Here is a 55,775-nt window from a genome sequence, read left to right on the forward strand (position 1 = left end):
TACTAAAATGTTAGATTGTATTATCAAAGGAAATGTATGTTATAAAATAAGTGGGTTTATTATTCCTTTAAGATTTGAATAATTGTAATACTACATAATTAATTAATTTGAGGATAGATATAAAAATAGATGACAATGCGAAGGGGTTCAACATAGAATAGAAGGGAAAAATTGAATTTGGTTAAGATTAGAGATGAGAATGAAGGGTAATATTGGTTTTTTAAAAAAATAGATGAGAATAAATATCATGGCAAAAAGGAAGTATAGAAATTGTAAACTTAATTGAAATGACTAAACACTGTTTAAATTTGTAAATCGGCCAAATACTCTGTTCAGAGAAAATACATTGTAAGTTTGTATGTGTGTTTGTGTAAAAAATAAAAAAACTTCAAAAAAAAAGAAGCCTGCTTCCTTGCTAAACATTTACTGCTACAGTTTACTTTGCTTTACATACCTTGCAATCTTTAGGAACCCCATGCTAAAACATTTATGAATATTCAGATGAAATTCTTCCACAAGATTATATAAAGTTGCAAAGAATCTGAGTGTCTCATATATGGTGCATTGAAAGGAATGGGATTTTGGATATCATGGTGTATCGCTTGATTAAAATGTCAGCTCAGGTTGTGGCTGCTGAATGATTTTGTGTCGGGAATCATTAGGAACTGCTACCTAAGCCCTTGTATGCCCCTGTGGTTTGACTGCTGTTGAAAAACAGTGTGCGGGTTTGGTCCTTCACCAAAGAAAGAGGAGATGGTTGTGGAGCTGGAAGAAGGCAGCCAAAATGATGAGAAAAGCGCATCAGCTGCCCCTGGGCAAAAGATGGCAGGGGAGGAGGTTTGGAGCTACGGTGGATATGATGGAAGTGGATGAGAACTTGTTGCATCAATGAGATCATTTATTTTTATTTTTTATTTTTATTAATCATATTTCTATGCCGCCCACTCTCCAACGACTCTGGGCGGCTTACAGCAATCGACAGTATACTAAATAGCATCTTGCCCCCAACAATCTGGGTCCTCATTTTACGCACCTCAGAAGGATGGAAGGCTGAGTCAACCTTGAGCCGGTGAGATTTGATCCGCTGAGCTGCTGAACTAGCAGTCAGCCGAAGTAGCTGCAGTACTGCACTCTAACCGCTGCGCCACCTCGGCTCAAGGTTGATGGCCACCAGTCGCTAAGGAAAGATGGCCGTTCTGCTTCTTCAGCTGCTCACCAGCATTAACAAGGCACCAACAAACACCAGAAGTTGCGCTTCTGGCTGATCCAGTTCCAGAACTGGTCTTCCTACTTTGACAGATTGCCTGAGGTACAGCTAGCTTGGCCTCAACATTACTATAATTACTACAATAAAAAAGCATTCCTAAAATTATTTGCCTTTTGCAATGTCATTAGATTATCATTCAACAGAGTTTGAAACTTCCTGGCAGATTTCTCGTTGTCTTGCTGGAATTTGGAATGAAACCAAAGTTGAACAAGCATCATTCTTTTTTTTTCTAAATGAAAATTTTAATAAACAGTGAAACAAAGGTGAAAGCAGGGGTGGATTCCACTTACCTTTACTATCGGTTTGCAACAGGAGCATGCACAGAAGCTTCTGCGCATGTGCAGATCACCCATAATGACATCGTGGTGGGTGGGCAGAACCTCCCACCAGTTTTACTACCGGTTCTATAGAACCAGACCAAACTGGGAGCAACCCACCACTGGGTGAAAGGTTATATCTTACAACAAAGCAACTGAATTCCTAAGGCACCAAGTTTGTCAAACAGGAAGATTTCTTTAAAATAATCTTTATTCAACCATTTTTAGTTTTAAAAAACATATTTCCACTTTTATAGCTTTCAATAATCGGTAACAATTAAAATTTCATAATTCCAGTTTGTGGCCTATCATTTTATACATTATTAGGTGGATGCCCATACTTCTCTATGAAAATATGTACTCGGGCTTGATAAATGGACACGTGCCGCCTGAAACCTAATGTAGAATGTGTAACTCCGTAGCATCAGTGTGTGTTAATATAATGCAACTTTATTTCGTTTAGCTGGGGAATTTGTTTTTGTTTTTGGGAATTTAAACTGTTTTTTAAGATGTTGATAACAACTTAATTCTTTCTGTTGATAACTGTTGATAACAACTTAATTCTTTCTTCCATCTTACTGTTTGTCGGAAGATTTTGTTCCTTTCCTTGCTCTTGTCTCCCTTTGTGCTTTTGTCCTAGCTCCTTCCCTTTCATAACACTCCGTTTCCCTCCTTTTTCTTATGTCTTGTTCGGATATTTTCTCTTCCAAAATTTGATCTTTTTGACTTTTATTGTCTATTTCCTGTCTACTATCTGTTCTACTTCTCCAACTATATAATGGTCATAGAACTCTTGTGTCTTGTCCAGGGTATCTATTTTGAATTTCTTGTCTTGCCATGTAATTAACATACCCATGTTATGAGCCATCTGAATAGTACTTTGTATTTAATTGTGAAGATAGAAAATGATAATTCCTTCTTTGTTCCCTTACTCTTCTTGGTACTTTCTTCAAAGTTAGAATTTCTTTACCCTTGTTGATTAATGGTTCATCTCTCGTCTTACTGTAAACCTCGTCTCTAATTGATTTTCTTGTAAATCTTATATGAACCTCTCTGAGTACTTTGTGACGATGTGCGTACTTGGTATGGATCCTGTATGCTTTGTCTATATTGTTTTGAACTTCTTGTGCACTTTTCTGCAATGGATCAGCTAGTAGTTCTGCCAACAAATTTGGGAGTCTTCCTCCTTGCTTTCTACTATATTTTGAAATCTTAGGAAAAATGCTGATTTCTCCAATTCCAAGTGTGTTATTGCCTCCTCCAGATTTCTATTTACCGCCATCATTTTTGCTTCCATCTCCTCCAATTTCTTCTCCATTCTGTTCTAGCTTCCACTGTCTTTATCTTCTGTTTGTTTCTAGCTATCATCTCTTATATTATATCAATTTTGTTGTCTAATTTGCGGATGTCTCCTTTTACCTCTCCCATTTTGCTCTTTATTTCTTTGCGGTTTCTCGTGATTGTTTCCTGCGTCTTCATCATTGTTTCTTGAATCATCATCAGCGTCGATTACATACTTTGTAGATTCAGTGGAGAACCTGATTTCTCACTGCCCAGCATACTTTCCACTAAGCATTGTCCCGATGGAGAGGCTGTCGTCGAAGTTGTTTTTTTCCCTATTTTCGTGACCATTGTCATCATACTCATCATTTTTAATGCTTAAAAAATGTATCCACAATACCATATAGTAGTTACACTTATTTAATATGATTCCACTCCTTTTATCTCCATCACTGATCTAATTTCTCGTTCTTAATCTATTTATTCTAATTTATTCTAGAGAGATAAATGAAGATAATTTGAATATAGAGATATTCTACAAACATAAAGATAATTACTTTGAATATTATAAATTATACCGTTTCCCCAAAAATAGGACATGTCCTGAAAATAAGGCCAAGCCTGATTTTTGGGATGGGTCTAAAATATACGCCCTCCCCTGAAAATAAGGCCCCCTCTCTCACACACACGCACGCACACACAAATTCCTCACCCCCCCAACCCTCCCAAAGCAGCCACATCCCTGCAAATTCCTGCATCCCCTGCCCCTTTCGCTGCCCGCGGCACTGACCGTAGACCTCAAGCGCCTGCTCCCGCACCATGGTGGTAGCCCGCCCGCCCGCTCTCGCCCCCGCACCCAGGCACTACTCCTACTGCCACATCACTGCTTGGTTGACAATTGGTTGTTCTGGGTCTGGGTGTTTTAGGATTGTTTGGCTGAGAATAGTTGTTTTTTGAATGCTGCTTGGCATTCCATGGTCCAGTTAAGGGGTTGCCTTGGTTTTGGTTCCTCCCCCCCATTCATCTTTAGCAAGTTCATAATGTAGAGGGTGATTTTCGCAAAGGCTGGAATGAATTGACGGTAAAAGTTAGCAAAACCATAGAAACTTTGCAGTTGTTTACAGGTTGGGGTGGTTCCCAATCGATGACGGCTTTTATTTTTTGTGGATCCATCTCTATTCCCTCGTGGGATATTATATATCCCAGTAGTCAATTATTTCTTGGTGGAACTCACATTTAGAGAGTTTTGCATAGAGTTTGGCGGCTTGGAGTTTAGAGAGAACTGCTCGGACTATTTCCATGTGTTCTGCCTTTGTTTCGGTGTAAATTAGGATGTCATCAAGGTAAACCAGGACCCCTTTGTATAAATGTTCATGGAGCACCTCGTTAATTAGTTGCATAAACATGGCAGGGGCCCCTTGTAATCCGAAAGGGAGTACTTTAAATTGGTAGCATCCCAGCGGGATGTTAAAGGCAGTCTTCCACACATCTCCTTTCCTAATTCTGATGCGGTAGTATGCCTGTCGTATATCAAGTTTTGAAAAGATTTTTCCTTTAGAGAGATGGGCCAGCGTGTCCTTCATGAGGGGGAGTGGGTACATATTTTCGATGCTGATCGTGTTCAGATTACGGTAGTCGATGCAGAGGCATAAGGAGCCATCTTTCTTTTTGCGGAATAACACTGGGGCTGCTATTTTTCGTCAGGTGGGTTCGATGAAACCCCTTTTTAGGCTTTTGTCAATAAACACTCTGCGTTTCTCTAGTTCTCTGGGGGACATGCAGTACATTTTCAGTTTTGGAAATTTAGCCCCGGTAGGATCTCAATGGCAGAGTCTGTGGTGCGATGGGGTGGAAGTTCATCAGACACCTCCTTGTTAAATACCTCAGCCAAATCCTGGTATTCTTTGGGGCTACTATGAATGTGAGGATCTTGCTATGATACCCCAGCTTCATTTGCAATGGTTCTGTGGCAAAAATGGCTGGCTCCCAATCTCCCTGCCAGGGTTGGGTTAATTAGGTATTGGGTGCACCCCAAGTCCAGCAATGCTGCTACTTTCTCCCTTCCCTTGGCTGGGGATAAAAAGTCTTAGGGGTAGGGTGAGCGGTTCGATTGGGTTGCTTACCAGCAGGCCATCTTCCAGATCGCTTTCGGACTGGCTCAGGTCCTCTCGGGGCTTCCTTCCTCTGATTTTGGAGGGGAATGGAACTCCATGACCTCTTGGCTTCTCAGCGTGGTTTCTTTTCCTTCAGGGGTGGTTTTTGTAGGCTTCCCCCCAATGAGTGATCAGGCTTTCTGGTGGGGGTTTTCAACTGGCATTCTGCTGCGAGGTGCCCCTCCTTCCCACACTTAAAGCAACCTGATGGCCTCAGTGCCATGGCGGTTTGGGGTTTGAATGGCTCTAGCTTCCCCTGGGGTGGGGATCTTCTCCAAGCCCTGCCAATGCGGTACTGGTTTGGGGTCATGTCGATCTCTGCCTCCTCTGCCATCAGGTACCATTCATGCAGGCAGTTAGGGGCACCATGGGCCAGGCAGGCAGTGTACAGGTCATCAAGTCTATCTTTGAACCACCAGACTAGGATATCTTCTGGCCAGTCAACTCAGCTGGCCAGGTCACATAATTCTTTGGTGTATTCAGCTACAGGACGGCGTTCTTGCTTTACGACTCTAATGCGGTCGCGGGCTTTGCGACCACCAAGGGGGTCTTTGAAGTGGTGGCGCAGGGCTGTCATGAATTGATCAAAGTTTCGTAGCTCTGGAGTGTCGGCGTTGTGGAGGCTCACCATCCACCTGCCAGCTGCCCCTTCTAGGGCTAGGGTAACGACTCACACTCATGCCCCCTGGGTTGGGAAATTCCGCCTGTACTCTTGCATGTAGGTGAGGACTTGACCCAGGAAAAACCCAAACTTTTGGGGGTCTCTGTTGAATCTTACCCCCAAGGGTAAGCCCTTCCTCTCTAGCTTTGGCCCCCTGGGTTGGCCGAGGATGATTGCCTGGGCTGGGATAGTAGGAAGTTGGATACCTGGCACTGCTGCTGCTCTGCCAACATGGTTGTCTGCTTGGTCAGCCACAAGCAATTCTACCCAATTCTCCACAGCACTCAGCTTCCCCTTGCTTGCTGCTTTGTTTGGACATTATTGTAGGGTCCCCTTGGTAGAGTGGAAATTGGGGGGGTGGGAATTTCCTCTCTGGGTTGACCACTATTGCAGAGCCTGCTTTATGTAAGGACCAGCCTCTCCCCACCTTCCAAGAAAGTACGAACTCTTGAAAACTTTTACTGAAACGGGATGAAAGCAAGTCAAAATTCAAAGCAGGCTCTGAGGTCCCTCAGGACATGCAGTCCAAGATAAAGGAAATTAGGAAAAAAAACCCAACCATCCGATGTGGATTCCCATCAATCCACAGGCATGAAGATGGTATTTTACCGGCCTCTCTGAGAAGCAGGTAAGAAGAGATTCTCAGGACTATCTTGCAAACCACACGTCCCCCCTCCCTTCTCATTTCCCAAGAGGTGAGAATTCTCCAGGCATTTCTGGCGCCAGGCAAGTTATAAATCAGATTAAAGTTAATACAAAGAGGACCAGGCAAAAAATAGGATAATTAGGATACATAGGAAAGAGAACTAAATGTGACAAATCCCAATCCCCGCCCCCCTTCTTTCACAAAGAATGGCAGATACACGGATTTGACAGATGGTTGTGGAGCTGGAAGAAGGCAGCCAAAATGATGAGAAAAGCGCATCAGCTGCCCCTGGGCAAAAGATGGCAGGGGAGGAGGTTTGGAGCTACGGTGGATATGATGGAAGTGGATGAGAACTTGTTGCATCAATGAAATCATTTATTTTTATTTTTTATTTTTATTAATCATATTTCTATGCCGCCCACTCTCCAACGACTCTGAGCGGCTTACAGCACCTTGGAAGGATGGAAGGCTGAGTCAACCTTGAGCCGGTGAGATTTGATCTGCTGATCTGCTGAACTAGCAGTCAGCCGAAGTAGCTGCAGTACTGCACTCTAACCGCTGCGCCACCTCGGCTCAAGGTTGATGGCCACCAGTCGCTAAGGAAAGATGGCTGTTCTGCTTCTTCAGCTGCTCACCAGCATTAACAAGGCACCAACAAACACCAGAAGTTGCGCTTCTGGCTGATCCAATTCCAGAACTGGTCTTCCTACTTTGACAGATTGCCTGAGGTACAGCTAGCTTGGCCTCAACATTACTATAATTACTACAATAAAAAAGCATTCCTAAAATTATTTGCCTTTTGCAATGTCTTGCTGGAATTTGGAATGAAACCAAAGTTGAACAAGCATCATTCTTTTTTTTTCTAAATGAAAGAAAATGAAAATACTTTAATAAACAATGAAACAAAGGTGGAAAGGTTATATCTTACAACAAAGCAACTGAATCATTCCTAAAGCAGCAATTTTGTCAAACAGGAAGATTGATCAAGTATTTTTTTTTTATTTCAAAAGTTTTACAGTTACATCTTCACCCCATTTTTCCCCCCACCACCACCCACCCCAAACATCCCGACCTCCCTAACCCTCCCCTCCCCCCAAACTTCCACACAGTATACTCATATCAGGTAAAAAAAAACCCTTAGTATAAAACTTGTATAAAACTTGAACCCTCCCCCTTATAATTTTTCTTTTTATCTTCATTACATTAAAATATTTGTAATACATTATTTTCAAATAAAAGCTATTTGATACTTCCTAGTTTGATATTTGTTCTGAACATATTCTATCCACTTTTTCCATTCCCATTCATAAGTCTCTTGTGAACAGTCTTTTAAGTATGCTGAAATCTTCGCCATCTCTGCAAAACTGGCCATCTTCAAAGTCCATTCCTCAATAGAGGGCAAAGCTTCGTTTTTCCAATATTTACCTATCAACAATCTTGCTGCTGTTATCATATACAATATCAATTTTGTTTCACCCGATGTAAAACCCTTAACTATACCCAATAAGAACAGTTGTGGAGAAAATTGAATTTTTTTCTTCAAAACATTCTGCATGACCCACCAAATTTTTATCCAAAAAGCCTTAACTTTCCTACAGGTCCACCAAACATGGTAATATGTAGCATCCAAGCATTCACATCTCCAACATTTTGGCTGAACATTAGGGTACATACATGACAACTTTTTGGGGTCTAAGTGCCATCTATAAAACATTTTATAGAAGTTTTCTCTCAAATTCTGCGACTGTGTAAATTTAACATTCTGAACCCAGATTTTTTCCCATGTTTCCAACATCACTGGTTCTTCAAAATTTTGAGCCCACTTAATCATACAATCTTTAACTAATTCGGTTTCTGAATCCCTTTCTAACAAAACATCATAAAGCCTTTTAATATGCATTGGACCTTTCTCTTTTATATGTCTAACCAATTCTTCCTCATGCAACATAATACCAGTTTTTTGATCCTCTTTCCATCTCAATTGCAATTGATTATATTGTAGCCAGGTTAAATTAATCCCTTCAGCCAACAGTGTCTGTAGTGTCTTCAGCTGCCATCTGCCCGCATCTGTAAAAAGAACCTCAACTTTGGAATGAAACCAAAGTTGAACAAGCATCATTCTTTTTTTTTCTAAATGAAAGAAAATGAAAATACTTTAATAAACAATGAAACAAAGGTGGAAAGGTTATATCTTACAACAAAGCAACTGAATCATTCCTAAAGCAGCAATTTTGTCAAACAGGAAGATTGATCAAGTATTAACGTAAACATTTTCTGGCTTTGCGGAAACTACAAAGGGTTGGTGTGATCCAATGGGAATTCTGCTGCTTAGAGTTGAGCAACTGGGGGTGTCCCAATGCAGGAGCTCTTTCCAACTGCAGTCACCAAAACCCATCAGAAAACCTTGTTTGCCCATGTTCCACATAGTTCTCTACCTCCCACAGCTTCTTGGAAACCCAAAAGTTGCACTAACATTTTCTTAGAAAGAATATATAGCAGATTTCAGTTACCAAATCCAGATGGTGGTTAAATTGAAATTTTAATGGATGAAAAATAGATCTTTGGGTGTTCCTACTAAAAAGTTGTACTTCAGTAGGAAGGCTGTGGTTTAAATTCTGTTTGAAGGGTCAGGATAGCTCTTGGATTGGTAGTTTAGAAATTCTAGAAAACCATATTTCAAAAAACCATTTTGGCTTTCCTTTTTGAAAGATCACAGGTTCATGTTTAATATCTAAGCATTATCTGACTTTCACTATATGCAATGCCTATATGGCATTACAATATAATAAGTCTGTTTCATTGTTATTGTCTTCTGGTAGCATTTCTAAACATGCCCAAAGTCCCTTTAACTATTTCCACAATTAGAATATTACTCAATACACTTGAATAACATGCAGTGTTTGAAAACACTCATATTCAAGCACTTTATTTGCAGAATCTCATTTTCTCAAGCTTTCTGAAATCCTTTTCAGCTGTTCATTTCCAGAAAATGTCACTTGCGTCATGAAGTACCCATAATCTGCATGTGTGAAACTACAAACTAGAATTTGTTTTGTTACTCACATGGGCCAGATATTTGTGAGGGCTATTGTGACAAGACCAATTTATTGATCAATAGTTTGTAGCACTATAGTCCTCAGCTTCCTGGAAAGTTAAGTGGGGAGACAGAAGGTTCGATACAGTCTCTGGTCTCCTGATCCCAGGAGACCTCTGTTCTACAGGCAGATGCTCCAAACCCTGGTTGCTCCTTGGAATTCAAAGATGGGCCTGGAGCCACTTTTTTTTTTAATTAAGAACTTGGATGAACTCTTGTCCCAAATGTAAATTGCCCAGAGGTTGTCTTTTCTGATACACTAAGAACCCTTCCTACTAAAGCTCCTCTGACCGCTTGGCCATCTCAGGAGGTTTTCTGCCTTCCAAAGGAGCCTTTTGGAACCCTCTCAATTCTTTGCAAGAGATCTTCAACTCACACTGGCAAATTTAGATTATGATTTGCCTAAGGTTCTGAAAAACATAACTAGGCTGAAGAAAGCAATCTCTGATGTTAAGAAATGGCCTTCATTGTGTGGTGGAGAAAAAAGTGTCTTCATCCAAGCAGAAACAACAGTGCAAGCTGACCCAAGAGGCATCTACAGATGACAGGCTTGCAAATGTCAGACTGAGAATGGGGAGAGGATTGCTCAAGCAGCTTAATGGAGCTTCCACATGAAGAGTGATGCAGGAGACGATCAAGCTGAGCCCGAGGAAGGGAGGGGAAGCACGTCAGTAGCCTGGAATCCCTTCGTACCCACAAGAGATCCAAATCTGGCCCTCCTTGAATTCCATTGACTCTTATCGAACATGAGGGTGAAAAGACCCATTTTTTTGTCCTCTTAGGAAAGGCAATCGTAGAGCAGGTTGTTCCAGAGCAGTTTTATCTTTCATTCCTTATTGGTACTTAGACTGTTGGATTATTTTTTCTACTTGATCAAGATCACATACATCCTCAACCTCTGAATTAGGAGCAGCTTTATAAATCTGACATACTCATATGACTTTGGAACATATCCAAACACACAAATCAAAAACAGGTTTAAAACTAATCAGTTCAACCCAGAAGCATGATTTTTCTTTTTTTGGCTGCTTTCCATTACAAGATGTTGTTATGGGATCTGCATGTCTTCAACTGAATCAAACTGACTCTGGAAAATCCGCTTGAGTCCATTTCTTTCCTTAAGATTCCTTTTTTGATGTTCTAGAAGGGGATTCTTCAATTGTTCTTCCTGTTTTGGGAGAAAAAGTAAGCGATCCAAAGCTGATGTTGAAAGTTCTCCAATGTAACCAACTGGAGGAAACATATTATCGATAATAAAAAAAAATTATCGATATGGAGGTCCAAAAAATGGACAAGGATGGTAAGTAGACTTTGGGTTGGGATGGGCATTGAGAGAGAAAGGGAAGGAGGGGACACCTCCATGTAGAGGAGCCACTTCTGCATCTTCCCAGAGGTTGCACATAAGACACAGGGCAGCAGTCAAATTCTTCCTGACCCACTAAGCACCCTCCCTCCTCATGAAGCTCCACACTGACTTCCCACAAGTTCTTCTCCTTCCATGGGACTGGGGGGGGGGGGGAGAGGAGCAGAGGAGCCATGACACACACACACACCGCCCCTACTTAACCAGGTAACCTGGGGGAAACCACCAGGCCTCCAGATCCAGTGGAGAAGAGGGAGCCGAGGGGCGAGTTTGTCCATTGACCAACAGGATAAACATGGCATAGAATGGCCCGCTTCTCCCCCAGGCTCCATCCTTTTAGGGACTTGGGGGGGGGGCACTTAGACCTAAGAAGGGATGGAAACAGACGCTGCAGCTCTGGGCCTCTTGGAATCTCACAGGTGAGCCGCACCTGGTGCACCGCCCCCCCCCCCGCCATGCCGCATCCGAGCCCCCCAGAGAGGGGCCCTTTGGGCGCGCAAACCCAGTTATGGGGGCGGAACGGGCGCCTCTGTTTCCACTTCACTTTCCCCAGGAAAAGGGCGGAGAATCCTGAAGAGCGGCCCCCATGTGAGGACGGAAGCCGAGGAAAGGCCCGGCGCTGATCGCCTCCCGCCCCGGGAAACGGATTCCTGGTTCCCCGGGAGAGCCAGGCGGCCCTTCCTCGGCAGATTCTCCGGCTTCCCGAAGCGGCTTTTTCAAGAGGCGGCTGGGCTTTCCGGGCTTTCTCTGAAGAGCCGAAGAAGCTTCCTGGCTGAGGAGCGAAACGTCTTCAGAGAAAAACCAGCCGCCTCTTGAAAGAGCCGCTTCGGGACGGCGAGGGAGGCGCTGCTTCCGAAGGCCGAGCGGTGGGGGAGGAGTGGACGCCTCAGGGCGGGAAGGCTCGGCCGAGCGAGGCTCCTTCTTCTAGCGCTCTGACCCAGGCGGCCTTAATACCCCCGCCGCCTCTTTGCGCAACGACCCTCCACACCTGCGGGGGCGCCGTTCGGGACATCAGGCGTCCCCGAGTCCCGCCAGCCAATCCCAAGCCGTATTTCCTCTGACGTGAATCCAACGGGCGGGCTTATTTCGGACGTGCTGAAGATTCCGATGATGGGCAACGTGTCTGGCCAATGAGAAGATTTCTTTAGGGACTATCGCGCCTTCTAGTCCTTCCAGCCAATCCGAAGACTCGCTTCCGGCAGCGTCCCTGTGACGTTCCAATCAGAAGGCGGCCCCGCAAGCCCCTCCCCGGAAGCCTCGGGCGCAGGGAGGGACCATGCGGCCGGGCGGGCGAGCGAGCGAGCGAGGGTAAGCCGCGAGAGCCGCCTTTGGGCTCCGGGGCCGGCTGGGGCGGGCGGCGGGCGGCGGGCAGGGCCGGGCGGGACTCCGACCCCCATGCGCCGCCACAGGCCGCTTGCTGGGTGGGAAGGGTGGTCGCCTGGCATCCATGGCAGGACGCGCGCCTGGTTCCCCGGGCAGGATCCCGCCTGCGCTGCAGATGCGCTCCAGGCCCCCCGTGGAACCTCCGGCCTCAAGACAGGGGCAGGCAAGGCAAGGGAAGCGGCGCCTTCTGGGCTGGGCCGTCTCGGCCTCCCACCGCGGGGGCTGATGGAGTGCAGCAGCTGGGCCGGAAACCGGCAGAGGAAAACCGGAGCAGTAGAATAAGCGGCGCCTCCAACCTTGGCAGCTTGAAGACTTGCGGACTAAAACGCCCTGAATTCCTCCCAGAACTCCCTGAGTTGAAGTCCACGAGACTTAAAGCTGCCAAGGTTGGAGACCCCTGGAATAAGCCTGCAGGCTGCCTGAAGCTCAGCAAAAAAATTAAGGGCGGGGGGACGGTTTGTATCCGAAAGAGGGTAACGGGAGACCGCCGGCTCATTCTTGCCCTTTTGCTTTGCTGGGGAACGGAGCAATAGGCAAAATGCAGATCTCCCCCCCCCCCCCCCCCAAGATTTGTACAGGACAACTTTTCTTGAAACCAGGAAGCATCAGCCTCTGGCTTCTACAGGAGGGAAGGGCTGTTTTCTGTAATGGTGCACATTGTCTTAAATCAAAGCCCAGGCCCTGGTGTTGCCCTTACATTCTTGGAATAAAGAGACTGCGTGTTGTTTAGGCTTTCTGATTTAAGATCTGTGGCTGCATATTACAGCTCTAGAACTTGAGTGTTTTTTCCTCACCAGATGTGTTTCTCTTTCTAACAGCTGGTGATCATGGAGGCAGAATAAGGATTGATCTGCTTTAGAACTAGGGAATTTCATTGGGTGCTTATCCAGCTCAATCATGTGTGATTTGCTGAAAGAGGAGAAGAAGAAAAAGAAGAAGATGGCACTGATGACAACAAGCAAAGGGCTGGAGTTTGCAAAGGAGCAGTTGAAGAAGCATGGATGGAAAAAAGGTGCAGGGCTTCACCTGTTCTAAGTTTGCCTCTACGCACTTAAGTAGAGCAGAAACTTTGTTTATTTTCTTTATTAATCAAAAGTATATAGCTGCCCGTCTCACCAAAAGCAACTCTGGGAAACACCCAACAAATGAGTCACTTGGCGCTGAATGTGCTTGGCACATTTAGCACCAAGATGCTTCCAGATTGAAAGGATTAGCTAGGAACATCACCGTTGCCCAGGGGACACCCAGTTGGGGGCTCCTTTCATGTCCCCATTTATGAGCCCACCTATTCAAAGGTAAAAGTTCCCCCTGTCCAGTTGTGTACAACTCTAGGCAGTAGTGCTCATCTCCATTTTTAGCCTAGAGAGTCAACACTGACACTTTCTATAGTTGTGAATATACACTTGAGGCGCACAGAATGCTGTTACCTTCCCACTGAAGTGGTACCTATTTATCTACTTGCATTTGCGTGCTTTCAAACGTTTAGGTGAGCTGGAGCAAATGACGGAAGCTCACCACCTCACACAGTAACACTTGGGGCTTGAATATGGGCTTGCTGATTGTCAACTCAGCGTTTTAACCACATGAGCCATTATTTAGCATATGGCATATCATACATGGGCTAGAAATATATATTAACATTTCACCTAGGTTAGTAAACACAATAAAATATAAATGTTAAAAAGTCTATTTTCAAATACCAATGTCTAGGCCCATGATGGCAAACCTATGGCACGGGTGCCACAGGTGGTACGTGGAGCCATATTGGTGGGCACGTGAGCTCATGCGTGTGCCAGCCAGTTGATTTTCAGACCTGGGCCCACCAGAAGTCAGGAAACACACTGTTTCCGGCCTCCAGAGGGCCTCTGAAGGGGCTGGGGAGGGCAAAAATGAGCCTAGAAAGGTTCTGGAACCTGGGGAGAACGAAAAATGGGCCTACCGGGCCCACCATGCCATCGCGTGCCAGAAGCAGAGCGAGCATGGGGGGGCGCATAAAATTATGGATGTGGGCACGTGTGACACCCCCCCGCGCTCCCCCCGTTTTTGACACGCGATAGCAAAAAGGTTAGCCATCACTGGTCTAAGCCATCTAACCATTGAAGCGCAGCATCATTTATATTAAAAAATCAGATACTGGACGGGTAGATGCCCTCAGCTTTCAGCCAGTCACGATGTGATCTACAGTTTGACGCAATCAGACTGAGGGGAGGCTACCAGGCCCCATTTATACAAAGAGCCCCAGCAGACACCATGGGAGGTGTGAATCCCATTCAGGATTGTCCATTGCTGACAAGGTAGTTCAAAGCCTGGCATCTTTTTTGTGGGGTCATTTATATGTCTTCCTATGTCTGGGTGTTTGGCTTTCCATTGGGAATCAATGTTGAAGTTGCTGGGCAGATATTGTACAAGGACTTTCTGGGTTAGAGTCTTCCGGATGATAAATGAGGAAGGTCAGCACCGGTAGAGGAGTGGGTTGTTCATAATTTTTCTGTATTCTCTTCCTAGCCTTTGTAAAGCTGGCAGTGCTAGTGCTATATGGTTCAAAACACAAAGCTAGCAAATCGCAGTGGTTTTAATATATTTGCTTATAATCCTCATGGTGTCGTTGAGTCTGGCATCTAATTTACTAATATAGCAGCTGTTAAGCTGTACCAGGGCATAGTATTCTGCCCTGGAGTAGACCAACCCAAGTGCCTATGACCTGAGGGTGGCAGTTGAAACTCCCCATTTAGTTCCACATAGTTTCCGAAGTACAGTATGTCTTGATTTTTGCCGCCGTATTCTCTAGGTGTATCTTATAGGAGAGAATCTGGTCCAATGTTACTCCAAGGTACTTCGGATGGGGATTATAGGGGAGTAAGTTGTGTAAGTAGACCTTCGGGGCTTTATATGCTAGTTTGTTGTTAAAGTGGCAGCATGTAGTTACTGTTTTGCTGGTGCTAGGAGTGAGCCTCCAGTCAGGGAAGAGTTTTGCCACCTCCATGTTTTTCTTGTACTGCTATGGCCAAATCATCAGCGTATCCAAATTTGCATCTCCTTGTCACTGGCCTGTCAGATAAATGTAAATTGAATAGTGTAGGTGCCTTTTAGAGCCTGGTGGGAGGCCGTTGTTTAATCTTCTTACCTTACTTACGTTGTCCCCTATTGTTAACGGAAAGGACCCATCACTCAGCAAATTATTAATTAAACAATAGAGATTTTTGTAGGGGATAATATGGCAGTTTGTATAAAAACATATCCTTCCAAATTCTTATATGCTGCAATTAGGTGTACAAATACGGCCATGGTTTTGAGACCTCGTGTGCCGTTTGTACTTCCCCAACAAATGAGTAAAACCACATTTAAAACTACAGTTATAAAAACCACATATTAAACTATAGTTATAAGAATATAAAAATTACATTAACAGAAAATATTTAAAAAAAGATACAAACCCTAGTGAAGAGGGAATAAAAATAGCCAGCTCAGCAATGGAGCCATCTAAGCATGTCTCTTAGACAGTAATAAACCAAATGGAAGTAATAGTGGTTGTTTACATGTTCGTGAACTTTAAAGACAGAAAATTAGAATTTAAAAAAAGTTTCTAAATTCTGTGTTCCTTGTGGAGTATCTCTAAATTTAACGAGTGTCATACTTTTCCATGGTTTATAGAAATTCTGGGCCAGATTTGCCATATAATATGGAAAAGCCTGATACAAATGTAATAGTCAAGTAAATAAGGATCTAAGGATAAATTAAATGATTTCCTGGATTACTGCTTTCCATATAATTTACTCCTGCAAATCTTGCTGAATTGGAAGGGCCCAAAGCCACAGGAAAGTACCAAGAACCCATTGTCTGTTATGGCATATCAGGTGCAAATGTCTGGATTTTCATTCATTAAATATGGTTCAAACAAACCCCCCTTTTTGGACCTAAGGATTAACTGTTCCCGTCATCCAATCTGCCTGATGTTGTTCATCCTAGCTAGGATAATTCTGATGCAAATAATGAAGAGAATGGATTGGAACGCCTTGAAACAACACAGGCATTATTAAAGTGGATTTATGAAGACGTATCTTGATGGATTGGAGCAAAGCATTTGACAGTTTGTTCTGAATAACAAGCCTCTTAAGTGTGGATTGGATGACATGATATCGGTAGATCTTGATTTATGACCATTCATTTAACTACCCTTCAAATGACCCTTTCAGATCTTGGTGCTGAAAATATTGGCTTCATATCAGTCCTCACACTTCCTACCACTGCAGGGGTCATTTGATCAGAATTCAGGCACTTGGCAACTGCTGTGTATTTATGAAGGGATCACCCAGCCAGCTTCCAACAAGCAGTGGGGAAGCTGATTTCACTTAGCAACCTATGATTCACTTAATAACTGCAGCAAAAAAAATCATTGAATCAGGCACAACTCGCCTCAGATAGCAATGGAAATGCCCGTCCCAATTATGGTTGAAAGTTGAGGACCACCATCAATTGTAGGTCTAGCTCAGAAATCATACTCCAAGTTGGTTCCTTGAAGGAGGAGCTGCCGTTTTGTCCTTAACTTCAATGCAGCACTGAAATCCACCCCCCCTGGTTATATCCGGCTCGCCGAACCGGTAGCGCTGGTGGCAGGAGGCTTCGCCCACCCGCTGGGTCATCATTACGTCCCAGTTTTTTGTCATCTGTGCATGCGCAGAAGTGGCGCGCGTTCCCGTTCCCGAACCGGTAGCGAAGGTAAGTGGATTTCACCGACGCTTCGATGTGTTTCTTAATGAAAAGGAGAAATGAATGTTTTTTCTTTTATTTTAGGTAAAGGACTTGGGAAACAAGAAAATGGGATCACTGAAGCCCTAAAAGTCAAAATAAAATGCAACACAGCTGGGGTAAGGAAGGGTCAGACTTTGAGTGGAGGGAGGGGGGATCGCCACCTAGAGAGGCAACGAAACCGCCATCGCCTCTTTTGAGCAAAGCTGATCTTTTGTCCTACGGTAGCACTCAGGGCTCACTTAGTCTATTCCTAAGCACCTTCTTGCCTGCTAGGATTACCCAAATAAGCACAGTCCAGCCTGGAGGATCACTAGTTTCATATTCTTCAGTTGTAAAATGCTTCTGCACTTGCCTACCGGGCCGTAGTCCAGATTTTACATGAAGTCTGCAGAGAATTAGGCTTAGCGTGGAACTCTTGGTTAGATGGGTGGGGACAATCTGGAGGCACATTTGAGAATCTGGTGGGTGGTAGACAGTTACTTTCTTGTTTTAAGGTTCCTAATGACTTGGGAGCATTTGAAGCTTGTAGGCCAGATCTGTGACCCTGCCTCCTCCTGACCCAGGTGGGGCATGACTCGGCTGAGGAGTTCACCTACCACTGGTGGGACCATCTGTTCAACTCGTCTGCTGCCAACATTACAGTAGAAGCTGAGCAGGTAAGGGGGCACGAGCTGGGCTTGGCATAGTGGTAGCTTTGGTTTGGCAGTTTGCCACTGAAGCTGTAGATCTGAAGCCATGGAGTGATCCTGTGTCAACAAGTCTAATGTGAGAGAGGGATCAGCACCCAAAGGTTTATGAATTTATCTATTCATGTTTTCTTTGCTGCCCATCTCCCTACAAGGTGACTCTGGGCTGCTTACAGGTTATGAAACAAGTAAAAATAGTTAACAGGTTAAGAGAGCACAATGTTAACATATTATTAAGAACTATAATAAAACCAAACTAAGAGAGCAAAGGGCTGGACGGGACGGGGATGAGGTCTTCTTATCCTGTTAGCCACCTCCAGCGATGAGTGTCCCCCTGAGGGCCCAGGTAAAGGTCAGTAAGATCAACAGCACACACACAAGCCCCTGCATGGACTGCAAGCTTTGGTTGTTGAGTGAAAATGGACTTATTGAGCTGAAGGTAACACATAGCAGTTGAACACAGCTGTCTCATTTGTTGACCTGTGTGTACAGTTGTTTTCTGTGCAGCAAGCCAATGTGTGTACAAAAGTCCTTGGGGTTTCCACCAGTATCATCTTTGCAGGTAAATAACCTCCAGCCCTTTTCACAAGTGACAGGACGTGGAAGGCTTGTTTGGGCGTAGCCCCCCCCCCAACCTCTGAACCTCCATTCCTCCCCCAGGATGGGGTCCAAGTGAGAAAAACCTCTGAGCGAGAGGGGCCAGTCACAAGGACAAAGCCATGCCGAGCCCAGGAGGGGAACATGCTCTACGGCCGCTTTGTGAAGGTAACGGGGGCTGTGGTGGAGCAACGGGAGATCCTCGGGTTGGAGCTTTCCTGGGCAGTGCCAGAGACTGGCCGGATTTGCCCTCCTTGCAGGCAGCCACCCTGATATCTGGCACAGAGGAGCCCATGAACCCCGTGTCCTCTGCAGACCAGGAGGAGGAGAAACCGGACCTCTCCATGGCAAGGAGGTGAGGCTGAGGAGGGGCCTGGAGAAACCCGGCTCCTGTCCCACCCCACCCCAGCCAGGCAGATGCTGACCAGGTTGGTTCCCCCCCTTCTGTCTTTTGCAGGCTGACTGACCAGGAGCTGTTCCAGGCCTGTGGGGGAAGAACAGTCCACAAGTGAGGAGCAAGTGGGGGGTGGGGGGCTAGGCACAGCTTTCGGGGGAAGACCAAGGGCCAAATCCCTGTAACGGATGCTGTATGGGTTGCGGTGCAACAAGGCAAACCCTCTGAACAGATGGAGCAGGCCTCTGTCCTAGTGACACAGGCTTTCTCGTGGGTGGGTTTTGCCCAGTGGGGTTGGCTGTCATGCTGGCCTGGCTACTTCAGTTCCTCCACTGAAGTTCCCTCACAAAATGGGCGAGAGAGGACAGCTCAGTCCCCCTGCCCCTGTGGCTCTTCGGTGGAGACGAGCCTTCCTTAATTCTGGCCCCTCCTGTGTTATTGCCAGGCAGGGCTGGTGGGCTCCGCACTCTGGCAGCTTGAGTGGCCTCACGTCTCCCTTTTGCTGCTTCTCCAGGGGCGCTCGGCACGGCATCACGATGAGGGCAAAGCTCGCCCGGCTAGAAGAGCAGGAAAAGGCTTTCTTGGCTAGTTCTGTCCAGAAGGATGGACCAGGGATGGCCCCCAGTGACTGCCCTGACCCACAGCACTCATCACAAGTCAAGAAACACAAAAGAAGCAAAACAGGCTGCTACAGAGAAGAGCCAGGTGGGAGAAGCTGTCTCAAGGCCAAGGGCAAGAAGAAGAAGGGCAAGGAGCTGAACGGGCACTAGGGAGACGGCAGCCAGAGGAGCAGAACGATGGGGGGTTTCAGCCCTGCTTGAGCCTCACTTGTGTTCCAGCCCTTGTCTTGTCCAGTGAAGGACTGGCTGATCTCCTCCACTAAGGAGTGCTGGAGGTTGAAAAGTGTACAGATAAATATTTTTTTCATAAATAGATAATACACCTATACAGTATTTCTGAGCTTCCCGTGAAGGCTTGGAAGTCAGAGGCCTCCTTTGCCTACAGATTTCATGTTCATACTGGGGGGAGGGGGGTGTTTCTCTGACAGCATCTCTTTTTCCCTCAAAGATCGATGGATGTACCAAATTTTGAAAAACAATGTAAAAATTTTAAATGGAAGCAAGGATAGTTAAAATTTGACAGTAAAATTTATGAAAAAGCAGGAGGGCTTTGTGGGCACTAGCCAGCCCTACGCTGCAGCTCCTCTGTGACAACCCTCCACCCCAGTGAAAAGGCAGAGCCATTTATTTTCAAAAGGCCAGGTGGGGGGTGCCTCATTGTGGGGAGGGGGAATATTGTCATCGTCCCCCCGTTTGCTTTGGGATGGGACATGCTGGGCCCCCTTACAAATTCTCCCAAACTGCTCTATGGTGGAATTCAGCCTAGAAACTTGCTACTTTGGGGAGCCCCAAGGGTCTCAGTCTTGCTTGGGGGGACGGGGAGAGGGCTTATTTAAACTGCCAGTAACACTCAACACAGCCCCAACTTTTAAACACAAAAGCGGAATCTGGGTGGCTTATTATGGCTGAAACTGCTTGTGCATCGCCAGTAGCAGGAGGACTGACCTACGATCCCCCCACAGGCTGCTCTAAAAAGGTGGCAGGAATTCTGCAAACTACTCCTATTCCTCACATGCAGAGGGCTCTTCATAGCAGCCCCCCAGTCCAAGCCCCCCCCAAGTGTTTCTGCACACCTTGCCACATCTGCCCGCTTGGATCCAGCTGAGGAAGGCCTGGGCCGGGCACCACGAAGTCGATACTTGACCTGCAAACTCGAATCAATGGGGGATCTCTGTAGTTGTAAAACAGCTCAGCCCTTTTTAAAACCTGGATTATAGTTCAAAACATGACGTCTGGGCATGCAGAATTAATTAAATCACACCAATATGATTAAACAGGATTAAGAGAGTTCAGCATTGATGTTATGCATGCCTACTTAGCCATGAATCCCATTGACCTGGACTGGCTTGGGCCGGTTTGTACCACGTTTAGAAGACCCAAAATAGTCCCTCCTCCCACTGACAGGACACAGTCCTGCTAATTGTCCTACATTCCATTCATGAAGTGAGCTTAGATCTCATTTAGTTTTGTTCTGCTTCATGTATGTTTTGGAGTATGGATCTCTGGCAGATTTGGCCCTCAATGCCCAGCCTGCCATCTGCCAATAACCCGGAGCTTCCTTTCCCCCTCACTTCAGATGGCTTACTCTGCACTGGCCATTTGTGGGGGATGATTGAGTGTTGGCTCTCAGCCCTGCAGAGGACAGGATGGTTAAGGCCTTTCTGGCTGCCCTGGGGGCTGTTTTGTTGTGTGTGTGTTTTTGAGAAGACATTGCATCAGCACATGCACACCCTCCATGGACAGAAGTAGCCAACAGCTGGACTTCATCTGCTGGGCTTCCCAAAATCTTTTGGGCTGGGCCTGAGCCAGCTGCTCTATTTTGTGCTGCTGTAGCTTCTCAGATTTGACCAGGTCTGGCAGATCTTCACAATGCCAAGTGCTGACTTTGATTTGGGGTCTCATGGGACACACGGGTTGATGGCCCTCACAGCCAGACCCATAGCCCAGAGGCGAAGTCCTTGCTCCATTTGGCTTCTCCAGAATGTATCCTAACCACAAATAAATAGGAAACTGGCCCACAGCCAAGTCTGTCTCCAGCATCAGCCCAATTTCCAAATCTCTGTAGCCTGTTAGGAAAAAGGTGAGGGGCTGCAGCTTAGAGTTCCGCTTGGAAAGGGACACATCTGTTCACATTAAAAAAACCACTGGGCAAAACAACTGGGCAGACTTGCTCTGGTGGCCACCAAGAGGAAGACTGCATTTTTTTCACCTGGTTCTTTTGTGACTAAATTGTTTCTACCAAGTATTTTCTTCAGGGCTGCTCCAGCAGGGCTGTTAAGCTGAGAGGTATTCAAAATAGCAATAATGCTTCCTGTTTCCCTCCCAGCCATTCTGAAGTCTTAACACCAGAACAGCTGGGGTGTGTGATTTTATTAAAAGATTTAAAAACAAAGATACAAACTATTATAGCGTAGGGAGGATAAAAAAAAAAGGGAGGGGGGGGAGAAATCAGAGCTAAAAGCAAACAAGAAAGAAGATACAATGAAGTAGCATCAAATATTCTCTAGAGCAGTTATAAATTTACCCTTTTTTCTAAAAGTCTCTAGATATTCTCAGTCATCCAGGTCATGTTTGTTCCAAAGGTGCTTTTTCAGGAGGCAGCTGGACTTTTTTTCTTTGAAGATGTTTCGCTTGTCATCCAAGAAGCTTCTTCAGCTCTTGACAGGATAGTGGGGAATGGAAGTTTTTTTTTTTTGCATAATTTATTTTTATTTCTATTTGTCTTACTATTAACACCGATACCCGTCATTGTAAAAGCTTACTTTTTTGAGAAATAAATAAGAGTAGACTTGAAAGAAGAGCCAAAAGGCTGTTCCTGTGGAGCCCGCATACTCAGGATTCACATCCCCAGATGGCCCTTTTCTCTCTCAGTTCACAAACTTCACCTAGGGATGTTCATCTCCAAGCAGAATTCATTGATCCAACTCATTGGTGTCGGAGAAACTGCCAACAGTTGCCATCTGCCATCCTTTTCTATGAGATCAATATGAGGCCAGAGAATGGTGCTTTTCTGTGTATTTTGGAACAGCCCCATTTGAAGTGAGGTTACCCCAAAGTTTTCTGGAAATTACTGAAACTAGAGACCTTGTGGTGATGCAAATTACTTAGAACAGAGAACTGCATTTTGATTCTAGAATTATGTAATTCTACCCTAATTCTCTCCTGTTTACATGAAGTCCTTGGGAAGAGATCATTTCTTGGCACCATCATGTCTAGGACCAAAGCTAAGATTGTAATGGAATCAACAGACTTCCAAATACACTGCTCTTCTGTCTTGCTGTGGTTCAGTCTCAAGTCTATTTTTCCCCACCCAGGTCCTAACAGCCTCCAGATACCCATCCAGAAAATTGCCCGAAGTAGAGATGCATTCCTTGGTATCAAAGGATTGAGGAATCCTCATCTCACCTTGGCAGATGTCAGGCGTGGCGGCACCCACACCGGAGAGCCTGAGGAGCCCACCTCCCTCCCCAGCCCCCTGCCAGAATCGCCTATTCAGCCAGGAGGCCCACCACAGTGCACCGCTCCCCACTCCCCGCTCCCAACCTTCACGGGCGGTCCAGACTCCAGAGGGACGCCGTGATCAGGACGATCCGAGGCTGGCGGATGAGGAAGACGGTCCTTCCGTGGGGCCGCCCCAGCTGATCAACAAAGGCAGCCACCCTAGTTTGGGTTCCATCTGGAAAAGGTCCCGTATGCTCAGCTATTGCAGCCAGGTCGTTTTCTCAACCAGCGTGAGGCCATTAAGGCCGATGGGTCGTCATCCGAGGAGAAAACGGCCCGCACGAAGGGCCTCCACGGGGCGCTTAGCGGAAGAAATCCCTTCCCTAGAGCGGGACCTGCGTGCAACCTCTCCGGTGGCGAAGACGGGCTCCCTAGTTCGTTTCCACAAATCTGACGCGGGAGCCCCGACGGAAGCCTCGTAAGCAGCGCCTGAGGGCCGCCGGGAGGCCCAAGAAACCATCCTCCTGCCTGCGCTCTCCCGGGGGGATCGCGGTTCCCTTGAGGTGGGCTTTGCTCCGCCAGTCGTTGCCGACCGCGGGCTTCCTAGAGAAGCGGGGCCGCTTCCTTGCTTGGCCCTCCGGCGGCCACGCGGGCTCTCTCTGACCCGGCCGCACCGGGCCCGCCGTCGGCCTCAGCATCCCCCGCTGAGACAGAGCCCGTCCCCGCCGGCAAAGCGCGACGGCAGCGCAATGAACGGCGCATGCGCGGGACGTCGAGAAGCGCCTCGAAAGGACCCGGTGACCGCGAGACTTCCGCCCGAGGAGTTTAAGCCCCGCCCCTTCCGACTCCGGGAAGCAGCAGGTCCGCAGGATCCCTTCGCCCGCTCCGCTCCCATGGCGCTCCTGTGGTCCGGTGGCCGCTCGCTCCTGCCTCCCCGCGTGGCCGCCCTCGCGGTCCGAGCCAGGTAACGGCGTCGGCACCTGGGAACGCGGCCGAGAGGCGAAGCCGGGCGACCCCTTTTTGTCCTTCGGCGGACCCCGTCGCGGGATCGCGGCGAGGAGGGCGCCCGTGATTGGGCGGCTCGGGGGGCGGGAGCGCCTGGCCGGTCTCCGATTGGCGGCCTCGCGGGCGGCCTCGGTGCCCTTGGAGCGGAGGCGCGCGGGCGGGGGGGGGAGCGAGCGGGGTTTCTCGCCCGACGGGGGTCCCGCCGCTCCGGTCTGGCGCGTCGCGGCCCAGCCTCGCCCCGCTTCTGCGGCGCCCCATGGCGGCGAGAGTCGGCCTGGTTCCCGCCTTAAGCGGCGCTTCCGGAGGCCCCCTGATCTTCGGGCTGGGCGGCCCTGGGGGAAGGCGGCGGGCCCCTCCCTGCAACCTCTTTGCCCCGCGCGAGCCTGGACGGGGTCGGGGCCTGCGGGGCCTGCGGGGGGGGGGCGGGAGCTGGGCTTCCTCCGGCGGCGGCGGCCCCTGCGCGGCTGACCTCCCGTTCCTGGACGCTGCAGCTCCTGGTGGGCTCACGTGGAGATGGGCCCCCCCGACCCGATCCTGGGGGTGACGGAGGCCTTCAAGAGGGACGGCAGCGCCAAGAAGATGAACCTGGGAGTCGGGGCTTACCGGGACGACAACGGGAAGCCCCACGTCTTGAACTGCGTCCGCAAAGTAAGCGGCCTCCTCTCGGATCCCCCCACCCCGGGGGCTTCGGTGGGGCCGGTCCTGCGCCCTCAGAGGCTGCCTTTGGACGGCCTCTGCCTTGGCCCCGTTGCCCAGAGACGGCCAGCAGCTCTGATTTATTTTATTTATTTATTTATTATATTTCTATACCGCCTTTCTCCCGTAGGACTCAAGGCGGTGTACAGTCAAGAAAAACATAGACACACAAACATCATAAAATTGCTAATTAAAATTATTACTTAGTTTGGTCAATTAAATAAAACCCAGAATTAGATCACATTTAAAAAATCATTCACATGTTCATATGTTTAGCCCCGCCTGTTGGAACATTTCAGGGTCTTGAGGGCACGGCGGAAAGCACGGAGATCAGGGATATTCCGTATCTCCGGGGGCACTTCATTCCAAAGGGTTTGAGCCCCCACAGAGAAGGCCCTCCCCCTGGGAGTCGCCAGTCGGCATAATTTGGCTGACGGTACCCTGAGTAGTCCCTTCCTGTGAGAACGAACTGGTCGGTGGGAGGCTATTGGTGGCAAAAGATGGTCTCGTAGGTACCCAGGTCCTAAGCCATGGAGCGCTTTAAAGGTGATAACTAACACCTTGAATCGCACACGGAAGACCACCGGGAGCCAGTGCAGCTCGCGTAGGAGAGGTGTTACATGGGCGTAACGAGCTGCGCCCATAATCACCCGTGCAGCTACGTTCTGGACCAGTTGGAGCCTCCAGGTGCTTTTCAAGGGGAGCCCCATGTAGAGAGCATTACAGTAGTCCATATGGGAGGTAACTAGGGCATGAGTGAAGTTTCAGGATCTGGGAGCAACTGCAGCTTCTCTCAAACTCTCCCTCCCTCCCTCTCTTGCCTATGGAATGGCTGAAGGGGGGCATGATGGGTGAGGATTATAGCCTTTACTGATGGGATCCAATCCAGAGACTCCGAGTGGCTGGCTGGCTCCATCTTGCCCCGGTCTTTTAGCAGCAGGAACTCTCTGACTGAAGAGCTGCAGAAGCCCGAATGAGACCGGAGGAATGGCTTGATTAAATGGACAATCTGCCTATTAAGAAACTGCTGAAGCAGCACCAGGGTTTGGTGTTTGTATGTTGCAGTAGTCAAAATGAAAATGTAAATGAGTGAACTATCAATGGGATGCAGTCTTGGCATTAAATAAGTGATAGTTCATCTTTTCTGAGGGATCTTGCTCTCTCAGAAAAGATTAACAAGATTAACAAAGACAGTTCAGAGAACAAATTTGCAGATGTAAGAAGGGGGCAGGACAATCTGAATTTAGGTGTTTGCCTTTTCTGCACCGAAAATGTCAGGAAAGTAACCACAGGTAGGTAAGTATTGGCCACTTGAAGGCAAGCCTAGCCAAAGGAATGAGTAATGGCTGTAGCAAAACGCACCCGAGCTAGAAAAGTGATTACTGTTCAAGCTCAACTATTTGACTAATTCTTTCTTTACACCATATTCATAATCCTACAAACTCCCTTCTCCTTCCTGTTGAAACCCTGCATTATTTAGAATAGTAATCTAGGAACAGTATTGGGTGAATATTTCCAATTTACAGGCGGGAGAAATCAATAAGTAAATTGAATATCTTTATGGTCTAGGCAGAAGCCCAGATAGCTGCTAAGAAGATGGACAAGGAATATTTGCCAATATCTGGGCTAGCAGACTTCAACAAGGCATCAGCTGAACTGGCTTTGGGAGAAACAAATGAGGTTATACAAAGTGGCCGGGTAAGGAGCCAAATGAAATATTTATCAAGTGCATTCAGACAGAGGTTCCTATATCAGAAGCTGTCTTTGCTGTGCAAGATTTGGATCGTTTGTGGATGAAGAGTTGACTTCTGGAGAGGCTTTAGCTGAGCCTTTGAAATCAGTCACCCCCAATTGCTCTGTTGGAAAAGGTGAAAGTAACTGTATAACCCACAATGCTGACAATGCATCTAATTTTGAAAACACTTGGAGGTTCTGGGTCCCAGAGAGGCAGCATTTCAGCAGGTGAACCATCTCCTTTTATCCCATTTGTTGGAAGGTAATATGTGGGACATGTAAATGCAGTTTTGTGTGAAAACACGGAAACTCCACATTTTCTTGATGTTTGGCTTGGATGTGCCACTACGGATCAATCCTACAGTTTAATGTGATCGCTTGATCTCTCCACAAAACATGCTCACAGTGACTGTCCAGAAGAAGATATACTGTGGCTATCCCAAAGAAGCATAGTTAATTTAATCACATAATGTGCAAGTAGTAGAATTAGCCCTAAATAAACGTCTTCCTTAGGTTAGTTGGGAACCCAACTAGGAGATTAACTAACACTTAGCTCTCCCAAGGTCAAAAATGGGGCTGCTTGTATCTCAAGAGTGGTTTCAATTTTCACATTCCCCACTGAAATCTTGCAATCCCACCCATTGCACAAATTAAATAATGCCAGGCAAGGGGCTGTCTGGCCTCAAATTTCATTGTGACTAGCTTCGCTCTGCTCAGTTGCTGCTCTCTAGTATCACAAAAGTATCATTGCAGTTGAAAATTGCAATGGTTCTTTTCAGTTGGTTGAGTGTGACTACCCTCACAGCAGAGGTATAAAACTTGTGGCCCTGTGGATTTTTCTGGGACTTCCTTTCTCCAAATTTGTATTTGGGGGAAAGTGGATTTGGGCTCCAATTTCCTGCTTCTTTAAAGTTTTTGGCTGCAAAATTAGAGAGCAGCTCAGTATTTTCTAAGCTACAACAATCTCTCTTTTTCCTTGTTGGTATCTGGATTTCTCATGTGCCTTCTCTGCATCCTTTCAGTATATTACAGTACAGACAATTTCTGGAACTGGGTCTTTAAGGGTTGGCGCTAACTTCTTGGTGAGTGCTCATTTAAAATCTTTAAATGTAGAGAATAGGGCTCGTTGAGCCATCTACAAGCTCCAACTCAGCTGCCTCCCCTTTCTTCCTGTTTAGCAACGATTCTTCACCTCCAGCCGTGACGTGTTCCTCCCCAAGCCTTCCTGGGGGAATCACACACCCATTTTCAGAGATGCCGGAATGCAGCTACAAAGCTATCGTTACTATGACCCCAAAACGTGCGGCTTCGACTTCACTGGAGCTTTGGAAGACATTTCTGTAAGTTTACACTAATGGATAGATATGGTGGGAGGATCACACGTGTGGAAAAATGTAGCCCAGAAAGCCCCAGTGTGAGGCAAGGCTGATTGAAGCTGAAGTCCTGTAGCCACTTTTAAAAAAGCCAAGATGATGCGTGGAAGGCTCGTTCCATAGGCAGGGGCTCTTTTATCCGATGCATGAAAGTACAACAATGAGAAGAGGGGTTTGCCATGTTTTGTGATGGGGGAAATGACTTTATTTAAGGGGATTGTGATCCATGCCTTATCCCTGCATCCTCTTTTTTTTTTAAAAAAAAGAAAATTCCAGAAAGGAGCATTATTCTGTTCCATGCCTGCGCTCACAACCCCACTGGAGTGGACCCTCGTCCAGAGCAATGGAAGGAGCTGGCGGTAGCGGTGAAGGTGAGTGCTGGGCCCAGGCAGGAGTCTCCCTTCAGCCCTTGTGGGGTTTGGCTGTGCTCCTTTGGGCCCTGTAGGGTGTAGGGGAAACGGATGTTTCATTTGATTCTAATTATGTTGGGATTTGGGTTTTCTTAAATATTAGTTGGCTGGCCACATCTGTGAGAATGTAGTAGCCGCTCTCAGAGACTGGAGGGTCACACTCAAGCAAAGGGCAGGGCGTCTTGATTTTTACTTTACAATTTACTTTTCTTTTTGTACCTAAAAATGGCTTTTCTTTTACATTTATATCTATTTTTCACATTGTTCTTAATATTTTATTTTACAAGGGGAAGCTTTTTCAAAGTACAACTTTAAAAGGATGCTTTGAACTTGAGACCAAAGTTTGCAGCTCATGCTGCTAACAAAATTACTTTGGGGTTGGGGGATAAGATGGTTATTTGGGTTTTTTTTCTATCTTATCCAAGAAACGGCAAACATTTGCCTTTTCTGAATTATTAGAGCTAACTATGAAACATAATCCTTTTCCCCCTTCAGGAAGAGGCAGAGAAGAAGAGGTCTGTTAGTGGCTGAAGGAGGGAAGTGGGTGGGTGGGGAAGGGCGGTGGTAGTTGAAAAGCCTGTGGGATGGGAGCATCCTGGACCACGTGGGACTTGCCATTGACCCACTTGTGGTCCAGAGGCCACATTTTCGGCCTCTGAAGGTGTAGAAGGAAAGTTGTTGGGGAAAAAATTTTGTTCAATATATGGTGCTTTCAGAACAAGTTTCAAGGACCTCTGATTGGAGAACTCCCGACTGGTTGATTGCATTGCTGAATAGCTAAGCCAGGCCAGGTGGTCACTGATCCTGACCAACTCCCTGATCTTCAGTGGAGCTACAGAAATGGTGGGAGTAAAGAGGCAGCTAGAGTAGTAACGCAGAGACCCAGATATGAATGTGACGGAGTCCAAATACTTACCCGTCTTCAGGCCTATATGGTGTGTGTTCCTCTGCATGTTGCTCAGTTTCTGGGCAGTCTCCAACTTCCGTGTTTGAAGGAAAATGACTGAAAAACAGTAGGGAATTGGCTGCAGAGGAGCCTTGAGGATGCAGATTGTCTGGATCCCTTTCAATCAGGATTCAGACCAGGCTTCTCGGTCTTGTTGGGACTTCTCAGCAATGTTTGAGAATGGGGATGGTCTTGGGGTCCTGGGAAGGTGGAGATGGAGTAGTTCTGCTCCTGCCTGGTTCCAGGCGGTTGTTTGGGGAAGTCGAGCACCTGGGGCTCTAGTGGGGGGAATTGCAAGTCTCAGTTCTCTCCCTTCACGGTTTAGCTTTTCCTGGGAGAGATCATCAATAAGCTAATAATGCCCTGTGTCGCTACTCTGGTCCGGGTTGCTATGGAGGTGCTGAGCTTGTAGCTGGAAGGTGTGAAGGAATTAATGGGAAGAAACAAGCTCAGAGTAAGCCTGTGAGAGGCAGAGCTGTTGCGGTGGGATTTGGAAAGAGGGAAATCTTGCTGAAGCTGCAGGGGGAAGCTGTGTCCAGCGGTGGCTGGTGTGCCAGTAGCAGCCGTAGGGACTGCCTTCTCCAAAAAGAGTCGGCAAAAGGGCTGCTAGGGGGTGCTGCCCATATGACACGGGGATGGAGGATAGCCTCAGCTTTCAAGAGCATCTTGCCCTGGAGATGGGTTTCCTTCCGGTCTTCTGGAAATAGCAATAGCACTTAGACTTACATGTGCTTCACAGTGCTTTACAGCACTCTCTAAGTTTCAGCCTCTTGCCCCCAACCATCTGGCTCCTTGTTTTACCCACCTCAGAAGGATGGAAGGCCGAGTCAACCTTGAGCCAGTCAGGATCGAACTCCTGGCAGTGAGCTGAATTAGCCTGCAGTACTGCATTCTAACCACTGCTTCACCACGAAACCTTGCTTTGATACTTTGGGTGTGGATGAAGGTGGCCACCTTTTGTTCACATTGATGATTGCTATTATGTATCATTTATTATTTTACACACCACCCTGAGTTACTTATTCTGCTAATTAATAAATGTAATGAAACCATGAGGACGTGGCTGGCAATGCTATAATGACCTTCAGCCTTCCTGCGCTTTTGGTTTTTTTTTCAGTATTGAGTTGCATGCATCAGATGCTTGTGTGTTACACATTTCAGGGCATTGGGGGGTGGGGTTTTTTGTTTTGGGGGGCTGTTTGTATGAAAAGCTCAGGTGGCTTATTGAGCTCCCCATTGTACAAATGGAGGGCCAGCAGCTGGGTGTTCTGCTTCAGTGGCCACCCTTGGAAACTCTTTTCCAGAAAAGGAACCTCTTCGCCTTCTTTGACATGGCCTATCAGGGTTTTGCTAGCGGGGACATAAACCGAGATTCATGGGCCGTCCGTCACTTCATTGAGCAAGGCATTAACATTGTACTCTCCCAGTCATACGCCAAGAACATGGGTCTCTACGGTAAGCCTTTTCTCTCTTCCCCCAAGACCTCAAGGAAAGGCTAGAAAGGGAAGTTTCTGGGGTGTCCCCAGGAAAAATGGGGATGCCGTGACTTTACACCACCTCTGAGGGAAGGGGGGTTCCCTCTTGGGTTGCTCCCAGAAACCGTGGCTAGCCAGAGCCTGCTTGATGCACAGAGGGTGCAGGGGCTTTGCCTGCTGGGTAGTTCATGCCATCTGGTCCAGTTCTGGGTATGGCAGCACCCAGTCAAGAGCTACATTGGGGTCTTCTCCACCTGCTAAATTGGGTCGTTCCTAGGAGGGCTCAATAAATCCCTCCAACAATAACCAAACTGGCTGGGTTTCCAGAGCATGGTAAATGCTGCCCCCACCCCAGAATGGAGGATGCAACTAAACCAAGTTCCCCCCTCTCCCTTGGGGCTGGCCTGGCACCAGCAGCTGTCACTGTGGGAAAAGATGGCCAAGACTTTCACCTGGCAGGGCCTGCTTCTGCCTTGGCTGCAATGCCCAAGCCTCTGGGCAGGTCACGCAGGGGAGGTGCACCTTTGAGCCCAGGCCTTGAACCGGAGCCGTCCTAGCTGCCCTGTCCTCCTATCTCCTTCTTGCAAGAAGGTTTAGCTCCTCGTGTGTAATAGACCAGGAAAGGGAGTTGGACTTCTGTGCGTTCACACACCAGCAGGCCTCCTGCTGTTTGGGGGGGGGGGGGAGGAAGGGTTTGGAGCTCTTCTATGGCTGTGGCAGGGCTGAACCCTCCATCTTGAAGAAATGACTTGGAGAATGATGGTCTTCAGGATAGGACTATGTCGGGGGTTTGTCCAGTCAACAGGGCCAGGGAAGGAGGCAAGAGAGGCTGCAAGGGGGGGGTGCCTGGGTGGTGTTGCTGGAGTAGTGAGGAGGGGTCCACATTCAACTTGGCCTCTGTCTCTAGGGGAGCGTGTGGGCGCCTTCACTGTCATTTGCAAGGATTCCGAGGAAGCCAAGAGAGTGGAGTCCCAGCTCAAGATCCTGATCCGTCCCATGTATTCCAACCCCCCCATCAATGGGGCTCGGATAGCTTCCATTATCCTAAACAGCCCTGATCTGCGAAAGGAATGGTAAGAGTCCTGGGAGGCAGAGCAGAGGCCGGATTCTCTTCTGTGCTTTAGCTGTGGCTTTGCTCTGCTTTGGAGCCAGAAGCCTTTGGGTAGGTGGGCCTCCGGCGAGATCCTCTCAGGACTGAATGCTGCTGGGGCCAAAGCGTCTTAGTGCGGCATCATGTGCTGGGCTGCTCCTGGCATAACTGCAGAGGTTTTGAAGGGAGTGCCAGGATGGGCCAGTGGTGGGGGTGACCTTGTCAAGTGACATAGATGCCTTTTGAATCTCCTTCACCCTGGGAAAGCGGAGCAGTCCGACTCTGAATTGAGGGCCAAGTATTCTGTCCTTAACGGAAATGCCTCCACTTGTAATCAGGCCTCTTTCCAAGTCAGCTTGCTTCTCCCTCTGGGTTCTGAGATGGGGTCACGGAGAGCAGGATGGGGAGGGCCCGGGTGGTAGTGGTGGGCCTGCTCTCCCTGCTGCTGAGCACCTTTTCTGGCCTCTCTGGGCAGGCTAGCAGAGGTGAAGGGAATGGCCGACCGCATTATCGGCATGCGCACCCAACTGGTGGCCAATCTGAAGAAGGAAGGTTCTTCTCATAACTGGCAGCACATCACGGATCAGATCGGCATGTTTTGCTTCACGGGACTGAAGCCGGAACAGGTAAGAAGGGGGGTGGGCTGGGCGTCCAGAGCCTTTTGTCTGCCTTGACCCTAGTTGGGCTCTGTTCACCTTTTGCCCCCTTTATTTAGCAGCCCGACCCTGGGGGGCTTCCGAGAAGCTTGCCTCCCCTGCTTTAGGGGGGAGCCTTATTTTCATCTCTACTCAGTCCCAGATGCTTTCATGAAGGGGTTACAACGGGGATCTTAGGCTTGTAAATTAAGAGGCTGCCCAACTTTCTTTCTCTCCCTTTCTCTCTCTGTTTCTTTCTTTCTCTCTCTCTCATTCATTCATTCATTCATATCCTGCCTTTATTACTTTCACATATGTATAATTCAAAGCAGCAAACATTTCCAGCACTCCTTATTTTCTTCAAAACCGCCCTAGGAGGTGGGTTGGGCTGAGAAAGAGTGACTAACCCAAAGTCAGTCAGTAAACTTACATGCCTCTAAGGCTGGACTAAAACTCACCGTCTCTTGGTGATAGGCCCAGCATCACCCAGCTGGCTTTCATAGCTAAGGTGGGACTAGAATTCACAGCCTCCAGATTTTTGGGTCGGCACCTTAAGCACTGCAGCAAACTGGCTCTCTATTGCTCTAGAGTCTGGACTCTCTTCCTTTAAAACATTAAAAGAAAAGGTGTATACTGTCCTCTCTGGTTTTCAAGACTCGATCAAGTCTATTACGGTACAGGCTGAGGTTTGTGTGTGTATGTAGTTCAAGCCTAGAAGATAATGACACCCGTTTGTGTTTCTCACAGTTGAAACAACTGTGCAGGTTGCCTATCAGCTTCTGAGCCAGGTCCAGTCCTGTCAAATCACTGAGAACTTTGTGTCTGGTCTGCTGGCCAGAGGCTCCAGAGGACAGAGCCCCCCCCCTCCTGGTCATGGTCTTGCTATGCTCCTTGAACTTGCTGAAGTCCCCTCAATCTTGGGTGTTGGGAATCACCTGGGCTTTTAGTTTCGATTATGTTGTATTGAAATAACTTCTGCTGTAGTGTAGTATAAAAATTAGTGAAAAATTAAAATAGTGAATGTAGCTGGTGATGCCCAGAAAACCGCAGGATAACAGGGATTTCCCCTCCCATGTTGGTGCTGCCTTTGTTGCAGCAAAGAAGGAAGCGGGTGGGGGGTGGGGGGTGTCTCTGCTGCTTGGCCAGCCAGCCAGGCTCCTTGGGAGACACAATTGCTGGGCTTTCAGGGTGGGCCTTGGGAAGGCCTCCTCCTGAACTGAACCTTCTGTTTTCCAGGTGGAACGGTTAACCAAAGAATTCTCCGTCTACATGACCAAGGATGGCCGCATCTCCGTTGCAGGTCTCACCTCGAGCAACGTGGCTTACCTGGCTCATGCCATCCACCAGGTGTCCAAGTGAACAGGGAGGATTGTCTGGATGGCTTCGTACTCTGGCTAGGCTGGGGGGAAGAGTAGGAGGAGCAGCAGTGCGTAGCACAAGCATTTCCCTTGCTTTTCACCATCTGTCACTTGGCTGTGTGTCATGCCCCACCCTTCATCGCCTGAGGTGACTTCCGGTCTTGTGTGCAAACACTCCGGCATCCTCTGAGCTGGGCTAGGAGACTCTCGGTCTCTGCGAGGGTAGCTTTCCCCAGGACTACAGCTCCCATAAATAGCCAGCCTAATTTCAAGTGCGCCCTGTTCAGTCTGCTTGCTTGGAGTGGACATCCTTCTCCCAAACTCTGCGCCCAGGGATTCAATGCAAGCTCTCAAGGAAGAGTGGCTTTTTTTCTTGCTAGAAAAAGTTCTCGTCAATCCTATGACAGGAATCTAAGCGCACGCACACACACACACACACACACACACACCAATTTCCCAATAGAAAGCAGTTAGCACAGTATTTTAAACTATTCACTGACAGGTTTAATTCTGAATAACCATAACACATTAAATTGCCTTTCTTTCCTTTGGGGTCTTTGAGAAACCCTCGTATGTGTCCAGGATGGGATGCTTGCGTGGAAAGCCTTCCTCCTGGGGTAGAAAGCTTTGCAGAGTTGGCCTATGCTGTGGCTCTTAAAAAAGACAACTTGCCCATGTTAGTTTTTCTCAGCTGCTCATCTCACCAAGGAAATATTCTTTCTCCTATTCAAAAATTATTTTTAGTGCTGCTTCAGTTCCGGTAGAGATAGTTGCTCTAAAGTATGTGGCAGAACGTCCACAGAAATGGAACATCACATACATTAAGTAGGACAGAAGTTGCAAAACTGACCCCCAATATTCGCACTGCAAGCCCTCCTTTATGTTGTGAACACTTGTATGATGGACCCCTGAATCTTCTCATATGTGTCTCCCCCCCATCTGAAAGCAGAGGGCAGAGGAAAGTGGCAATCGGCTGCTCAACCAACGAGCTTTACTAGCTGCGTACCTGTCCTGTGCCAGGTTGATGCCAGGGTGCCTCCCCAGCTGCACCGTCTGATTGTCCCTTCAGAACCCCAAGTGGGGAGAAGCATTCTGGGGAACGGGGCGACCTGCACAGCTGCAGCCATCAAATGCCTTCTGCAGTCCATCCATCCTGTGACACATTTTCTCAAATGAATCAGTGGAACAGCAAAGCCACCGAAAGAGACACATGGTAGTTGTGTGGCTGCTGAGAAAACTGCCTCTCCCACTTGGGAAGCCAAGCTCAGAAGCCTCTTCCAGCCTGGCAGGTTCTCCTCCCCCCCTCCCCCCCCCAAGAGGTTGTGGACAACCTGCCTCTTGTGCAGCTGCTGGGCTTCAGCCAGCCCTCCGTGAAGCCGCCGGTCTCTGCCTTCCTTCTCTCCCTCCCCCCCCCCCTTTTAATAAAGCTGCTGTACATCAGACACCTTGGTCTGGGATTCTTCAGGGTTGCCCTTGGTCGCTTGCTTGGGACCCCACAGGGACGGAGGTTGTGGGGGTTGGTAGTGAAGTGACATCCATCTTGGACATCAAGAAAGAAGATGCGGGTTCGGCTGGGCCTTGGCTCCACCAGGGAGGGCTGTGAAATGCCCTGGGTGGCACGTGAGTTGGCCTTTGGCCTCAGTTCCCTGGCCTTTGGGTGTCCTTCAGCTGAATCGCCACTTCCCTGTGCCGGGGGGGGGGAGCGACTGGTGTGCTTTGTGTGCCCCCTTTGCTCTGAAGCCCTCTTGGAGTTACAGGGCTCCCTGCTTTAATAAATAGCCCCAATTCCCCAGGTTTGCACAACATGCTGGCCCATAACTGCCTCCCCCCAGGATGGGCCTCCATCTACAGGTGGTCTGAAGCAGGCCACGGGGTCTCCTTCCCAAGTGGGACTTCATCACAGCCGGTCAGAGTTGAAGGGCAGGAAGGGGTGGCAGAGATCATCCAGGCCACCACAAGGAGGGCTCTGAAGCCCTCTTGGAGTTACAGGGCTTTCTGCTTTAATAAACTGGCAGGAATAACCAACATTCCAGAAGATAGGCTCAGGGTCCAGATGGATCTTGACAGACTTGAACACTGGGCCCTAGCTAACAAAATGAAATTCAATGTAGAGGCAAGTAGTCTTACCCTTAGGCAAGAAAAACCAAAGGGACACACACAGACTGGGTGGAACCAACCTTAAGAGCAGGAACTGGGAGGGATGCAGGAGTCTTAGTGGACAACTAGCTAATGAGCCAGCAGCAGCCAAAAAAGCCAATGCGATCCTAAGCTGCACTCAGAGGGATGCAGTCAAGATCAAGTGAAATACTAATACCAGTCTAAAGCCCTAGGAAGGCCACCCCTAGAGTCCTGCATCCAGTTTGGGGACCACATTATAAAAAAAAATGTTGGGGCTCTGGAAAAAGTGCAGAGAAGAGCAACCAGGATGATGAGGGGACTGGAGGCTAAAACATACGATGAACGGTTGCAGGAACTGGGCCTGGCTGGTCTAGGGAAGAGAAGGACCAGGGGAGACAGGAGAGCATCTTCCAATATTTGAGGGGCTGCCCCAGAGAGGAGGAAGGGGCTCAAACTGTTTTTGCAAAGCACCCGAAGGCCAGACAAGGAATCATGGATGGAAGCTGATCCAGGAGAGATTCAACCTGGAAACGGAGGAATTTTCTGACAGAGGGAACCATCAACCCATGGAACAGAAGCTGCCTTCATCCCTGGAGGCTTTCCAGAAGAGGCTGGACGGCCATTTTCCAGAAACGGCGTAGGGTCTCCTGCTTGAGGACTAGATGACCTCCGAGGTCCCTTCCAGCTCTTCTTCAGCTGTTAATCAATTGCCCACGGCTGCCTCCAATCCGGAGGCCTGCGGGGGGGGGGGCTGAGGCAGGCCGCGGGGCCTCCCTTTCCCAGCGGGGCTTCATCTCAGCCGCTCGGAGCTGGAGGGCGGGAAGGGGCCGCGGAGGTCATCCAGGCCACCCCACGGGGGCGGGCGGGGCGGCAGGAGAGGCGGGGGAGGGGGCGGCTTCCTTTTCCCGGCGTCCCGCGCGCGCCGGAGCCCCCAGGCGGGGGTCGCGGCTGAGAGCCGGCCGGCCGGGAGGGCTGCGGGTGCGCGTGCTCGGGGAGGCGGGGAGGCGCTTGGGCGGCCCCGGGGCGGGTCCCGGACTTCGCCCCGATCTGGGAGGTCCGGCCGCGCCGCCCGGGGGTCTTGAGCCGGATCCGCACTCGGGGCCCCCCCGGAGGCTTCCCGCCGCCCCCGCCTCCTCTCCCCCGGGGCTGCGCGCGGTGAGGGCCGGGCGGGGCGGGGCGGGCGGGGCCGGGGGCTGGGAGGGCTGCCGTGGCCCGAAAGACCCCGCGCCGCCTGCCCGGCGATGCCCCTGCCGAGCCGCCGGTTGCGGGCCTGTCCCGAGAGCGGCGCAGACGGGCCTCTTTCCGGCCTCCGCGCAGGGCAGGAGCCCCCCCGGGCGATGCTCGGCTCAGGCCTGGGGCGGGGGCTGGGGGTGGGGGGCTTGGCTGGGCCTGCAGCGCCCGGGAAGGGCACCCCAGGGCGGTGGGCTCCGTCCGCCCTCCTGAAGGCCGCCTCTTGCCCTGCTGCTTGCAGGCTTCCCTGCCTGCCTGAAGGCCGGCAGCTGATTTGGGGGGCAGTGGGGGGGGGGAGCGGGCAGGGGGTCTGGGGCCTAAGAAGCTGGGGGGGGGGCGGAGGGGAGGCTGATGGCGCCCGGCTTTTCTCCCCAGAAGTGCTGCTGCTGCTGCTGCCCTGCGGGACCCCGGCCTCCTTCGTCCCAAGGGATGTGTGACTTCGCTCCCGGGATAAGCCGGACTCTGCCGCCAGGAGAAGATGACTCAGAGCCACGTGGGCATCAACAGGGACTATGGCGACTGGGAATGGAGCGCCGACGCGGGCGAGCGGGCCAGGCTGCTGCAGAGCCCCAGCACGGAGGAGCCCCGGCCTGCCACCACCTCCATGCTGGGCGCCGTCTTCATTGTCGTGAACGCCGCGCTTGGCGCAGGCCTGCTCAACTTCCCGGCAGCCTTCCAGATGGCCGGCGGAGTGGCAGCTGGAATCGCCATGCAGACGGTGAAGGGTCCTGCTTGGTGCTGCTGGCCCAGAGCAAGCGTTACGGGCTGGGCTGGGCTCTTTGGGAGAGGCTTCTCTTCCTTGGGGTCGACGGGTGCACCTCAAAAGAGACTTGCCCTTGGGGTGGCCCAGCAACCATTGGCCGCTCGGGTTGCCCTCCAGTGGCCAAACCTGGGGACCAGAGCAAACCTCATCTGGGACCTGCCAAGAGCCAGTGCTGGCCCAGGGCCTTCTGCTGCCTTCCCTTGCTGGGCAGGGCTTATTGCCAGCCTGAGTGTTCCTGAAGAGCAAGAGAAGGATGGCTCTGTAAGCCAGGCATAAGCACCAGAAGGGCAAGTGCTGACTCCCTCCATGAATGCTCTTTGGGGTCCCAAAGGGCCTGGCCTGAGAGCCTGCAGGCAGCACCCACTCGTAGGCCAGAGAGCTTGTCCTGTGGTGTGTGGGTTGGCTACCCCCTTGTGCAATAGCAATAACACTTAAGAGTTATATACCACTTCCCGGTGCTTTACAGCCCTCTCTAAGCGGATTACAGAGTCAGCAACTTTTCCCCAACAATCTGGGTTCTCATTTTACCCACCTCCGGAAGGATGGAAGCCTGAGTCAGCCTTGAGCCTGGTGAGATTCAAACTGCCAGCAGTCAGCAAAAAGTAGCCTGACGTACTGCATTCTAACCACTGTGCCACTACGGCTCTGTGTGTGTGTGTGTGTGTGTGTCTTGCAAGCGCTGTTCTGCCTGGGTGCCCCTCCCTCCCAGCTAACGCTGCCCTTCTCTGCCTCCCTTGCAGGGGCTGCTGCTCTTCATTATTGGTGGACTGGTCATCCTGGCCTACTGCTCCCAGGCCAGTAACGAACGCACCTACCAGGAAGTGGTGTGGGCTGTTTGTGGCCGAGTCCTGGGCGTGCTGTGTGAGGTGGCCATCGTGGTCTATACCTTTGGCACCTGCATTGCCTTCCTCATTATCATTGGGGATCAGCAGGACAAGAGTGAGTGTGGCAGTGGGCGCCATGGGGTGCTTTCCCTAGACTTCTCCCAGATCCTGTCTTGGGCGACGTCTTTTTTGGGGGCTGCTCACTTTGAACTCCAGGCATAATCAAGCAGGCCGACCCCTATTTTTCACCCGCCAACTCTGAGGCCGGTGACCTCCTCCTCAGCACCTCTCTCGTCTTCCAAAATTAGAATTCATCCACGGTTTCTCTAAGGGAGCGTTGCCATCCTGCAGTCCCTTGGTGTATGCTAATAAGGACACATTTCATGGATTGGGCCCTTGGATGCCAACTGTCCCTTTCTGTGTCTCCGGAAGTAATTCCAGTGCTGATAAAGAGCTGCGCTGGAGAAGGGAGGAGCTGCTGGTTCACGGATCGCAAATGCACGATCAGCCTCACGGCCATTCTCTTCATCCTTCCACTGTCCATCCCCAAAGAAATTGGCTTCCAGAAATATGCCAGGTACCTGCCAGTTGGGGGAGCGAGTGGGGCTGCTGCTGGTGTCCATATCCCCCAAGGGGCCAGCCCACACAGATGTTGTGTGGGTTGACTGGTGGGCTTTTTTGCCTGCCCCTTTGCAGCCCCTTGGACCTTGTCAGGTCCAAGAATTCTGGTTTTCTATCTGCCTGCTGCTGCTGCTGAGGTGCTTGCCTTTGGCTTGGAGGCTGCCTGTCTTCACCCCTTTCTCTCCACCCCCACCCACAAACTTGCTTTCAGTTCTGTTTTATAGGACAAACACCAGTTTGGGGGGTGTGTGGCTCTTTTAACCCTTAACTTTCGCAGCAGCAAAAGTCTGGATTCCAGGAAGGAAAATCCTGTGTGTTCCCCCTGAATGCTTTCCACGGATTTGTTCTCCATTCCTTCCACCAACTGGGTTTTTAGAGCACCCTTCCCTCTATTAAAATCATGTTCAACTTATAGGTTAAGCCAGTTTGGTCTAGTGGTTAAGGCACTGGGCTAGAAAGGGGGAGACTGTGGGTTCTAGTCCCGCCTTAGTCGTGAAAACTAGCTGGTTTTTCTCTTAGTCCAACCCTCCTCACAGGAGTTGTTGTTGGGGTTGTTGGACAAGGAGGAGGAGGAAGATGTGTTGGGTATGTCCATCGAGTTAATTGTAAAAGTAATAAAGGCGGGATACAAGGAAGTAAATAAACCTAAAGATGAGACAAGTTGCATAAAGAAGTAGTAATATTTTTAAATATATTTTATTAAATGTTAATAAATAAAATCAGGTATTAACATAAATCCAAGACATTAAAAGAAAGAAACAAAAAAGAAAAATAGGAAATACAAAAGCGACTTACTGCAATAGGCCTTGACAGGTCCTGTCATAAACATTTCCCATCTGTCTAAAGTATAGCAGAGTATAATCTGTTGCCACTGAAATAAAACTACAAGATCTGTCCAAATTTGATAATCATGATTCCTGTCTCTGATGTCTCATTAATTTTAACTTTGTAATTTTTTTGTAATGTAGCAGTTAAAGATACCTAGTTCAGTGTTGGCGAACCTTTTCAGCACTGGGTGCCAAAAGGGGAGCGCGCACAAGTGCTCGCAGGGGAGCACCGGAAACCAGAAGAGCAGTTCCCTGGCACCCATGCGCATGCCAGGAGGCTTACTTTCCAGTTTCCGGCATGTGCCCCGGTCACCTGGTTTCTGGTGCGCATGTGTGCATAGACCGGCTGGCCAGCATGCATGTGCGCACTGGAACCTGGAAGAGCAACATGACGGCTGGCATTCCAAGAGAGATGGCTCTGTGTGCCGCTTCTGGCACGCGTGCCATAGGTTCGCCATCACGGACCTAGTTAATTCACAACTCTGTTATGTTAGTTTGAATTTTCCAATGTTGGGCAATTATTTTGGCTGATGAATCAAGAATGCTTTCTTTATTTTTAAGCTTATGGTTTCATCCTGTAAATACATTCAGTATAGCTGGCTCTCGGGAGCATGCAATTTTTGGATTAGTAGTAGCACTTCTCTCTCCAAAGATTTTACACCCAAAGAATATAATTTTATCGCATGACCATCACAAATGAAAGACTGACCCTTTTGCTTTGACAACCTCTTGAACGTTTGGAAGAATAATTTATGCCAATCTAACAGGAATTGGGTGCCAACGACGTATAATCTTCTTTCACTGAAGCTGAAGTCAATCAACCCAATTTTCGAAACCTTTACCAATTGATCTCCTGCGTGGGATTACTAAGATCCATATCCTAAGCTTTCTTTAAATCATTATTTCAATCAATAGGATCTCCCGTTTCTGATTGTAATATGCATTTTTGAAAATGGTGGTATTGAAATAAATGTTTCTTGTTGATCACCACTTCCCTAAATTTTGCTCTCTTTCAGCTGCTTGAGTGTGATCGGGACCTGGTATGTCACAATTGTCGTCATTATAAAGTATTTTTGGCCTGATCAAGGGATCTCCCCAGAGGAAATCACAGCCAGGTACGTGAACACTGGCTGTGCCCAGAGAGGCAGAGACTGCTGAGGGCTGGCATAAAAATAAAGGCATGACTTCCCCACTCCCCCATTTTCTGCCATCTCAGTCTTCGTATTGCACAACAAAAGCAGAAGAAAAATCTGGCCGTCTTTTACATGACGGTGTCAATTATTGTGCATTGTTGGGGTTGGCCAGATAACCCCCTCCCCCGCTCGGTTAGCAGCAGTAACTCGCTCTCCTCTTCCTCAAGCAGCAGCTGCTATTCTGCCTGGAAAGGGGGCCTCCCATGGCCCGGGCCTGGGCAGATCCTTTCATCCCTGTAAGAGCAGAGGAGAACCACAGTTTTTGGGGGGGGCAGGCGGGGGGGGGGCTTGGCTGGGACATCTTCTGCACTCCCTTCTGATGAGGTGCTTGTGAGGGGAAGGATCCAGCCGTAGCTAATGCAGCTCCTCTTCCTCCCCGCAGCCCTTCTTCCTGGGTGTCTGTCTTCAATGCCATGCCCACCATTTGCTTTGGTTTCCAGGTAATGTTCAAGCAGCTCTGCTGTCTGCCCGGTGCTTTGCCAAGAGAGACTTTGCTGAGGGAGCAGTTGGTGCCCCCACAGGGCAGAAACATTTTCCATCCTTGAGAGCTGTAGATGGGGTAGCTTAGGCCCTTTCAATTACTGAGCTGCCCTCTCCTCTCCCCCCCCCCCAAAGCTCTTGCGGGTGGTTTGAAGGAATCCCTGTCTTCATAAGGGTCTGCTACTCAGGGTCTTGAGGCACCTTGTAGCTCTGATGTGTCTTTCCTGTGTATCAAACAGAGGCTGTCTGAAATGGGTTCCGGGTTGGTCGGGCGCATAGATAACTCGAGTGGCTTTTCAGTTGTCCTCCAAATTGGATTGGATTTTTTTCGTTCCCAAGATTGCAAATTAGTGGTGTGACGTGCCGAGTATAACAGCTGAACAAGTGTCTTTTGCAGCTACAGCACCACTTTTAAAGCTTTTTGGATCAGTGGTTTTCCAAAGGGCCAGAAGTGAGTGATGGGAGAGTCAAAAGGGCCATTTTGTGTCAGAGAAGGTTCCCAGCTGAGCACGGCGAGGAAATGGCAAGGAGGAAATGGCCATTCTTATGGAGAGACTTCTGCCTGGGAGGGATGTTTTATGGCTTACGGAGGAAGAGGGGTTCTTCTTGGGTTGTGGCTCCCATGTGAGCTGAGCAGTGATGAAAACCAATCTGGTTGCGTCTGAAATGAAAGGGCAGCTGGAGATCCTGAGGGGGTGCAGGGTGGCCTGCAGGCCTCTGCCCTTCTGTGGGTTTTCTCTGGGAAGGAAGGATTCAGAGTGGCAGCCTGGGGAAAAAGGCAAAGGCCACCTGTGGCAGAGAAGAGCTGCTCTCCTGACAAAAAGGGCTTGTAAAGTGGCCATGTGCAGGATCTCCAGTACAGTCTGCCCATCCTCAGGGTGAGTATGAGGATGCTCATGCTCACCCTGCTCATGAGAGGGTGGACTTTGGATGCGGGTGTTTAAGTCTCCCCACAAGCCTCTCCCCCCCCCCCCCAAGACCTTTGGTTGGCTTACATCTCGAACAACAGTCTCCCATTGTACAGCTGTCCTGGGGAGGCAGTCCAGGTACCTCTCCGTACAGTGTCCAGCCCTGTAAAGGAAGCCAGGTGGGTCAGGTGGTCATAGACATAGAAAGCATGCGGCCAAATTAGCTGTGCCAGTCTCGGAGCAATTCAGATGATCGCCACCTTGCTGGGCATTGTGGAGCAAGTAAAATGGTGCTGGGGCAGGTTCCTGCCTGGGAGGCAACGCAAGACGGATCAGGCACTTGAAGGGAAGGGGAGCCTTCAAGGGTTGCCCCCACCTTGAGATTCCTTCTTCCAGGTTGCTTCTGCACCTGGAAGGGGATGGAAAGCAGCTGCTCCGTACCAGGATCTAAACTCTAGAGATCTGCAGCTGGGGGAAACCCTCTGCCATATCAGACATGATCATGGCACTTCTCTGGGCACACATCCCACCAGCCCAGCCCATATCAGGAAGCAGCAGAGCCTTCCCTTGAGAAGCCCCCTCTGGCTTTGGTGCCTGCGTTCCCCTGTGAAGCTCAAAGGGGGGGGGAGGTTCCGGGGACAACAGGATTCTCGGGGGATACTCCCTGTTACGCTTCCCGAGTGTGTCTGCCTGAACTTGCCTAAAAGTCAGGGAGGAGCTCCTAGGTCAGCTTTGGGCTTCTAGGGTTTCACTTGGCAGATTTGGAGGAAGAACAGCCCAAGCGACAGCATTGGGTTTCCCACTGAGAAAGTTCTCCAGCGACTGGAAAAGGCTGCAATGAAATTTGGAGGAGATTCATATTTGATATTGGCAAGGAATAGCTGCCAGGCTAAGTTAAAAAGGGTGATGGCAGTTAAAATTATTCTCGGCTACTGGAATGAAATGTAGCTAGTAACTACCCCATCATTTGGTTAAGGAGGATGTTTTTCCCAGGAATCTTGGATTCCTAGTTGTGAATTTAGGTTTTTCCAAAGCAGAACCGAAATGGATGTCCATCTGCATTGGACATCTTCAGTTACCATAATGCCTGCCTAAATGGATGAAGGACTTGGGGACCTGGTGCAGCAGACTTCAGAGTTCTGGTTGGGGATGGGGGCCTGGCCCCTGTTGCCCCAAAGCAGCTTTGCTGCCCCCCCCCAATTCAGGACAGCCACTGAGCCTTTCCCTCCCCTTTTGTAGTGCCACGTCAGCAGCGTGCCCATCTTCAACAGCATGAAGTGCCCACAGGTAAGGTCCTGGGGAGTCGTCGTGACAGCAGCCATGGTCATCGCCCTCTTTGTCTACATGGGCACAGGTAGGGAGCGGATCCTCAAGCCCAGCTGCTCGCTCTGTCCAGTTGCTTCTGCTTTGGCCGAAGCCCTGGCAGAAGCTGTGACTGGTGTTGCCACAGCCTTCCTCTGTCTCTGCTAGGGGTCTGTGGCTTCCTGACCTTCGGTGAGAGTGTGCAGCAGGACGTGCTGCTCTCCTACCCCTCGGATGACATCCCAGTTGCCTTCGCGCGGGCCTTCATCATTCTCTCTGTCCTGACTTCTTACCCAATCTTACACTTCTGTGGCAGGTGAGCAGGCCAGCCGGCTGGCTGGGGGATGTGGGAATGGGCGTCTGCTGACCCTTCCGAGGTCTTCCTCCTAGAGCTGTCCTGGAAGGTCTCTGGTTGCGCTACAAAGGGGAAAGCATGGACGAAGACGTGACTCGGGAGAGACGCCGACGCCTCTTGCAAACCTTCTGCTGGTTCCTTCTCACCCTCCTCCTGGCCTTGTTCATTCCGGACATTGGCAGAGTCATCTCGGTCATCGGGGGGCTGGCCGCCTGCTTCATCTTTGTCTTTCCAGGTAAGGAAAAGGTTTCCTGGCTGGTGGGAGGAAGGCAGGTCATCTTTGGGTTCTCCACTGCAGGACGGCAGTCTTCTCCGTGCCAGGGCTTGGATGGCCTGCTGGTCCAGGCTGCAGCCCGTTCAACTCAACCCTGGCTTTGGGGACAGAATTGGCGAGAAAGGCAGCCATGGCTGCCCCTGAAGAGGCACCTCAGGTTCCCTGGAGCAGAAGAGGCCGGGAGGGGGAGGAAGAGCCTGGCAGAGGACAGGCAGGGGGTTTTCTGCCACTCTGGGGACGGGATTGGCTTCCCCATCTGGCCCTCTGATGGCTGCATGGCAGCCGGCCAGTCCTGCCCTGCCCTGCCCTGCCCAGGGCTGACTCCTGAAGGAAGTGGACGCCTGCCTGGCTAAGAGGCTCACCCTGTGTAGCAGGAGGTCATGGAGCACAAATGGAAAAGGGCTTCCTCTCAACTCATTCTCACGGGGATCCAGTGGACTCCATCTCTGTGGCCACTGGGAGACCGTTGATAGGCTGCCAAATTCTGCTGCTCTGTTTTTTCCCTTGCCAGGCCTCTGTCTCATCCACACCAAGCTTTCTGAAGTTCAGGGGGCTGGAGGAGTAAGGTAAGAGGCTTGGCCTTGACCCATCATCCCCTCCCTGCTCTTCTCCTCGCTGGCCTGACTGTGTTTTTGTCTCCTCACCTCAGCTGGTGGATGGTGGTCGGCTATGGGATATTCATGGTTGTCCTTGGCACTTTCATCTTTGGACAGACAACGGCTAATGCCATCTCCATGGATCTCAGGAAGTGATCCACCTGCTCTACTTCATTGGATCTTGGCAGTCCCCCGTGGACTTTTAAGTAGCCAAATTGGAACCCCCGTTTGGGGGATACCTCGGCATTGACAAGACACGAGCCTCCTTTTGTTTTTCTGGTCAGCTCACTTCTCTGGTTTCCAGTTGTCGTTGGGAGGGAGGCTGTTGGCTTTCACCTGTTGCCCTCCCCACCCCCAAAAACACCCAGAGTTCCCCTGGACTTCAGCAGCTGAGGAGGACGCCTCTTCGTTTAGCCCAGGAGCTCAGCTTTTCTGTTTGGACCAAGGATGGAATAAAGTGAATGTATTTGATTGTAATTGTTGTGACATCAAAGGGTTGCAAGTCAGCATGTGAAAAGCGCACCAAGCAATTTTAGTGGGGAAAAGGATCCTCCTTCACATTAAGCTGCTTTTGCTTTTTGTATCTGAAACTGAATCTTGCAAAACAAAGGGGGAAAAAAGAGAGAGAGAGAGAAACCTTGACTAGAAATGCACACTTTTTCTATCCAGAGACTTGGAATTTATTTGGATTCACATATTTGTAACCTTTTTTTTTTCTCCTCTGACCCAGTTTCTATCAAGACTGTTGCTGCTTTGGGCAAAGTATTGTATGTGGCTGGTGGGGTGGGGGGAGGGGCAGGGTATTCTGCTCTCCCCATTTGCTTCTGCAGCTGAAGCCTCTGAGCAGGAACCGAACCCATTTGCTCAGGGGCATCAGTTGGTGACAGATCCCACAGGCCTGGCTTTTCGCGAGAAATAGTTTGTTCTGGCAGGAGAAAAAGGGAATTTGCGGTATCGTGGCTGGTACAACCCGGCCCAGATTTTATTGAACTCCCTTTTCTGGCCTGCCTGTTGCTAACCCGGGGCTTTGCCCAAATTACGTTTCTGGGATTTTGCAGCTTGAGTGGGCGTGGCACAACTTTATGGGGAGTGGAAACAAGGGGCCTTTCCCAAGTCCAGCACCTTGTGCTGCCCCGCTCACTCACATCATAACTGTGGTTTAGTGAGTTTATTAATATTCCCCAGCAATTCCCTTCACCAAAACCCAGAACTGTCCCAATTAAGCCGAGCCAGGAGCAGACCGAGGTTAGTCCACAGAACAATGGCCAGAGTCCATAAAGCACTTGAAAGCTTCTCAAACATAACTCCACCAGGCCATTCTAAATCCACACACGAGAGAGCGCTCACGAGGGAAGAAAAGTCCAGAGTTTCCAAGGCACAATTCAACTCCAAACACGGTGTCAGTCCAGAGTGAGGCAGGAATCGAGCAGAAAACACATAGAAAACAAAGACATTCCCAGCAACGCCTCCGTCTGTCTGATGAGATAAATAGCCTCTTCTGATGTAGCCCATCAAGGGGAGAGGAGTACAGGTAGTCCTTGACTTGTCACCACAATTGAGGCCAAAATTTCTGTTAAGTGAGACATTTAAGTGAATTTTGCCCCATTTTAAGACATTACTTTTGTAACTTGGAATGGTCACTAAATGAACAAGTCGAGGACTACCTGTAGTCTGGCTGACTTTCTCTGCTCCTGCCTTTTCTCTGTCCATCGCGTTCTTGGACCTCGGCAGATGATGCTGTCAATATGGCTCTGCACTACATCCTACCACAACTTGAATCTCCAATGACTTATGCAAGGGTCCTTTTTGTAGACTTCAGCTTGGCGTCTAGCCAAACTAAATCAGTTAACTGTGCCTGACCACACTTGTAAGTGGCTCATAAACTTTGTAACAGACAGGAAACAGCAGGTGAAGCTAGGCAGACTCACATCAGATACCTGTACAATTGGCATAGCCCTTCCCCAGGGCTGTGTGCTCTCTATACCAATGACTGCATCTCAAAGGATCCCTCTGTTAAAATACTGAAGTTTGGAGATGATACAGCAGTGATTGGTCTCATTCAAGACAACGACGAATTTGCAAATGGGAGGTTGAACAACTAGCCTTGTGCAGCTGGAACAGTTTTGAACTGAACACACTTAACACTACAAATGAGAGTAGATTTTAGGAGAAGCCCTCCTATACTACCACCACTCACAATACTACACAACACAGTAGCAACAGTAGACACCTTCAAGTTTCTAGGTTCTATAATGTCTCAAGACTTAAAATGGATACCTAACATCAAATATATCATCTAAAAAGCACAAGAATGAATGTTCTTTCTACACCAACTCAGAAAGCTCAAACTGCCCAAGGAGCTGTGGATACAGTTCTACAAAGGAATTTTTGAGTCTGTCATCTGCACCTCTATAACTGTCTAGTTTGGTTCTGCAACCCAACAAGACAGACACAATTTCAGAGGATAATTAGAACTGCAGAAAAAACTGGCTACCAACCTGCCTTCCATGGAGGACCTGTATACTGCACGAGTCAAAAAGAGGGCTGTGAAAATATCTACAGACCCTTCACATCCTGGACATAAATGGTTTCAACTCCTACCCTCAAAACGACGCTATAGAGCACTGCACGCCAGAACAACTAGACACAAGAAAAGTTTTTCCCCGAACGCCATCACTCTGCTAAACAAATAATTCCCTCAACACCGTCAAACTATCTAGAAAGGCAGTATTACCATCATTATTCTCACCTTCCCTATTCCCTATCTCCTTATCTTCTTATGATGATAACTTAGCTAATTGTATCTTACAATTTACATTGTTTACTTAGTATCCTAGTATGATTTATGTTGATTGCTTATTTAGTATCCATGACTATCACTAAGTGTTGTATTTAATGTTTCATGGGGGTAGGAGGGGCTTTCCTTGCTCATGGCACTGATGTCACAATGGTCCTTTCCATAGCTTCCATTTTGTGATTTGTGGCAGGGGATTCCTGCACTGGGCAGGAGGGTGGACTAGATGATCACGAAGCTCCTTTCACAGCTTACATTGTATGATTTCAATGCCTCTTGGGGGAATCGGGATTGGGCTTGGCCATCCTCAGCCAAGGCCAGCACTAGTGGGACCCCCTCAGTCCCCTTTGTAGGACCCCTGTAGAACCCCTGCAAGGGGGAATACCCCAAGGTGGTTGATGCTTCTGGGTGCCCTGCAGAACTGAGTTGAGTGAGCCAAACTCCATTAACCATCATGGAAGTGAGTGGTCTCCTTAAACTGGATTGGACTAGGAATCCTCTTTCCTGGGCTGTGTGGACTCATCAACTGACAGCTGATGTTAAGGGCAGCCAGGCTTTTTTCAGCATTTCTCTAGTGGGTTCAGAAGCTGGCTGCATCTGGCACTGCTCACTGGTGGTCTTGAATCTTTTATGGGGGTGCAAAGGAGTTGGGCTTCAGAGGGATCCAGTTTGAAAGTGGCTCCTTTCTCCTTCCAAAAGACCCTCTAAGGAGCAGGGGTCTCATCCTTGGGTCGGCCATGAATCCCCTGAAAATATTGACTGAGATTTTAAAACAAGTTTACCCCATTTCACACATTCTGGGAGGTGGGAACATTCCCCTTTGTCAATGTGGGAAGCAGGTCATCATGCTAAACCAACATTTGGATTACCGGTATATATTTTGACATGGCACATTAGGCCATCATAGCAGTTCTCTTTCATTAACCTGGTTGAGCATGTTTATGAACTCAGCTAGTTTTACCACCAATCAGCTAGCTATGTGCTCGCCAATGCAGTCTGTTTGCAAACAGGATTTTAAAAATTTATAGGATCTTCTTTTGAATTTTGGGTTAATCCAGCATGGCAACATTCAAGACAACAGCTAAATCTCATTTGTGATCCTGGCTTGTGAAGGAAGGAGCATCTCAGGTTTTGCTAGGTTGTCAAATTTGAAAGACTTGAATTTGAAAGCAATTATTTTTTTCAATGAGATGAAAGAGAAGGGATAGGGAAAAAATGCATGAGAAAATTATGGCCTGGTCTCATCCTACTGTCGGTAGGATGATGAATATGCCAAAAGAAATTTTCCTGTACCTCTGCCAGAACTTAAAATGAATCCACATACTCTTTGTTCTTTATATTTTTTTTTCACATGAGCGAGTTTATTTTTGCTTCCCTTGTCATATCATGGATCATTTTCTTTTCTTTTTTTTTTTAAATACTTTATTGAGTTTTCTAAAACAAAAAAAAGAAAATATACAATCTATCTCTCCTTTCGGAGGTGCAGAGTTTATACAATATAGTGAAACAAAAGTTAAAAAAAGACTTCATCCTTAACTATACATTATTTTATACAATACAACTATAATACATGTGCCAAGTCAAATTCTATAGTCATGTTTTCGTCTTATTGTTCAACCAGTGATACCAAATACCCCATACGTCATAATATTTTGAGTTGTCCTCCTTTTTTAACTCACTTGTCAGTTTCGCCATTTCTGCGCACTCTAGGATCTTATTTATTAGAGTTTCTTCTGAGGGCATAAGTTTGTTTTTCCAGCATTTTGCGAAAGCTAATCTAGCCGCAGTTATAATCTGGATTATCAGTTGGGTTTTGTTGTTATTAAAGCCTTCTTCGGTTATGCCTAGGAGAAAAAGCTCTGGGGCTAGGTCTACCTCCTGTCCCATTATTTCACAGAGCCAGTGTCGGATTTTGGACCAGAACTTTTTAGTCTCAGGGCAGGTCCACCATAGGTGGTAGAAGGTGCCGACCGTTTTTCCACATTTCCAACATGTGGGAGAGAGATTTGGAAACATCTTGGCTAGCCTCGCTGGGGCTAGATACCACCTGTGTAACAATTTGTAATGATTTTCCCTAAACGTTGTCGATTTAGTTATTTTGTAGTTTCTATTCCAAGCTATCTCCCAATCATTAAAATTTAGTCTATGTCCTAGATTTTTTTCCCAGATGTTCAGTTGATTTCTTGCTATGGACTCTGCCCTATCTTCATCTAATAGAAAGTTATAGATTTTCGATAACATTTTCTTATCTGTTCCCCAAATAATTTTGTCAAAGTTCCCAAATTTCGCTGCTATACCAAATTTGTCTCTGTCTTTTTGGAATCTTGAATTGATCTGAAAATAGTTCCACCAATCCAAGTTTAGGCCCTGATCTCTCAATAAATCCAATGATTTAAGTTTCCCTTCTTCATCGAGGATATCCTTGTATGTACCCCATTTGTACTCATCTCTCCTGTTTGGTGCCGCCAACGCTTCCATGATGGAAAGCCAGTTGGGTACTTTCGTATAGATCTTCTGTCTAATTTCGACCCACGTGTGAATAAGGGTCTCCCTAATTTTATGTTTATGGAAATAGGATTTTTTCTTGTTCTTTATATCCCAAAGGTGGGAGTGCCATCCTTCTATAAGGTCATGTCCTTCCAAGGTCAGGGTTCTCCTATCTTGTAACTTGATCCACTCCTTAATCCAGATTATTTTTGCCGCCTTTTGATATAGTTCCCAGTCAGGGAGCCCAAAACCTCCCAAATTCCTTTTCCCTTGGAGTATCTTAAAAGAAATCCGCGATTTCTTGCCCTCCCACAGAAAATTCCTGATATGTTTGTTCAGGTCCAAAAAGAATTTTTTATCTAATGATATCGGAATATTTTGGAATAGGAACAAAATTTTTGGTAGGATATTCATTTTAATCGCTGCAATTTTACCAATCAGAGACAATTTGAGCTTTTTCCATCTTTCAAGATCTTGGTGTGTTTTCTGCAGAAGGGGGATATAGTTATCATCTTTTAATGAGGAGAATCTTGCAGTGATCCATATTCCCAAGTATTTTATTTTCCTAACTATCTGGAGGCCTAATAAATCTTCCAATTCTTCCTTTTGAAGGTCTGTCATGTTTTTCACTAATAGTTTAGTTTTATCCTTATTGAGTTTAAGGCCCGCCACCTCTCCATATTCCTGTATTTCCTGCATTAATTTTCCACCGGATTCTAATGGGTCTTCCATTATGAGGGCAACATCGTCAGCAAAAGCTTGGGTTTTGAATAATTCGTTCCTAATCTTTAATCCTTTGATATCATTGTTAGCTCTTATTTTTCTAAGTAGCACCTCTAGCGCCAAAATATATAATAAGGGAGACAGGGGGCATCCCTGCCTCACTCCTTTTTGAATCTGGAACAATTGGGTTCTGTCTCCATTCACTAGTATATTTGCTCTCTGGTTTTTATAGATATTCTCAATCATCTTCCTAAAGTTAGTGCCGAATCCCATTAGGTCAATTTGATTTATCAGAAACGTCCAATTCAAGTTGTCGAATGCCTTTTGGGCATCGACAAACATTAAGGCCAGCTGTTTTTCAGGATGTTGTTCGTAATATTCAAAAGTGTTTAAAACTATTCTCAGATTATCTCTGATCTGTCTCCCTGGGAGAAAGCCATTTTGATCTTTGTGTATCCACCGATTTAAAATGTTTTTGAACCTTTCCGCAATTATATTCATGAACAGTTTATAATCTGCGTTCAACAATGAGATAGGTCTGTAGTTGGATATCTGTTTCGGGTCGGCACCCTCTTTCAAAATAAGCGTCAAATACGCTTCCCTCCACGAATCTGGAATTGTGATACCCGCCAGAGCCTCATTCAGTATTTCTAGTAACTCTAATTTTAGGGCGTCATCAAATTTTTGGTATAATTCCCCGGGAAGACCATCTGGGCCTGGAGTTTTATTCTTCTTTATTTTAGAAAGGGCCATTTTTAATTCCTCTATAGTGATCTTTTCATTTAACCTTTCCTTTTCTTCTTCCGGGATTAACGGTAGATTAGCGTCCAACAGGTACTGTTCTACCTTGCTTGACGCAATTCCTTCACTTTTATATAAGCCTTCATAAAACTTTCTTATACTCTCCAATTTATCTTCTTCCTTCGTCAGCAAATTACCCTCGGAGTCTTCTAATACTAATATTTGATTTTTTTCCTTCTCTTTTTTTAGTTTATATGCCAGCCATCTCCCTGACTTGTTAGCGTTCTCAAAACAATAATGCTTGGTTCTTTTTATTTTTTGCGCCATTTCCTCTTGGTCCAGTAAATTCAATCTATGTCTCGTCATCGACCACTGTTGTTTGATCGCCTCATCTCCCGGGCATTGCTGGAGTTTATCTTCAGCTTGCGATAACTTATTAGTGAGTTCTTCTCTAGCCTTTCTTTTTTCCTTGTTTTTGAAGGCGGCATATGAGATGGCAACCCCTCTCACATATGCCTTCATAGTGTCCCACACAATTTCTTTGGCTGTCTCTCGGTTTCCATTTTCTATGAAGAAGCGTTTGACTTCTTCATTCAACTTCAGTATAAACTCTTCTTCATATAGCAGCTTAGTCCTTAGGCTCCATCTCTGTTGTATTTTCTTTGTATCGTGGTGCCAGCTAATTTCAAGGAACTTATGGTCTGCCCAAGCATTTATGCACATGTTGACCTTTTTAATTTCTAGGCCCAATTTTCTGGTAACCCAGACCATATCTATTCTAGACCAAGAGTTTTGTGGCATTGAATAGAAAGTAAATTGTCTGTCATGGGGGTGTAGGATACGCCACATATCGACTAGGTTTATCTCGTCCACTAATTCAAAAAAGGACTTTGGTAAGGGAGATCTTTTATTCTTTTTAGTTATATCACATTTGTAATCGTATTTTGGATCTATTATTCCATTAAAGTCCCCTAACATACATATTTCGTAATTTGCCCAGTTTGCCAGCTGTTCATGTAATTTCCGGTAAAATTTCCCTTGTTTTTTATTCGGGGCATAAACCCCAACCAATAACACCTTAGAATTACCTCTCGTTATTTCTACTATAAGTATTCTCCCTTTTTCATCTTTATATTTACATTCTGCCTCTATTCCTTTCTTAACATAGATAGCCACCCCCCTTTTTCTTTTCTCAGCTAATGAAAAGAATACTTTACCAAATTTAGTATAATTTAAATAGTTGGCTGCTTCTTTTTTTATGTGGACCTCTTGGATACAAATTATGTCGGGATTTTGTTTCGCCAATTTCGACAATACTATCCTCCTTTTTTTGTAATCATTTAAACCGTTCACATTTAACGATAAGATCTTAGTATCGTTCATTCCTGTAACTGTTCTCTAGTCTCTGGTTCTTATTTACCTTTTAAAGTTACTGCTCTCACTGGTCTAATTTTTTTCCCCCTTTCTTCTGTGTCTTCCTTTTTCTTCTCCTCTTCTATATCTTCTGTTGTGATTTGTTCTTGAGATGTCTCTTCTTCCGTATTTACTATTTCATTTTCCTCCTTACTAATTTGTTCCTCTTCACCTCCCCTTAATTGCTCTAGGAAGTCTTGGGCATCGCTTACACAATCGATTTTGATTTTCCTCCCTTGCCAGGAAATAAGCATTCCTTCTGGCAAAAGCCACCTAAATATTATACTTCTCCTGTTTAGTTGGTTTGTCAAAAATCTATAGTTTTTCCTCCTCTCCCTCACTCTCCTTGGAATTTGTTTTAAGATGTTCACTTCTTTTCCCCCAAAGATAATTTTTTCCTCCCTGGCAATATTATACAAAATGTCTCTCACTTTTTTCCTAGCGAACCGAACATGGACTTCTCTAGGGAGCCTATTCCTTCTCACGTAATTTGTTTGGACTCTATAGATTTTGTCGATCTCTCGAATTATTTCTTGCTTATCCTGTTGGAGAGTCACTGCAATCAACTCAGCCATCTTATCTCCTAAGTCCTCTTCTTTGTCTTCCACTATGTTTTGGAATCGCAAGTAAAATGAGGCCTTGTCCATCTCGAGTTGAATTAGGGCATCTTCCGTTTCTTTATTCTGCGCCAACAGGGTTTGATCAACCATGTCCAGCTTCTTCTCATTTTTTTCTATTCTTTGTTCTGCTTTTTGAATTCTGTTCTCGTTACTAGCAATCGAAATTTGAATCTCATTCATTTTAGCATCAAGTCCATGTATATCCAATTTCAATTCAGAATGGCTATTCAAAAGTTTTTCTTGCATCGCAAGCATGGTTTCTTGTATTGTTAACAGAGACGATTGTACTGTCTGCAGTGTTGGAGTTGCTGGGGGTTTGTCTGTTTTCTGTAGACCTTCTACTAATTTCTGGGTGGCTGGAGATGACATTGCTAACGTGGGGATGGATGGCACTTTTTTATTGGTTTTTGCGATTGTTGATGTCAAACTTGCCATTTCTTTCAAAAGTGCTTTTTGATCTCTAATTATATTTTCTATCTTTCTCCAAATAATCATCCAATGGCGCTTGCCACCTTTTACTCCGGGGCACTATCTTAAGTCCCAAACTCCTTAATTAGTTCCCACTAATCTCTTAGTATGATTCAGGTAGAACTTGATTTAAAGATTACTATGATACGATAATTCTACGTTGCAGCTAACCGCAATATGTAAAAGTAGGGTTCTTATAAGGCTAAGAGCAGTCTTAATATAATTTGTTAATGTAAATGAATTAATAAGTTAATAAGTTGAGCAGTTAATAAATTACGTTAATAGATTGATTAATAAAATTTATCAATTCTATCAATAATTCTTATATATCTAAGTTTAGCCCTTAATATAGAATACAATATTATTATAAAGTGAATATCAAAGAAATAACTATTACCAATAGGAATAAATATTTAAGATTAAATAGATAAAATAGATAAAATAAATATACTTAGATAAATATATATAAAATATCAATATTATATCAAATCAATTCAATAAATACAAGTCTATATCCTAATATAAAGTTTTATCCAATAACTATTAAATAAGGTCAATACTTAATTAATTAATCAATTTTATGGGTTCAATATTTCTTAACACAACGGAAATCTACTTGATAGATAGTCTACTTGATAGTATAGTGTAGATTTTTTATTTTTTTATTTTTTATTTATTTATTTATTTTTGGTAATTTTAAAAGTACTTATCAGGGACAGAATCAAAGTTCTGGATATTAAAGTCCCAGATACTCGAAAGAGCAGGAAGGGAAATGAATAAAAGTATATCTATGATGTAAAACGGTGATCGCCCAGCTTTAAATCTTCGCCTCTCAGCTCGGCTAGGTTCCAACGCTTCTCAGTGGTAAACACTCACGACTAGAGCGTCTCCTTGCCAGTCCTCCGCTGTTTCAGTCTTCCACTTCAATGGACGCACTTCCTGTTTCTCCAACACTCTCTAGAGCTCTCAAAGGCAGGTCGCAAATTTCTCCTTCTTCTTTTTCACTTTAATCGCCAAACAAAACCCAACCGCCCCAATAGACTCTCCCTTTGCTTTTCCTTTCTCACCGCACCATCTGGAGTTCTTTAAAAAGACAATCTGCTCCCTCTGTGACTCTCGTCAGCTCGTCGGGTTGTCGGGTCTCTGTAGTTATAATCCGCTTTACCCTCTCCGTCGCCGCCTCACATCGGATCAAAGCGCTCCTCTCCCGACAGCACCGACCTCCTCTTTCGGCGCTAAATCACTCCAGGGTATGGGAATAAGGTTTTAGAGCTAACACCGCACCTCCGATCTCCTTCTTAACTCCCTGTCACTTGCCGGCTATTGCAGCTTCGGGCCGGCCATTAGCGGCCAGCTCACCACGTTGGATTGACAGAGCCGCCGGGTCCAGCGAGAAGTGGTTGCGCCCCACTTTCCCGCTCGCCTGGCTTCCCCTCTTGTCCACAGGGCTCTCCAGGTCCTGCGCCCCCCAAGGGATCCCCAAAACGTGATGAAAAGAGGTGAAGAGGAGCAGCGAGCGCTCACTCCACACCCTGTCGCTGCAAGTCACCAACCGGAAGTCCATGGATCATTTTCAAGCTGTCTTAGTTTGTGCGCAAACAAATTTCTTGACACCCCCTGCTGTAGAGATTCTATCTACACAGAAGCTTCTAGGATGAGAAGTG

The 55,775-nt window shown here is 47.5% G+C and overlaps 3 protein-coding genes and 1 long non-coding RNA gene across 10 annotated transcripts; 3 read left to right on the top strand and 1 right to left on the bottom strand.

The window, feature by feature from the left end:
• Nucleotides 1-9,235: 9,235 nt before the first annotated feature.
• On the bottom strand, nt 9,236-11,829 carry LOC117670456 (uncharacterized). The gene is made up of 2 exons (XR_004592643.3): nt 11,771-11,829; nt 9,236-10,587 (listed from the first exon to the last, which is right to left on the bottom strand). It is a non-coding gene; the product is annotated as an uncharacterized LOC117670456 (long non-coding RNA).
• Nucleotides 11,830-11,963: 134 nt separating this feature from the next.
• GPATCH4 (G-patch domain containing 4) lies at nt 11,964-19,537 on the top strand. 4 transcript variants are annotated; one of them, XM_034425612.3, is made up of 8 exons: nt 11,964-12,090; nt 12,984-13,177; nt 16,957-17,030; nt 17,478-17,570; nt 18,261-18,365; nt 18,458-18,552; nt 18,655-18,705; nt 19,106-19,537. In XM_034425612.3, the coding sequence occupies exons 2-8, from the start codon at nt 13,063-13,065 to the stop codon at nt 19,359-19,361; spliced, it is 789 nt and encodes a 262-aa protein (XP_034281503.2). In that variant the 5' UTR covers nt 11,964-12,090; nt 12,984-13,062; the 3' UTR covers nt 19,362-19,537. The 4 variants fall into 4 exon arrangements, with proteins under 4 accessions (XP_034281503.2, XP_087733292.1, XP_087733293.1 ...); XM_087877166.1 differs by having other exon boundaries at nt 12,070-12,085; nt 12,983-13,177; XM_087877167.1 differs by having other exon boundaries at nt 12,089-12,328.
• A 533-nt stretch (nt 19,538-20,070) lies between these two features.
• GOT2 (glutamic-oxaloacetic transaminase 2) lies at nt 20,071-34,816 on the top strand. The gene is made up of 10 exons (XM_034425611.2): nt 20,071-23,616; nt 24,149-24,305; nt 25,923-26,051; nt 27,110-27,169; nt 27,266-27,427; nt 27,727-27,831; nt 30,121-30,271; nt 31,199-31,364; nt 31,857-32,007; nt 33,253-34,816. The coding sequence occupies exons 1-10, from the start codon at nt 23,402-23,404 to the stop codon at nt 33,373-33,375; spliced, it is 1,419 nt and encodes a 472-aa protein (XP_034281502.1). The 5' UTR covers nt 20,071-23,401; the 3' UTR covers nt 33,376-34,816.
• An 878-nt stretch (nt 34,817-35,694) lies between these two features.
• SLC38A7 (solute carrier family 38 member 7) lies at nt 35,695-45,342 on the top strand. 4 transcript variants are annotated; one of them, XM_087877164.1, is made up of 11 exons: nt 35,695-36,129; nt 37,098-37,440; nt 38,226-38,424; nt 38,742-38,886; nt 40,774-40,872; nt 41,333-41,390; nt 43,578-43,692; nt 43,809-43,956; nt 44,031-44,230; nt 44,781-44,835; nt 44,919-45,342. In XM_087877164.1, exons 2-11 carry the CDS (start codon nt 37,201-37,203, stop codon nt 45,019-45,021), a joined length of 1,362 nt encoding a protein of 453 aa, XP_087733290.1. In that variant the 5' UTR covers nt 35,695-36,129; nt 37,098-37,200; the 3' UTR covers nt 45,022-45,342. The 4 variants fall into 4 exon arrangements, with proteins under 4 accessions (XP_087733290.1, XP_087733289.1, XP_087733288.1 ...); XM_087877163.1 differs by lacking the exon at nt 35,695-36,129 and adding an exon at nt 36,246-36,327; XM_087877162.1 differs by lacking the exon at nt 35,695-36,129 and adding an exon at nt 36,324-36,470.
• Nucleotides 45,343-55,775: the final 10,433 nt, after the last annotated feature.

The sequence above is a fragment of the Pantherophis guttatus genome, chromosome 11, assembly GCF_059756535.1.
Source record: "Pantherophis guttatus breed Tessera chromosome 11, ASM5975653v1, whole genome shotgun sequence".
Taxonomy (NCBI): Eukaryota; Metazoa; Chordata; class Lepidosauria; order Squamata; family Colubridae; genus Pantherophis; species Pantherophis guttatus.

Bases quoted from the DNA above. Each gene is read 5' to 3' on its own strand.
- SLC38A7 (XM_087877164.1), top strand. From the start codon at position 37,201: ATGACTCAGAGCCACGTGGGCATCAACAGGGACTATGGCGACTGGGAA. The intron at 37,441-38,225 runs GTGAAGGGTCCT...CCTCCCTTGCAG, and splicing joins CTGGAATCGCCATGCAGACG to GGGCTGCTGCTCTTCATTAT. The intron at 44,231-44,780 runs GTAAGGAAAAGG...TTCCCTTGCCAG, and splicing joins CTTCATCTTTGTCTTTCCAG to GCCTCTGTCTCATCCACACC.
- GPATCH4 (XM_034425612.3), top strand. From the start codon at position 13,063: ATGTGTGATTTGCTGAAAGAGGAGAAGAAGAAAAAGAAGAAGATGGCA. The intron at 13,178-16,956 runs GTGCAGGGCTTC...CTTTTATTTTAG, and splicing joins GAAGCATGGATGGAAAAAAG to GTAAAGGACTTGGGAAACAA. The intron at 18,553-18,654 runs GTGAGGCTGAGG...TGTCTTTTGCAG, and splicing joins GACCTCTCCATGGCAAGGAG to GCTGACTGACCAGGAGCTGT.
- GOT2 (XM_034425611.2), top strand. From the start codon at position 23,402: ATGAACGGCGCATGCGCGGGACGTCGAGAAGCGCCTCGAAAGGACCCG. The intron at 27,428-27,726 runs GTAAGTTTACAC...TTTAAAAAAAAG, and splicing joins GAGCTTTGGAAGACATTTCT to AAAATTCCAGAAAGGAGCAT. The intron at 32,008-33,252 runs GTAAGAAGGGGG...TCTGTTTTCCAG, and splicing joins CGGGACTGAAGCCGGAACAG to GTGGAACGGTTAACCAAAGA.